Source organism: Protobothrops mucrosquamatus, unplaced genomic scaffold, assembly GCF_001527695.2.
Source record: "Protobothrops mucrosquamatus isolate PMUCROS unplaced genomic scaffold, P.Mucros_1.0 scaffold_50, whole genome shotgun sequence".
NCBI classification, from domain to species: domain Eukaryota; kingdom Metazoa; phylum Chordata; class Lepidosauria; order Squamata; family Viperidae; genus Protobothrops; species Protobothrops mucrosquamatus.
The window spans coordinates 1,350,351-1,420,494 of record NW_015386126.1 but is presented as its reverse complement, the minus strand read 5'-3'; the positions used below and the strand labels follow the sequence as shown (position 1 = coordinate 1,420,494).

Genomic DNA, 70,144 nt, shown 5'->3' with positions numbered 1-70,144 from the left:
CTAAACGGGGCGGGGATAAACCGCAGGAAACAGCAGGATTTGTTCTTCTGTAAAGCTAAACTGCCAGAACGGCTTGGGGACAACTTCAGGAATAATTCCACACTGACCCTCATCCCCTTCAACCCAGGAAAGCTAGAAACATCAGCATTGGTTTCAAAATGCAGGGGGTCCTTGACTTAGGACCACAATTGACCCCCAAATTTCCATTGCTAAGCAAGACACCGGTTAAGTGAATTTTGCCCCATTTTATGATTTTTCTTGCCACCGTTGTTAAGTGGATCACTGCAGTTGTTGAGCTAGTAACACAATTGTTAAGTGAATCTGGCCTCCCCATTGACTTTGTCAGAAGATCACAAAAGGTGATCAAATAACCCAGGGACGCTGCAACCGTCACACGTATGAGTCAGATGCCAAGTGTCTGAATTTTGATCATGTGACCACGAGGATGCTGCCACGGTTGTAAGTGTGAAAAACAATCATAAGTCAGTGTTTTCAGGGCCATTGTTACTTTGAACAGTCACTAAACAAATGATTCATTCAACTAGAGCAGTGCTTCTCAATTTTGGCAACTTTAAGATGTGCAGAACTCAACTCCCAGAATTCCCTAACCAGCAAGATGGCTGGGGAATTCTGGGAGTTGAGGTCCAGACACCTTAAAGTTGCTAAGGTTGAGAAACACTGAATTAGAGCTTTGGCTTACTCTGCACATCTCTATTCTCACTGTAAAGGTGAGAGTAAAAAACAGGCACCCTATTTATTTTCAGGCAAAAGGTAGAACGGGAGTCCTGGGATCCATTCACACCTGCCACTCAGCCACACAACTGCCCAGGAGTCATTCCTTTTTACATTCCTTTTTAGCAGCAGCTAAGCATTGCAAAAGGCAGAATCCGGGTAGATGAGGTTAATTTACAACTTGTCATTCTAGCAACGTTGCTTTCATTCGATATCTAACAATGTTCTCAAGGCAGCCGGCCAAGAAATATTACATTCACTCTTCACTTGATGCCCAAACAAAATATTCCATTTATCTCTCCAGCTGACAACATTATCAGTTTTTTTTTTAAAAAAAGCAAAAACTCCCAGCTGCAGGAACAAGCATTCCTAGCTGTTTCTTTCTCTTCTCCTGGAGAAGAGCCAGACCAGAATTGCAATGTCAATGTCCCTAAGAGTCAAAGAGGTGCCCAAAAGGAAAAGAAACGGAGACTAAATTCAGAGGCCAGTTAAGAAAGATAGGAATGAAAATGAAATTGGACACATGAGCATATCTGTCTGTCTATCTGCCTGCCTGCCTGCCTGCCTGCCTGCCTGCTTATCTATCTATCTATCTATCTATCTATCTATCTATCTATCTATCTATCTATCTATCTATCTATCTATCTATCTATCTATCTATCTATCTATCATGTTTTTTCACATTTCTTAACTGTCCATGTCCTCTGTTATAGAGAAAAATTGTGGGGACCCCTCGTAAAACATGACTTTAATCCCAGGAAAACAGGGAAGTATGAGAAGGAAGGATTTGCTTCTAATTTAAATGTCGATTTCGGGTTTGTTTGCAGACAAACTGAAAGGGGATTCATCAGGGCTCCCAAATCTGAGTAGGGTGACCTAGTTTGTGATGCAGCTGGATCGTGCCTCTTTTTAAATGATGAAGCTGCTCCTATGTATAACAGACCCCAGATTTTCAGCCGAGAAAGACTTATCCAAACAAGGAGGAAAGCTGTTGGGAAAAAGCTGCTAAATTTAGCCCTGTTAAACACAGTGATAAAAATTTGGCAGCCCCCTCCCACATGAGCTGGGCAGGCTTTGCATTCCTGGATGAAATTTGTTAGCTTCCTGAACCAATAAAACACCGTTCACTTTTTGCTAAGGAATACATAAACGTACCGTAATTCTCCAGGCCATAAATTAGGGCCAGACCTTTGCCACTAGAGGGAGCCAGTTTTCCAATAATAATTTTCAAGGCTTTTATCTTTCTGCCCATCCGAAGGCACACCCTAAAGCTAAAACCTAAAAACATCAGCATTTGCTTCAAATCGCTGATAGTCCTCAATTTGCTATCACAACTAAGCCCAAAATTTCTGTTGCTAAGCAAGGCAGTTGTTAAGCAGATTTTACCCCATTTTATGACCTCTCTTGCCAGAGTTGTTAAGTGGATCACTGTAAGCTGGCTGGGGAATTCTGAGAGTTGAAGTCCACAAGTCTTAAAGTTGCCACGTTTGAAGACCCCTGGTCTAAGGCATGGCTCATTGGGGAATTGTGGGAATTGAAGTCCACACTTCTTAAAGTTGCCAGTTGAGAAACCCTGCTGTAAACGCTAAATGGCTTCACTATTGTCATCCAAGTGCAACGGGTGTGTTCAAATGGCCATAAAAGTTTGAACACACAATAGATAAAGTCCGATTTGTGCCTGAGGAGTTCTAGCAAGAAGCAAAGCTGGTTGTCTAGTGCAGGGGTAGTCAACCTTGGCTCTTTTATGACTCGTGGACTTCAACTCCCAGAATTCCTGAGCCAGCTATGCTGAGGGGAAAGGGAGAGGCTTCCAAGCTGAGCCATGGCTGGCTCAGGAATTCTGGGAGTTGAAGTCCACGAGTCATAAAAGAGCCAAGGTTGACTACCCCTGGTCTAGTGCCTCCTTGTGGTCAGTAGTGAACACAGTTACTGAAATATAAAGTTACAGAACTTCTTCAAGGTTTCTAGCGGGAGACCCGGTGCCAACAAATAAGAAACGAAGGGATACAATTTGTAGCATTTAGGAAAATCTCGAGATAGTCAAAAATACGAAGTTTGATGTCCTATTCAAACTATAATGCAGAACCAAGAATCAGCCCAGTCCTTCTTAACAAAATTCCCTTTCCTAACACCAAGAACTGGTGTTGCTGTTTAAAAACACAACCATAAGAGAAGACAAAAGAAACTTGTTTCGTCCCATTCTAGAATCCGTGACCTACAGAACTCTCTGCCACGTGATGGCCTCAACCTATGGAACTCCCCGCCCCATGGTGCCTCACTACTCACCTGACCCCTGCGGGGCCTTGTTGGAGAGGATCCACTTCACCAAGCAACATTTCATCAGTGCTTTGCGCGTGAGCCGCGGCTTCTGCCATTTCACGTTCTCCTTCTTCCCGGGCGGGGTTTGCCCTGGGTCGCCCAGGAGGCTGCCATCGCTTTCCTTGTTCTCATCCTAAGCGAGAACAGAGAGAGATCAGTGGCCTCCATTCCCCATTTTGCTTGTTTCACAAGACTGGACTGGCCACATATCATGTGTTAGATTACTAAGAAGCAAGCACTGTCTTCCTTACCAAAAAAAACATGGTATGTTGTAGCCAGATGTTGGTCTCTGGACCTCAAGCCCTCTACCAGGGATTAAACCCCTGGACCTTTGCACTTCAGATGACTATCTACCCTGCAGTGTTTCTCATCCTTGGTACCTTTACGATGTCTGGACTTCAATTCCCAGAATGGGGAATTCTGGAAGTTGAAGTGCAGATATCTTAAAGCTGCCAAGGTTGAGAAACATTGATTTATGCTGCATTAATTTCAGTGCATTGATTTGTTTCAAATTAATTTTAATTGTAAAATTAATTTTCCAGCGCATTTAATTTTAATCCAGTGCTTAGCACTCAGCTCTGTCGCAGGAAGATTTTTATAGAATCTATCAGAAATGTGTAAAAGGGGTTGAATTATGGAAAAGCCCATAGGTGGGGGCATGACACAATGTAGCCTATCTGTATCTGTCTAATTTGACCATTTAAGGGAAGATTGACTGTATATAACAGTACCATTTCTTTCATCCATTCCATTCGGTTTCTACAGCCAGCCATCTGAGACTAGTGATTCTGATAAATTTCTTGTCCAAATGCTGGTAAACTTTGATTAATTGGGTGTTTTAATTAACTTACACTTATTTTACATTATTAACTATAATATTTACAATTGCTATGGATGTTTTGAGTGTTCAAGCCCACACATCTTAAAGTTGCCAGGTTTGAAAAATGCTGCACTAGATGGCAGCAAAGACCAGAATTATCCGTAGGCCTTTGCTACCATCTAGTGGTGACCTTGATGTTTGCAGCCTTGTGTTAATATTCAGGCTTTAGTAGAAAGGACTGTTAAGTCTAACAGGGCAGAAGCGGTGAATGCTCCAACACTGGAAGTTTTTAAGAAGAGACTGGACAGCCATTTGTCTGAAATGGTATAGAGTTCCTGCCTGAGCAGGGGTTGGACTAGAAGACCTCCAAGGTCCCTTCCAGTTCTGTTGTTCTGTTCTGTTCTAACTGGATGGTCTGTTTTGAGCCTGTTGTTTTCTTTTCCAATTCCTCCTGAAAAACCATTTCAGGGGAATGAGATCCATCCAGGAAGCCTGATTGTCAAATTGTATAACCTGAAAAAAACACCGTTACAGTCACTTCACTCCAAAAATATATCTCTGATCATTTTTCTCTTTTGTTTGTTTCATCTGGGCTTTTGCACTTCTAAGTTTAGTTGCTATTCCCGTTTTCATATCCTCCAGCATTTGACAGAAGGGAAGAAAAAAGGTACAGTTATTTTAGGGGATGCAAACAAAGGAATCCTAAATTTGATCTTTCATGTAGGAAGCTAAGATGAAGCAACAGCGAGCGAGCAGAACACCGTGCCACTGTTATTAACTTCGTTTCCCGACTGGCTGCAGAAAATGTGCATATTATTCACATTGGAGGTGGAATGTTGCCTTGCCTGAAATATATGGAGCAATTGTGATTGGTTAAGAAGAAACAATACTAGCTGACATTGTTTGAGAATGATGCAGCAAAACCATCTTCATTTTTGAAAAATGGTACATCAAGACAAATAGAGAATTCGGCACTGGGAAACCTCCTGAAAAATGTCAGCCTCTAAATGTGATACACTGTGTAGGTGGAATCCAGTGAAACACAGCAGATGTAAAGTTCTTGGTAGCTGGAAAGAAGCAAAAGATGCTACATACTCTTTGGATTAGGTGGGCTATGGTTTAGCAGTAGACTAGTAAAGCAGCCATGAAGGCTCCAAAGCACCTGGGGGCAGGACAAGAAGCCATGAATGGACACTAATCAAGGAGAGAAGCAACCAAGAACTAAGGACAAACTTCCTGACAGAACGATCAGTGGAATGGCTTGCCTCCAGAAGTTCTGGGTGCTCCACCATTGGAGGTTTTTAAGAAGACACTGGACAATGATCTGTCCAAAATGGTATAGGGTCTAATGTTTGAGCAGGGGGTTGGGCTAAAAGACCTCCAAGGTTTCTTCCAAGTCTGTTGTTCTGTTCTGTTCTGCCTTGGAAAAGGTCTTTAGATGCTATGCTGTTATCAGTACCTTCAAAGATCAGGACTGTGCAAGCCATAGTATTTCCCAGGCTTTTAAACCAGGGGTGTCCAACCTTGGCAACTTCAAGAATTGTGGATTTCAACTTCCAGAATCCCTCAGCCAGCCATGCTAAAGTTACTAAGGCTGGACAGCCCTGCTTTAAACTATAAAACATTAGCTAGGAGTCTTTGGGAGCGTCAGTGGTGCTGATGAGATCTTGCTAAGAATTTGTTATGCAGTATTTATGTATACATTTATTAGATTTATATCTTGCTTTTCCTCTAAGACAGGTTGTCAAACTGGTGGCCCCTGGGCCAGATGCGTCACATGCAGGACACGCCCACCTCGGCTCCGCAAAGGCAAAAAAGTCACGATACGTCGCGATACATCATGTGACACAATCGAGTTTGACACTCATTCTCTAGGAACTCAAAGTGGTGTACCTGTCTCCTCCTTTTTCCCAACAACAACCCTTTAAGGTAGGTTGATGAGAGAGAGCAAGTGGCCAAAAGCCACCCAAGGTGCTTCCAAATCTGAGGCTAGCCTCCTCTTTAGTTACATCAGAGTAAAGTAATATTTAGTTTACATCTTTAGTTACATCAGAGTAAAGTAATATTATGATCTACTTCCCTTCCTAGTATATTAACTGCCCAGTGTTTATTTGAAAGTCCTTTGATCAGCGTGAGCATCGTTACTTTTTAATGTGCTTTAAAACTGAGTTGAATTTTGAACGGGATTTTTGATCAGTAATTATTGCAATAGTCTTAACAGCTGCCTCTGGTTATCCTTTACCCACAATGTGCTTAAGCAGATCGGAGCATCTGTCTGTGCACAATATGTTAAGGGAGGATTATGACAACCCTGGTTAGTTTTTTGATAATTAGCTTAGCTCGTTGCCCAAACCCCGTTCTGTTTGGCTAGTTGATGGTTCATTAACTAGTGCAAATAGGCTGGGTGAATACAACCCCTGTTTTCTGTGGCTTCCTCAGTACATTTAGTAGGAATATTATGCTGGCTTATGCAATTTATTTTACTTCCCCTGTCTGCCCTGAGAGATGCACAAGCACTCTTGCTATCGAGGGGCCTGCTTTATCACTGCAATAAAAAAGAGGGAGGGGAAGAAACACTTGGAAATGATGGGAACCCCCACCTCAGCCTGAGAGGGAACCCAGAGGAAGAATTCGCGCTGGGCCTCAACTTCCAGACCCTCACCCCAAATCAAACGTCTGCAAACCGGGCGAGGCTGTGGGGCTAAACCAGGGACATCACAGCCACCACCTGGACTTTTTGGACCACCCCCCCCACCAACTTGGACCCCACTCCTGAGACTTCAGCAGGGCAAGGATGCAAAAAGTGGCCCCTTTGGGGGGACCCCCAAGGACAGGCGTGAAAGCGCCAATAAGGTGAAGGCAAAGGGAAAGATCCACAGGACCCCCCCCCAATTCTTCCTCCTCGGCTGCCCTCCCACCGATGCCATCCTGACTTCCCCCGCCCCTCCCCCCTTTTTAGCTCGCCAAATCCGGATTTACCCCCCTCCCCAGCTCCAGCCAGGTGAGCCGCGTCCGGATTCCCCCCCGACTTCGGCTTCCCCGCCCCGCGTTAGCCTCGAAGGACCCGATCCCGCCTCCCGGGCGAAGCATTTGGGGTGGGCGGCGGAGGGCATTTGGGGTGGGGGGGGCGTAGGGTGGGGGGGGCGCCGAGAAAAGGGGATTTTCTTTCCCCAAGGAAAAACTGCACGCCTGAGGACTACTCGACCCATGGGGCTGTGCTGCGGCCGGGGGACCCCCCCGGACCTTCCCGCATAGCCCCCAAGGAGGCCGGGGGGGCGTCTTTCTCAGCGCTGCAATTGCCCCTTCAAGCCCGGGACGCGAGGAAGCCTTACCGGATCTCCAAACATCTGCTGGGGGAAGCCCACGGACGAGTTCCTGGCCACGGAAATGGAAGCGCTTCCTCCCTCCCTTCCTTCCTTCCTTCCTCCCTTCCTTCCTTCTCCGGGCCGCCTGCCAAATGCAAGACTCCTCGGCCCGGCCGGTGCCCGCCCAGCTCTCCTCCGGCAGCTGCTCCCCGGGGGCCGCGCGGGCTGCGTGGAAAGGGACCCGCGAGTGGAGGGAGCTAGCGAGGCGCCCCCGCCGCGTTTGGTCTCCGGAGAAGCATCCTCGCTCCCCCCCCCCCAAAAAACACCCCGTCCCCGCGCCAAGTTTACCTTTGAACCGCGGTTGCTTCTGGCTGGCAGGCAGCGGGCCAGCCCACGGGCGCCGTTGCCCTGGCAACCGTCCCCACGGAGCCCCCCCCCACGCCTCCCCGTGGCTCCCACTTTGATCTTTCGTTTCCCCCAAAGCTGTCCAGCTGATTGCTCAGCCCTCCGACCCGACCCCGCCCCCCCCGCCCCGGGCGAGCCTCCCCCAGCCCCTGCAGCCCAGGGGGCACGCGTGGGGCCCTTTCCCACGCCCGCCTCGCGGCTGCATCGCCCGACAGGTGAGCTTCTGCCCAGGTGAGGCGCCCCCATCAGGCAAAGGCAGGTGGAGGCCAGCCGGGTCTGGCTTGGAGGGTCTGGCGGCTCTGGGCGGTTGCTGGGCGCGCGTGGGGCTGCGGGGGCGTCTCTGCGGCGTCTCGCGTGTCCGGCAAGCAGCCACGAGAGGCTTCCCCGGCGTTTTGGGGGGAGAGAGGTTTGCACGCCTTAAGGAGGAGAAGAGAAAGGCCCCCCCCCGGGTCTTCTGAGGTTGGATTCACACAACATAAAGAACCCAAATGCGTAAACGCCCTTGCTGGATAAGACAGAATTTGTTCTGTCCGAGTAACAATTGGGAGTTTATGCAACGTGAATTAAATTGGGAGGAAATCTGAGACTCACAGCATCCTAGAGATGAAAGGGACCTTAGAGGACATCTAAACCAGCCCCTTGCTTAGTGCTGCACTTAGTACAGCATCTCTGACAGATGTCCATCAGTCTTTAATTTTCTTTCTTTCTTTCTTTCTTTCTTTCTTTCTTTCTTCCTTCCTTCCTTCCTTCCTTCCTTCCTTCCTTTCTTTCTTTCCTGCCATTTTCTTGACAAGGTCTTTCAGAAGTGGTTTGCCACTATCTCCTTCCTAGGACTGAGAGAAACTGACTGGCCCAGGGCCACACAGCTGGCTTCGTCCCTAAGGCAGGACTAGAACTCCCTCGCTTTCTAGACTGGTGTCTTAACCACTACACCAAACTGTCTTTCCTTTAGGAGTCTAAACAGGATCATATCTGCTCCGTCGACGGAGCACAGAGGGAGGAGGCAGGTAATCCGCCTTCCCCATTTTGCAGAATTAGATCAAAGTTGATAGAAAGTACCAATCGATCACAACGTATTTACAGTCCAAGACCAAATACAAGAAAAAAACACCAACAACATAATGCAATTATTGTAAAAAGGATTTTTTCTTAAATTGCAAAAAAAATCCTGAAGCATCAACTCTGTTATTCTGTTATTCCTTTGGTCTTCTTCAAGCTGGCAGGTGGGCATGCCCAATTAACCTAATAAAACCATCCGTGTGGAGTGCCAGGCAAAGGCATGAAACAGGAGAGGCAGATCTGAGCGCCAGGTAAGGATGGATTCTGCAAAAGCTGGAGCTGATCTTTTGTTGTGCTGTTTGTGCTGATATCAAAAGCATCGCTGTCACAAACAAGGCAAGCTTTGTCCTTTGAGAGACAATGCAAAACCTCTCTCTTTTGCCATCAAAAGAGAAGAGGCTTCTTTTTGCCTTGCCCTTTCTATAACAAATCTTTTCCTTTTGGATTTTCAAGTTTCCTCCAAGAGAAGAAGCAACCTTTTTTTCTCCAAAAGCAGCTGGATTTTTTATTTTCTTGATCCGCTGCGGGGCACTGCCCCTGAAAGTTATGGGTGCTCCATCGCCGGAGTTTTTTAAAGAAAAGACTGCACAGCCATCTGTCTGAAATGATATAGGGTCTCCTGCTGCAACAGGGGGTTGGACTAGAAGACCCCCAAGGTCCCCTCCACCTCTGTTATTTAGTATAAATCTATTTCTAAGCAGGAAACAGCATCCCACCATTTTGGGGGTACAACTAGAATTTAGAATCCGAGAACATATTGTTGGCATTCTAGCTAACGCAGCTGCCAACCAGCCTCCAAATATTCAAATAGGAGAAGCACACATGGCCTTAGAGTATAAACTGTCAGATTTTATTTTCTAACAGTGTCCTCAGGGTGGGTGCAAATATAGATGGTGCCCAAGGCTGGTGTTTAGCTTAGTAGAGGGGTAGACAACCTTGGCTCTTTTATGACTCATGGACTTCAACTCCCAGAATTCCTGAGCCAGCTACTTCAGCACGGTCAGCCACGATTCATTACAGGCCACTGAGCAGAAACAGAACCAGTTATGAGCACAGAGGAGATCTTTGTTCTTCGGCATCATTTGCAAACAGCGTGTTCAAAAGCTGGGAGACATTTATAACCTGGTCCTGGGCGGATACGGCTTCATTCTGCTGCTGCAGCTTAAAAACCAGAAGCTTTTTCAAATAACGTCTTAGCAGGGATGAGGCTGGATGGCCCCTTGCTAGCAAAACAATAGTGGGAAAATGGGCAATAATTAAAATTCTTTTTTTAAAAAAGTAAACTGAGCAAACTCCTCATTAACAAATCGATGCTCTTTAGGTATATTTTTCTCCAGCCATCTCTTACCTTTCAGTTACGAGATGCTCTCAGAAACAAGACATCCAACTGAAATTCTTGCTGCCAATTTTTGGTTTTAAAAATGCCCTAATTTATAACTACGGCCAATGTTTTGAAAGAAGTCAGGATGCACAACGGCAAGGGTTTGGAGAGCACCTATACTGTGAGAGAAGTGCCACATCTGGAAGGCTGTAGCTGCATGGAAAGAGCCATTGCTAAAAATAGGCACTTTAGCCTGCACTTCTGTGTACCCGAGAGAGGGCGAGGGAAGGAGAGAGAGAGGGGGGGGGAGGCTGTCTCCAAACCAAATGCAGGGGTGCGCTCTCACAGATGCTTCACATGTTGGCCCCATTCACACAACACAGCCAGATCAAAGGCAGCCCTCCTGCAGAAGCTACAAAGCTTGGTTAGGTTGAATTTCTTGGGACTCTGTGTGTTGTGTCCCGTGCCTGCAGAAACAGGCGCGGGAAGTTGCAAGAGTCCCGGGCATTTGCAAAAGCTGCCCGGGACCAGACTGAGCGGCGCCGGCCTTGCGCACATGCGCAAGGCGGGAAAGGACTGCCTTGTGATTGGTTGAAATTGCCCGGGGATCGGAGGGTATATATAGAGGCTTGCGTGCCTCTGGGCTTGTCGTTGTTCGTAGATTGGAAGCAGAGAATAAAGACTTGTTAGAAATGCTTCGCCTCAAGCGCCATTATTCTCCGGACTTAACACTGTGTGTTACCTGGACCAGATGGATTACAGGTGGCCTCAGCAGATGCTCACAATTGGGACCAGAATTTCTGTTGCTAAGCAGAGGGTTAGAGGGGTCGTGCCTGATTTCCCAATCTTTTTTTGCCACAATTGTTAAAGAATCACTACGGTTTTGAAGTGAATCACACAGTCGTTAGCAGAATCCAACTTCTCCCATTGATTTGGCTTGCCAGAATCCATCTGGGAACACTACAATCGTTGTAAAGACACTGGTTGCCGAGTGCCCAGATTTTGATTGTGTGACCGTGGGGATGCTACAACAGTTGTAAGTGTGAGGACCTGTCACAAGACACTGTGTGCAGTGCTCTTGTAATTCCGAGGGGTTGTTAAATGAACGCTTGTTAGTAGAGGACTACCTGCACCGGGTGCCCATTATAAATGTTTTGAGGATGAACTTTTTATAATCTTTATAAAACAGGCAGGAAAGACCCTGAAAGAAGCCATTAACACCTAAAGAGGGACAAATTTTTCACCATGATACCAGCTGATAGACTGAACATAATTTGGTTAGAATTCACTCATGAGGATCAATGTAGATTTTTACCTAAAAGGCAGTTAAAAGATAGTGTTAAAAATGATTGGACATTTTGGAATATTTAGAGCAGCATAATGAAAAACAAGCCGCATTGATTTTCTTAGATGCAAAGAAGCCCGTGACAATCAAACTGGGTTTTCCTGTTCAAGATTTTGGAAGATACTAATTTTGGAGAGAACTTTATAAAATGGGTGAGATCTATTGACACTTCACAGAAAACACAAATAATTGATCTAAGAAAAAACGTCCATGAGATATAAAAAGAAATAAGATAAGGATGCCACTGTCTCCTCTCCTGTTTATTTCGGTTCTTGAAATTCTGAGTAGAGATGTGAGACAAGATGAAAGGATTGTGGCAGTAAAGATCTAAAAATAAACTTACAAGTTAAGGGCTTTTGCAGATAACTTGCTGTTGGTTTTGGAAGAGTCTTCAAAGGAAATTAAAACATTAATATGAAAAATAAAAATTTTTGCTGCAAGAGCAGGTTTTAAGATCAACCAACATGAAGATGAAAATAGAAGTCAAAGTAGCTCATTTTATCTCGTTTTTTAATTTTTGCAAACATATCCAATTCTTTTTGCCCCCACCCTGCCTCCAGTTTGATATATATTTCTTCAAATATATGTTTCTTTCTCTGCAAGATTGCTTAACATACATTGTTTTTGCAAATTATTTTCCATATTGCAATAACTCTTAACACATCAGATCTGTGAATATACACACTTTCCCCAATACACTTTTAAAATAGATTATTGAGAGAGCGCATTGCAATATTTGGAGGGCTGCAAATTTTAAATCTGTTCTATTTTCAATTTGGGTGCCAGTCTGGGGACAATCAGTTATATGTTGGCACTTGGAGCAAATTTATCTAATTCCTCTCCGCATGGGAGTGAGGTCATGGCAGAGAGAAAGCTTGTTCCCTGCAGTAACAAGATTAGCTCTGACTCTTCCACTCAGAGTTTCAGAAATAAATCGCATCCCTAAAGTCTCAAGCTGCTTTCAGCTGAACAGAACAAGTTGGATGTCACTGATGACTCTTCCTGATTTGGGCAGCCCTATCTCCCAGCAATTACAACTTGGAGACCCTTTGGGGACACTTCACCCCTTAAAAGAAAAGTCCTGCTAGGTGCAGAAAGAGCTTTCAGTCATTTGAGATGCCTCCCCTGTCCTGTTGATCATTCTAATCCTGCCACATAAAACCTGGATTTACTCAGGAGTGCATCCAAACCAAGAGGAACTGGATCAAAATGGTCATCATCCACAACTTTACTCACTCTCCTGCAAGTGAGGGGTCACTTAACAATTGTGGCAAGAAAGGACGTAAAATGGGGCAAACTCACTTAACTATCTTGCTTAGAAACAGAAATTTTGGGCTCAGTTGTGGTTGTAAGTCAAGGACTACCTGTATCAATTTAAAAAAAACAAACATAATGGCGCTGGGAGATGAGTAGCATTTAAGTCCCAATAGCCAGGTTTTTACAAATGTTGGGGCCATTCCAACTTCAGACTCAACATGTGTTTGGAGCATCGTTAACCACAAACTTTTGTTATCCAATTTCAACAAGGGTCATTGGGAATTGGAGGCGGGCAAAGCTCTCCTGGAAACAGTCCTGTCCTCAGTTCTGCAGTTCTGGGAGGAGGATGCTTTTGGGAAGACGGAGCGAAGAGCACCTCCTGCAAGTAGCAACCCTTGGCCCCCTCAGCAGGTGGTCATCCTGGGGCGGGGGATGGAGGTCTTACAGTCGCAGAGACGTGACTCGTGGGATGTGGAAGGGAAACGTTTCATCTGATCCAGTAGAACTAAACAGAGCAGAAGAGAAAGCAAATTCTATTATTTTCTTAGGAAACAGGGCTGTCCGCCCGCTGTGGTCAAAAAAGTCAAAATGGCAGCCGCAACAGTGCCACCGTGCATGGCACATGGATGTTATCACGCCCATCAAAAGTAAGCAAAGCTTCAGTTGCAGCATTGTGGCTGTTCCCTTAGCTTTTTTGACTGTGCAAGAACTGGTGGGACCACAAAATAGACAAAGTAATAGAAAATAAAAATGCTACAGTCTCTCAGTCTTTAGAATTCAAACAGACAGGCACCTAACACTCCAGATTTAACAACTGCTGATAAGAAAGACAAAAAAAAATGTTTGGATAGTGGACGTGGCAGTACCTGGAGACAACAGAATAGAAGGGAAAGAACTGGAGAAAATCACGAAATACAAAGGCCTGTAAATAGAATTAGAATAACCGTGATAAAAGAAAACAAAGGAAGTATCAATAGTGATAGGTGCCTTGATTGCAATCCCAAAGAACTGGAGCACCACTTGAACACCCTTGGCATTGACAAAAATCACCCTCAGTCAATTGCAAAAGGCATCTTTACTCGGAACAGCTTCCATCCTGCGACAATACTGTACCTTTAACCCCATCAAACCGCCACATCTGCCTCTCCCAGGTCCTTGGGAAGGATTCGATAGGTGAATAAAATGCCAAATCCAGTCTGGACTGTGAGACAAACCATAATCATAGCAAGAACAATAATGTGAAGAACCATCTGCATGCCATCTTTTACAGTAATGCCACTTACACTAATTTGTGCCGAATTGGTCGAAAATGCTTCATCATCTTGAGGGCGAAAAGCATGCCACAAAGAAGGAAGAAGGCGCACCCTCCCAAGCTGAACCAAAAGGCATTCTGGAGGAAAGGAAAGGCATACATCAACAAAGTATAAGGGGGGGGGGTCTCTTTCCCCTGGCATTGAGGGAAAATCCTCTATCTCTGGTATATAGTCTGTGTCCTCCAAAGGGGACTTCAGGGGTCCCCAAAGTCAAGATAGGGGCCACAACAACACTATCAAAGTCTCACCCACCCATCCCCTTTAACTCTGTTTTGATTAAACATTTTTTTAAGAAAAAGAAAGAAAGAAAGAGTCAAACAATGAGAAAATAAAGCACAAAGTAGATAGAATTAGGTCAGGAGTCTTCAAACTTGGCCCTTTTATGATTTGTGGACTTCAACTCCCAGAATTGGGAGTTGCTGGCTGAGGAATTCTCGGAGTTGAAGTCCACAAGTCATAAAAGGGCCAAGTTTGAAGACCCCTGAATTAGGTTAAAGTTTTCAAATGTTCATTGATTAAATAACTGAATACTATAAAGGTAGTCCTCGGCTCACTAAACGGGCCAGGAAAGAAGATGGAAGGGTTTTGCTAGATGGCAGAAAGATTTACCCAAGGATCCACAATGCGATTGCACAAGATCACCCAGCCATTGTCCAGAGCGATGGAAAAAGGCTGGCAGGAAGCAACATCCTCAGTCAACTGGAACAAAACAAGGGAATATTTTTTTGTAATTGCTGATTTGCACATCGACTTTGCTCAGAGTCTGGAGCCACAATGTTCCATCCAGGTCTTTGGCCCCACAGGGAGCGTCGATTGGAGGCTGGATCCTCTTCAGCAAGGCTCAAACGCTTTAGCAACTTAGGAACTTTGGCAACGTCCAAGAGTGTGGGCTTCAAACCCCGGAATTCTCATCCATAGCCATGCTGGCTGTGCAATTCTGGGATTTGAAGTCTACACACTCGGAAATTGCTTTGGATGGGAAACCTCTCAGAAGAAAACAATGGCCAATCACATCCATACTTTGTCCAAGCAAACAACATGGGAACTTGTGTGTAATCGCTGCCATCGTCAGCCAACTGTGCCTGCCCACCCAGAGGCCACCATCACTCTGAGCAACATCAGGATCTGCTGACCCAGGGGCATCTGAGTACTGTAAGGGAAGCCAGTCCTCACCGTGGTCCTCATCCAGTCCAGGTACTGGGAGATGTAGCCCAACTCTTTCCTTACAAAGCAGTCCAACTCCTGAAGCAAAAGGAAAATTGAGTTAAAAGCAGAGTTTGTAAAAGAATTTGTCAGAGAAGCCCATTTTCTCCTGCAATTTCTCCCCCTCTTGATCAAAAGTCTTCTAAACCAAGGACAATTTCCATCAACAAAAATATGCAAATGTTTTTTTTTCTACAGATAGACCAACTAGCAGCAGTCTATTATCTATGGTTCTGTGAATAGCCATATTTTAGATCTGGGTCATCTGTCTCCTTTTATAGGATTACAGTGCCCAGTTCCAGGTTTGGACAACAAAAGCAGCAAGATCCAGCAAGCCAATTTTAGTTCTGGGTGATCCAACTTTTAATCAGGATCCACTTAATCAATTCATGAATTTAGAACCGCTGTGGGCAGATCATGCAACGTCCTGAATTTTCCAACAGGAAACCTCTACTGAGTAGCTGATGGACTTCAAGAAAGATCCTTAGTTCTTCAGTAAAACTTTTACTTTATTTCCAGAAAAGAAAAGAAAAACAAAAAAAGACAATAATAAAACAATACAAAGCAGAAAAATGTGTCATAGAAGACCCTTATTACAATTCTTAGGCAGCACTTTCTCAACTGCAGCAATTTTAAGATGTATGGACTTCAGTTCCCAGAATTCCCCTGTTCAGGATTGTTGAGTGAGAGAGATGAATTTGAACACTTTGAAATAATGTGATCTCAGCAGGTCTACCTTTAGACTGCCCTCAGTTCATAGCTTGCTACACGACTGTTTGACCAGCATAGCAGTAACTTTGTTAGCGTTTGGGCAAAGAAAAATGCAATCATATCAGTAATACTAAACTCTGCAGCGAGTGGGAGATCAAACAGTTTCCTGAGGTGCCTAGCTGACAACTTTGTCATACAAAAGGTGGAGGTGGGAACTAGAGGGACAGCTATTAATTCTTACTAACGGAGATGAAATGGTTGAAGGATGGAAACTATAGGAATTTGGGGGAAGCCGTGAGAACGATTAATCAATGGAACAGCTTGCTTCTCGGAGTTGTGGGTGTTCCATCGCTGGAGGTCTTCAAGAAAAGATTGGATGACCATTTGTCCAGAATGGTACGGGGTCTCCTGCTCAAGCAGGGGGTTGGACTAGAAGACCTCCAAAGTCCCTCCCAGCCCTTTGATTCTGTGATTCTTTGCCATTTCTGCTTCTAGACTGACTTCTAGACTGGACTATTGTAATGCTCTCTACATGGGGCTCCCTTTGAGGAGCACCCGGAGACTCCAACTGGTCCAGAATGCGGCCGCGCGGGCGGTGTTGGGAGGGACTCGTCGCTCCCATGTAACACCGCTGCTGCGCGAGCTGCACTGGTTACCAGTGGTCTTCCAGGTGCGCTTTAAGGTGTTAGTTACCACCTTTAAAGCGATCCATGGCATCGGACCTGGCTACCTCCGAGACCGCCTTCTGCCACAGATTCCCTCCCATAGACCGGTACGCTCCCACAGAGCGGGCCTCCTCAGGGTGCCGTCGGCCAAGCAATGTCGGNGCTTTCCTCCTTCCCTTCGCATCTCCACCCTGCTTTGTTCTTCCCAGCCCCACCTTCCTTGAATTTCTTGTTTCAGAGGACGGGTTTTGTGGGAAGGGATGAAGGGCAACAGAGGAACCCCAAAGTTGGATCAGAAATAATGCCTAGCTCAGCCATAATTTTCTTTGCCATGATGGGCCGCTGGGTGGCCCAGAATTGTTCATGAACAGGCTTTTCCTCTGTTTTATTATTAATATGCACCTCTCAATGTACCAATCATCTTGCATAATCCATGTCAATTAACAGATGCAATTACAGATGCATGGTCCAGTTTTATGTATGTCTATGTGTGTATTCTGTAAAGCAGATGCCTTCAAGTTGCTGCCCTCCAGATGTGTTGGCATATATAGGATTTGCTCTCCTAGCATATCTGGAGGACATCAGCTTGGGAAAGGCTCCTCCAGAATTATGATAGAGGAAGACAAGTCTAGTAGAGTATTTCAAGAGCAACGGGGGGAGGGGCATCTGAAGCTGTGCCATTACTCCTCAAATAGCCACACTCTTGGGAACAACCGTTTGACTTTACCTGCTTTCTTCTAGCTCACCTGTCTGAGGATCTTCTGGGTCTGTAAGGGGAGAATGGCCTCCACAGAGGTGATCTGGGACTCGGTATTGTTGAATTGAGCCTGGGGAGAAAAATGAAATTCATTAGTGAAAAAAGTAAGGTTCTACATTTAGGCAAGAAAAACCAAATAGACCTTTTCCAACACTCAACTCAGCAAAGATAAGAAGCAAAGTTGCCAGGAACCCTTTGGTTGATCGTCCTCCAACGCTTCCTCTAGAGAAAGAGGGCACGATGGGGCAGAGGTGGGATCCAATCTGGGTCAGTCACTGGGAGCAGAGGCTTTGTCTTCCAAGCTTCCAGACTTGTGCTGGAGCCCATCCTTGGGGACTTCTCTCTCTCCATGGATCTCTCTCACATTCTGGTGAGAGAGAAGTTCCCTGGGGATGGGCTGTTGACTGACCCAGACTGGATCCTGCAACATTTTCCTGAACACATATATTTGCCTTCATTTATCAGAGGTGGAATCTTCCAGATATGTTGGGCCATCTCTCAAAATCATGGCCTTATTGGAATTCAACTCACTGAGGAAGAGCTGGTGTTGATCAATATGACTGCCCGAGTTGACGCCATGGTCCCAATCATTTATCTGCAGAAGGATGCAGCANCCCCCCCCCCCCATTCTCACTTGGCCTTCAGGCTTCTACAGGCCGAAAATGTGGCTGGAAAATGATCAGACGGGCTATTAAATCATTTCCTTCCATGCATTTTCTTGCTTGAAATAGCACCCTGGTTGTGTTTTTACTGCTTTTTCAATTTATTTTTTTCTCTGGGGAGGAAAAAAATAATAAAGAGAATAGATGCCTCTTATCTTCCCCACTCTGGAGTGTCTCTAGGAAAGTGGTCCAAAAAGTCAAAATGGTGACCACAATCAAGGATTAAGGCTCCATCCCATTTTAAGCAGGAGGTTGGACTAGATGACCTCCAAGATCCCTTCCAATATTATTATTATTATTGTTGTTGTTGTTGTTGTTGTTGTTGTTGTTATGCCCATTGAAAAAGGGCAGGGCTTAGATTGCACAGTTGTGGCTGCCATCCTGACTTTTGTGACCCCCTTCTGTGGACAATTCTGCCTCAAAAGCCAACTCTGAAAGGGTAGAACTGCATCTTCCAGACAGTCTTTCAGCCACATAAAATTATATCTCGGGGCAAAAGTTTTTTAAACTTTGCATTTTATAAAGAAAAAGACTGTACAACCCTCCACATAATCTGTGGTTGTGTGCCTACGATTCAGAACACGAGCCTCACTCATCCTGAACGCCTGGGCACAGAACAGGAAAAGGTTCTATTTAAATCCCCCCCCCTTTTTTTTTTTGTTGGGGAGAGCAAATTAATCATCGGCAATTCTCCAATAGTAAAGATGGAATGAATTCTCCAAGGAGATGTGACCAATATTCTTTAAGAGTGCAAAAGTCCCCACAAATACGGTTGTGAGCTTTTGGAGTTTACCAAAAAGGTAGATAGGCTGATGCTCTCCCCACCCCCCACCCCCACCCCACTGAGTATATTTAAATATTGCGAGGAGGGATGTTGCCTAAACTCAAGTTCCATCCCACCCGATATTGCAAAACAGATTCTCTGATTCTATTTTCAGCCGACTCAACAGAAGAAGCTACTGGAACAGCCCTGCCAGTCTGGAGCATACTTAATGTATTGCAGGGGTAGTCAACCTTGGCTCTTTTATGACTCGTGGACTTCAACTCCCAGAATTCCTGAGCCAGCACAGCTGGCTCAGGAATTCTGGGAGTTGAAGTCCACGAGTCATAAAAGAGCCAAGGTTGACTACCCCTGAACCAGGAGACTGAATTCAGTGGTTTTCTTCCCATATTGATAGGAAGATCTTGAGATCCTCTGGAAGCCGAGGACTGAAGTACGGCTGAGTCTGATGGTGAGCTTTGGTCTCCCAGGATCCTCCTGAAGGTTCCCAGGGGAATCGAGGCTGGCTTTGCAAAAGGATGCGCCAGAGGCTCGTTACCTTGGCAACGCTGAGATGCTCGCTGAGGCTGTACTGCTCCTTCAGTTGCAGAACTTCCCAGAGGCTAGCACCATTCTTGCACTGCCTGAAAGGAGACGGGAAGAGATTTAAGCCAACCCCCAGCTCGCAATCTCCCACTGCCTGCTTTATGCAAGATGTCTAGATAAGGGTTGACTCACAACTGCCAGCCTCCCTCCTTCCTAACGTTGGGCTTCGCCAGGTTAGGATTACCAGACAGTGGGCGAAGAAGAACCTCCATCGGGCAGGCAGAGCTTTAAAATCAAGTATTGCTGGGACAATAGATTGTAATGCGGGTAGCCCTCGGCTTCTAACAGTTCATTTAGTGCAGTGGTTCTCAACCTTTTTAATGCCGCGACCCCAACCGGTCGTACGTCGAGGACTAAACCGGTCGTAAGTCGAGGACTAAACCGGTCGTAAGTCGAGGACTACCCAACCGGTCGTAAGTCGAGGACTTTCCCTGCCCGGGAGTGCCGTGCATGCGTGGTTCCGCCCCCTGCACCGGCCGAGGCGTAGCTGGCAAGCGGCAGAGACGGAGGAGGCCGACCACCAGCTGGCCCAGCCCAAGGGAGGTAAGGCACCCGCCGGAAAAGGGGAAAAAAATGGCGGACAGCCTTGCTTGGCGACCCCCATGAAATGGTCGATCGACCCCAAATGGGGTCGCGACCCATAGGTTGAGAACCCCTGATTTAGTGACTGTTTGAAGTTACAACAGCACTGGAAAAAAGTGGCTTACAATAGTTTTTCACACTTATGGCTGTTGCAGCATTCCCCCGGTCACGTGATTTACATTTGGAGGCTGAGCAACTAGCGTGAAAGGACGGTTGCGGTGTCCAGGGGTTGTGTCATCTCCTTTTGTGACCGTCTGACAAGCAGAGTCAAGGAGGAAGCCAGACTCGTTTAATGATGCTGTTACTAATTTAACAACCACAGCGACTCATTTAGCAAATGCGACGAGAAAAACCACAAAATTCACTTAACACATTTCTCACTTAGCAACACACATTTTGGGCTCAGTTGTGGTCATAAGTTGAGGACTACCTCTTTCCCTCCCTTCTCCTCCTTTCCAATTGTCCTTGTCCTCCTTCGCCTGTTTGGCTATCTTGTACTAGGAGTAGGGATGACCTGAAAGCAGTCTTCCAATACTTGAGGGGCTGCCACAGAGAAGAGGGGTCAACGTATTCCCCAAAGCACCCGAGACCAGGACGAGAAACAATGGATGGAAACAAACCAAAGGGAGAGGCAACCTAGAACTAAGAAGAAATTTCTTAACACTGAGAACAATTCACCAATGGCTTGCCTCCAGAAGCTGTGGGTGCTCCTTCACTGGAATCTTTTAAGAAGAGACTGGACAGCCACTTGGTGAAATGGTAGAGGATTTCCTGCTAGGGATTGGACTAGAAGACCTCCAAGTTTCCTTTCAACTCTGTTCTTGTGCACTCTGCAATCCTATGGCTGGCTCAAGATGTTGGCCATCCTCTTGAGGTGATGGCCTGGAGGGAGCCAGCCAGTCCAACTCTCTAGCAAAAGGATGCCCTTGGAAAAGGGGGTACTCACTGATATGCAGACGTGAGGTTGAGATTCTGCTTTAAGCCAAGGTATTGAGAGACATTCATGGAAGGCGGAAGGTTGCCAGGAGTGTCGATGAACTGAATAATAAAAATAATTGTGCACCCTAATCATCTTGGTTGTTCTTTTCTACCCTCTTTCCAGAGTCTCAACATCAACAACATGAACAACAGCAAGGCTCCATTAAAATAAGGCCTTTTCATCAACAACCCCTAAGCACACTTGCTCGTTTTTTTGCAAATGAACTCACTCTGTAAATCTCTTGACTGGCCCAAGGTTTGCACACCAACGTTTGGATGTTTCCCCCAATCAGAAAGGTGCCAGCGACCAAGAGAATCAGAATCCAGGCGAAGAGGAAGCTGAAGGTGACACCTCTGTAATCAGATGGACAAACACGTGTCAGGGAGGGGAGAAAAGCCACCACCCTGTTTTCCCAGCTACACTGCTGCTCCTTCCAAAGAACCTGGAAGCCAGGTTGACCACAGGGAAGCACTTGACGCCTCTGCTTAGATGCAGGTACCTAGAAATAGCCACATTCTGTCCTCCTTATTTTGCTCCTTTATTGCTAGAGATGACATCTGAGAATTCTTACGTGATGAGAAATTTGGCCCCAGCTTCAGCCCGGATCTCGTAGTCGCTGGGATCCTCTCGCGCAACCAATCCGTAAGTGCCAAAGGAAAGGCCCAGAACATTACAGAAGACAATCAGTAGGGTAATTGTGCATGCTATTATACCTGCAAGCCACCTGGCAAAGACAAAAAAAGGTGTGGGGAATCAGAAGAAGACAACTTGAGGCTCTAAGTCAGTTCTTAACTTATCCACCAGAAATGTGGTATACTATTTCAGTTCAATTAGAAATGTTTAAATAGGGTGGAGAAGTGCAAGGGGTGTTTTACAGACGTGGCATCCATGGTGTTTGTGTAAAAAAAACCCCAACAATTCTAGATGGCATCTGTGGCCCACAATTGAAGCCACCAACTTCACTCTTTTGACTCACCTGCCCTCCTCCTTCTGGCTACCCAAAGCTAACATTTGTACTCAGTTATATTGGCAATTGGTACAATGCTGAAAGACCTGAAAGGTCAGGTTAGGGACAGAAAATCTGCCTATGGGGTTGCTAGGAGTCAAAAGCTACTTGATGGCACGTAATAAATCAACCAAAATATTTGTGCCTATATAAAAGTATTTGGAACTGCTGTAGTCAATGAAAGGTTTTCATGTACAAACTCTGCATCAACAGTGGGTCCTCCTACAAGTTCTCTCGGTGACTTTCTCAATCTTGGGTCTTCTCCTAGGTCAGGGATGACCAGCTTGATCCTCCAACCCCATTTTTGCAGTGCCCAAAGTCCTGGTCCGATAATTTATTTATTTGTATCCCACCTTTATTATGATTTCTGTAAGGAAGTTCTTTGTCCAGGCTGGTCAAATGTGCGCTGTAGCTCTGCCCATATTATATTACCGCTTCATTCACTAGAGTTCTCGGTCCCCTCAAATGTTAGGCGTGTGGGGTTTCTTAGCGGGCTACCTGATGGATATTTGCCAAGTATCTGCTCTGCCCACCTCTCTGTTTTACCTGTATCTCTCAAAATGCTTCACCTCCTTCAGGAAAGGGCGGCTAATATTCTCTGCCTTCGCCAAGGCATCATTCATGGGACGGGTGTGATCAGAAATGGGGAAGTCATCTGCAACAAACTGGACCTTTTGGGCAGCTTTCTCAATGTCCTTCTTCAGCTCTGCAAGGAAAGCAAAGGGTTACCATCAATGGCATCCACCATGCAGGTGTCCTCATGGTCCTCGTGCCAAAACATATCCAATGCAGATCTTACATCATTTGGACAGTCAAATCATGATCGCCAGAGGATCCACCAAACTCTTACAGTTATGATGGAACATTGTTGAGTCTTTCTATCTGATTTACTTAGGAGCTAGATATTTCTCCAATCCTTCCTCCAGAAGCTGAAGGCAACACATGCAGCGCTCCATTCCTTCAGTTTTAAATCCTGGACCATAATCCCATGAGATTGTTAGGCTGGAAAATTAAGCCTGGGTCCAAGTCACTAGGCGGATTTCTGTAGCTGAGGGTGGACTGGGATAGGGATGTCCACTGGTTATCCCACTATGCTGGCTTTGTGTGGGCTCCAGCACAGAAATCAGATGTTGGTCCCATGCTGGTTCTTAATCTAATTGTCTGGCCCAAATGGTGCTCCATTATAATTATTTATTTATCGTATGACATATCATATGGACTAGCAATATACAGTATATTAACGTTTCACCCGGATTAGTAAAATCTAGTAAAATTAATGCTCCATCTGATGTAACAGTATAGGTAATCCTCGTTTAGCAACTGCTTGGTTTAGTGACTGTTCACAGTTATGGCAGTGATGAAAAAGTAATTTTGCAACCAATCTTTGCATTTATGACCTTTGCAGGTCTATAAAACAAAGGAAAGAATAAAAGAAGACCGTAAGCACAGTTGCACTTTTAGTTCGTGATCGCTTAACAATCGAGTTGCTGGTCCCAGTTGTGGGTGCTAAATGAGGATTCCCTGGCTGCCTCTGTTCACATTAGAAATATCAGGTGAACAAACACAACTACAAAAAACAACCCTGCCTTTTTTACATGCGGTGCAATGTACGGCAGAAAAGGGAGGGGATTCATACTGAAGCATTATTCTCATTGTGTTCCTTTTTGTTTATTTTATTGTTTTATTATTTATTTCTATTCTGTTTACACTCCTTTCATTTTCTTCCTTTTTATTATTGTAAGCCACCTAGAGTAGCCTGAAGGCAAGGTAGGAAGCAAAATTTAACAAATAGTTATAAGAATAATTCAAATTGTGTGTTCCTGGCCACCAACTTGACTTTTTTTGATATCCTCCGGATGCCATTGTGTGAATCCAGGTCATGTTTTCCTGGAAAAACGTCACTTACCTTGAACAACTTTATCCATTTTCATTACCGTAAACTGTGGAATTGCATTGAAACTGCTATAGGCCTAGAAACATAAAAACAATATTTTTTAACAATGAAACTGGAGACAAATATGCGTTTTGCTAAAAGGGAGATCCCTTCAAGAATCCTTCTTCACTTACTTTGTGAATCATTTCAGAGAAATTGGTCCGAGGCAGCCCATGCAAATTTTTCAAAACTTTTTCAACAGAAGGCACCTGAAGAAAGAAATGATTTGTAAAAGATGAATCCCTGGAATCCAAGGGATTAATCTTTATGCCAACCGATCTATACCTTGTTGTACAGTACAACAAGGTCCATTTCATATCAGAAGCATGTTTCCTAACCGGCTAATTTTTCCAAGGCAGATTTTGGATTGATGCACCATTTCCATTCGGGTGCAGTCAGGATCTGGATTGGCTTACCTTTTGGAAGTCAACCCCCAGCTTCAAATTTTGAGCTCTGCTGAGGGCCCCCACGCAGTACGTGCAGTGCGGCTCTTCCAGGAGAGAAGTGAGACTTTGCTTCTGATCCTTCAGCGCCGACGCCAGCTCCTCCTGGTCCCGGATCAGGGCCTGGACAGTCCTGTGGATCGCGTGCAAGTGGCGCAAGGAGCTCTCTAGGTCTTAAAGAGGAAGGTCATCCATAGATGGGAGGCCCTGATGTTTTTGGGCAAAGCCGTAATACATTCCACGCTAGCAAACTAACCACAACCACAACTGAGCCCAAATGTTCTAAGCAAGGCAGTTCTTAAGCGAGTTTTGCCCCATTTTACGCCCTTTCTGGCCACAGTTGTAAAGTGAATCATTGAAGTCGTTAAATTAGTAACATGCTTGTTAATTAAATCTGGCTTCCCCATTGACACTGCTTGTCAGGAGGTCGCAAAAGGTCATCACAAGACCCTGGGACACGGCGACCATCATAAATAGTAGCCAGTTGCCAAGCATCTGAATTTTGATCACGTGACCACGGGGATGCTGCAACGGTCATTTGAAAACGGTCATAAGTCCCTTTTTGTCAGTGCCATTGTAATGTTGAACAGCCAGTAAATGAATGGTTGTAAACCAAGGACTGCCTGCACGAGTTTTTCCTTCTAAAAGCTCTGCTGTTTATAGCTCACTGTGGAATTTGCTACCATGAGCTGGAACTATGGCCATCATACAACAAGGTTTACGAAATCCATGGAGAAACAGTGGCGCTGCTCACGCTGTCTACATCAAAGGACCTCACAAAGGGCTGAGCTTTAAGAGCATGGCTACAGCTGCCACTTTGACATTTTTACTCCCTTTTGGATCTCTCTGGCCCAGGGCACACAAGAGAATGCCTTAAAAGAACCTGACACGCGCGGAACAGCAGGTGAAAGGCGAAATCCTGCCCTCCTGACAGCTGGCAGTCCTTGCACGGCCCTTTGATTTAGTAGGTAATATGCAGCCCTGATCCAGACTAATAGCTACTGCCGAGGTCACCCCAGGCTATCGTCACATCTGAGGGTAGCAAACTCCCTAGCTTAACTCCGAGCTGTCCTTTCATTTATCTGTCTGGAATCTCTCTTTAGAGTTTTAATGAATGCCCCCAGGTTGCAAATGAGACAGAACAGAAAGCGCTCTCTGCCCCTATATGATGTCTCCTTTTATCCACCTTCACCCCAAGAGGCATCCGAGATGTTGCAATGTTTTCCCATTAGAAGTTGCTCCAGCCCTTTAATTGTCTTTTCTGAAAATATTCCACTGTTGACCATGCAAATTGGGATGTGTCCCTATCAAGTAGGGTAGATGAAAGAGCTGCCGTGAGTGAACGCTGGTATGGCCAACCCAGACCGGCTTTCCCTGGTCTGATGCTCACCAGGTATGTCGAACTACAACTCCCAGAGTTCCACACTAAGGACCTGCTCATCCCATTCCAGTAAGAGGCATTGCACTAACCTAAGTTGCCATCAGCCCTCCAGGAGAGACCAGGCTAGAAATCATGAAGATTCATTCCACTTCTATGAATTATTATTATTAATATAATTATCTCACTTCTTATTTGTGAGAACAAGGGGGAGTAAACTCTGAGTTACTTTCTCAAATTACATTTCTATCCAGGACTCCGGTTTCTCTTATCTACTGCTGTGATTCTCTTTCTTGTTCCTCAAGGTTATTTCTTCTGCCCATTATAGTTATCACCGAAGACTGGGTTGCCTTAAGAAAAAGAAAGAAGAAAAAGCCAAAAGCAGAAGGAAAGACTTTCTTACCTTGTACTCTGCCCTTAATGGCAGCCAGAGCAGAATACACCATTTCCTTGAGCAGAAAGTGGATGGTGCTGCCGATGTTCCAGCTAATATCTGCAAGGCACAATACCACCTCCGGTGAAATCCCCAGGGGAGAAAATGCATCTCCCACTGTCTCCCCTTTGGGACAGGAGCTGCGTACCCCTAACTCATCTCCAATTATATCATGCAGCTACTGAATTAGGCACTACATAATGAGCATCGTTTTGAATCATTTATGCAACTGACCTAGAAGCACAAAGGCTGAATTGGTGCAAAATCTCTCACGGAGGATCTGCAGCAGAAGAGGAGGGGACTTACTGTTCAGGTCACTGAGAATTTGCCTTTGGGGGACTCTGAACTGTTCCACCGTCAGCCGAAGTCCCTGTGGCAGAAGGAGAGGAAAACCAATTGTCAGCAGCCAAAGGAAAGGCAGAAGGGCTGGGATCGGCCCCAGGCCCGGTGACTCAACATTGGGGCTTTTTGTTTTGGCCTTTTGTAAAACACAACTTGGCCTGATGTTCCCCCAAACTGGGAGATTTGTGTAAAGATTTCAGACTTGGATATTTAACCTACAGCAAGGCTGTTAGCTAATTTTGGATCGTGGTCTCAAAAACATACAGGTAGTCCTCAACTTGCAACAATTCATTTAGTGACCATTGAAAATGAAGAAAGTGACTTATGGCCATTTTTTGGACTTACGACCGTTGCAGCCTCTGCATGGTCACGTGATCAGAATTCAGACGTTTGGCAATTGGCTCCTATTTATGACGGTTGCAGTGATCCTGGGGTCACGCGATCATCTTTTTCAACCGTCTGGCAAGCAAAGTCCATGGGGCAGCCAGATTCACTTAATACCTGTCGTGATTCAGTGAGGAACTATGGCAAGAAAGGTTGTAAAATGGGGCAAAATTCACTTAACAAAGGTCTCACTTAACAACTGAAGTTTTGGGCTCAATTGTGGTCGTAAATCAAGGACTACCTGTACTGGCTAGAGAGTTCTGGGAGTTGAACTCCACACATCTTGAAGTTGCCAAGGTTGAAAAACACGCCCCCCCCTTCTGCAGCCTTGCCCCCCCAGATGGGGAACTGGGAGGTAGAAGGGGGGGCTCCAGGGCCTGTGAGGTTGACCCCGTTTCCTCCCCCAGAGGCAGCCTATCCTGACTTTGAGGAAGAGAAGGGGGGGTAGCTCCTGGTCCCCCTCCTCCCCCCCCATTCTCCCCCTCTCAAAGCCTCCCTTTGTGCAACAAAACTCTTTCAGCAGAAATTGAAAGGGCTGTCGGCATAATGAGGCTCAGTTGTGACCCCCCCCCCGCCCTGCTTTGCAGCTGCCAGGGGTTTGCAGCCTGGAAAACATGGCCAAGCGAAGGCGTTGCCATGGTGACCGTGTGACGCTGGGAATAAGTGCCGAGGGAGATGCTCAAACACAGCACTGAAGCTCTGTGGCACAAACAAGCTTCCCTTCTGGATCCCCAAACTTAGAATGATCTAAAAATGGGTTTTCTCAGAGATATCAGAAACGCGGGGCCATCAAATTTGCGGTGGCTGTCAAAGCTCTGCCGGGTTTTTTATGTGATGAAAAAAGCCACCAACTCGATGTGCTATGTCTTTGAACCGATTGCTCCTCTGGGTTGTTCAGAGTCAACTCACTCGAGGAATCCCATTCAGATGGTTCCTCAATGTCCTCAGGGTGTTGAGTGTGTCTCGGGCACCAGGATCCACTTCCTCTTTTACCTTCTGGTTGGCAGCAAAAGCACAGATAACGCACCCCCTGGTGGAAAATGGCACATAGACATTGCAGGAAATAGAGGACCGGTTTTACTTAGGAGAAGAAAATCAAGACTAGATCTCCTCTAAATTCTCTTGCCTGGAAACTGGTGCAGCCATTAAACCACAGACCCAGAGTCAGAGGTCTATAAGCAGAGGCTGGTTGGCCATCTATCAGAGATGGTCCAGGACAGGGGTGCTGAATTGGCATCATTATCCATTCTGTATTTTTAACATATGTACATATTTTGCTTTTGGGGTAGGGGGTATTTTTAAACCATCTTGGTTTCTTAAGCAGATGATAGACCCGTGCTTACATGGCACTCTTGATCTTCAAAAGGCCATAACACCTACACCTGAAAGTTCCAAAAAAGGAAAATCTGAGCTTCGATTCAGATCAGACCAAACCCTGTTTAGTCTTTGAAACTCTGTAGCTCCAGTCTCTCACCTGCAGCCCCTAAAGACAGAGGTTGCCATCAAGCAAAGTTGCAAAGAGTGAGAACTGATAGTCCGCCAAGTTGAAGCTTAAGGACTCTGGAGCTATAAGTCTAAGTTGGGATCCTGTGACCATGACTAGGTTGAATACATCCACCATTGCTTAGAATCAAAGCATTCTAGGGCTGGAAGGGACCTTGGAGTATTCCAAATGTGGCCTAACTATCAAGATTAACACTTCACATGATCTTGTTTCTATCTCTCTGTTGGTGCGGCCTGGGACTGCGTTGGCTTTGTTGGCAGGTACAACACATTGCTGGCTCATACTTAAGTGGTTATCCTCTAAGGGCACCTAGATAGCAATAGCAATAACACTTAGAGTTATATACGGCTTCACAGTGCTTTACAGCCCTCTCTAAGCTGCTTACAGAGTCAGCCTATGGCCCCCAACAATCTGGGTCCTCATCTTACCGACCTCAGAAGGATGGAAGGCTGAGTCAACCTTGAGCCAATCAGAATCAAACTGCTGGCAGTCGGCCTGCAATACTGCATTCTAACCACTGCCCTTTGGATCCCTCTCAGATCTGGTTTCTCAAATTTGATGACTTTTAGACATGTGGACTACAACTTCGGTATAAGATTGAGATGCTGGCCTAGAAAGCCGGAGACAGTGAGTTTTAGTCCTGCCTTAGGCGTGAAAATTGCCTGGATCGGTTACTCTCTCTCAGCCCACAGATTTGTTGTTTATTTGTCGTTTATTTATTTGCTAAATTTATCTCAATGTGGGACTATTCTAGGCAGGAAAATAGAAATAAAATTGGGAGGGGAAAATAGGAAGAAAAAGAAGTATTAGGTATGTTTGCCGGCATGAGTTACTTATGCTGGCTAAGGAATTCTTGGAGCTGAAGTCCACATGTCTTGAAGTTGCCAGGTTTGAGACCATGATGGCTATTTTGATCGGCTCTGCTGCATTCAGAACAGCACTTCTTAGCGTTGAATTTACAGCTTCAGCATCTCTGTCGGATTCATGTGCTGGTTCACCTTCCTGTCCTTCCCGGCCCCCGCATCTGTTTGGGGACAACAAAACGCCATCACGGATCTGGCTCAGCCCCTCACTCACAGGATGAGGAGGGTGGTGAGGAGCAGGCAGATCATGAGAAGATTCCGCTGGCAGAGCAGAGAGCGGCGATAGGCCTTGATCCGTCCACCGCAGTGCCGGTTTTTCTGGAAGCAGCAAAGGCTCAGTCCGATCAGGGGCACCATCACAAAGTAGAGAATTGCAATTGCAACACAAACAACATAGCCTGCCTGGTATCGAAGGATCTGAGGAGCAAGAAAAATGAAAACAAATAATCTTCAGAGAATGATTTATCTTGCTCATCTCCCCATTTGATACTGTGAATCTAAAATCACATCCCATCTTTTGTTAACTGCAAACGGTCCATCATGAAGGGGTTGAGTAGAGAAAAAAGAGGCACGGATGCTTTGCATTTTGTTAACGTGTTAAATAGAATTAAATGGAATTGAGGGTTGATTCTAGGCCTTGGTGCCCAAGGAACCAGGAGACTGAGACCTCCTCTGATGACTCCTTCCAAGGAACAAAAGCAGCCCTGGCTAAAGTCACCACTATGATCAGAAGATCTCTTTATATAATTTAAATGTAATCGCCAGTTTGGCGTAGTAGTTAAGTTAAGTAGTTAAGATTGAAAACTGGGCGACCATGAGTTCAAGTCCCACTTTGGGCGTGAAAGCCAGCTGGGTGACTTTGGGCCAATCACCAGGAGACTGTGAGTTCTAGTCCTGCCTTAGGCCTGAAAGTCAGCTGGATGACTTTAGGTCAGCTCTCAGTCTTAGCTCAACCCAACTCACAAGGTTGTTAGTTGGGAAAAAGAGAAGGAGAAAGAAATATTAGGTATGTTCATCATCTTGTATAAAAAAATCTAATAAATATAAATCTAAAAATCTAAAAAAAATCATTCCTTTTTCCTCAAAATCTTTTGCTGTCGCACCCATTACGAATGCTAAATCCTTACCAAATATCAATACTGTCAGATATTTCCCATTCATATATTTCCTAACAAGACATTTTCTACAAATAAAATTCTTGGTCAAATAGGGAGATTCCCAGGTGTGCCGAGCATTTATCTTGCAGAATTTCTAAACATCTGTCCAAGGATTTTGGGAATTGCAACCCAGCACTTTGAGAGATGAGGGAGGATTGTTGTAGATGCTGAGTTGTGACAGCCAACACAGACCCCTGAAGAAACAGCTCACTTTTTCACCTCAGAAGTTGTAGCAGTGGGTGGCTCATTCAGGACATCCTTCAACAGCTCTGTGGAATAAAACAATTTTATTTTTATTTTTTTGCAGACATATTAAAGAACTATGGAGAAATTTCCTGACAGTGAGAACAATTAACCGATGAAACAGCTTCTCTCCCAGAGTTGTGGGTGTTCCTTCAATGGAGATCTTCAAGAAAAGACTGGACAAAGATTTTGATGGGATGGTATAAGAACTCCTGCCTTGAGCAGGTGGTTTGACTAGAAGACCTCTTAGGGTCCCTTGCAGCCCTAGGATTCCATGATTCCGACAGCCAGGAGCTGGGTCCCTTCTTAAGTTTCATCATATGATTTAACCTCCAGAGCTCTTATCTTCTTTGTTTCTCTTCATTGTGCACTTTCTGGGGTCTCAGGATCTTTTTTATTTTCTAATCGCCACGATCCAAAAAAGATCATGAGACCCTAGAAAGTGCACAATGAAGAGAAACAAAGAAGATAAGAGCTCTGGAGGCTAAATCATATGATGAATGGTTGAGGGTGGTCTGTATGTCTACTCTAGCCAATCGAAGAGAAAGACATCCAGTATTTAAGGGGCTGCCATAGAGAGGAGGCGTCAACCTATTCTCCAAAGCACCTCAGGGCAGAACAAAAACTAATGGTGGAAGATCATTGAAGAGACTTCCAACCTAGAACTAAGGAGGAATTTTCTGGCAGAGCAATTAATCAACGGAACAGCTTGCCTCCTGGAGTTGTGGGTGCTCCATAACTGAAGATTTTCAAAAACAGACTAGACAAACAGTTGCCTGGGATTGTATAAGAACAGGGGGTTGGACTAGAGGACCTCCAAGGTCCCTTCCAACTGTAGCATTCTATAATTCTAAACACAAGGTAGCCCATTTGAGTACCTTGTTTTAATCATGGTTACCCTCTACCCTGCCAATTTTACCAATCGCTGAATCAAACAGACTCAAACAGAGTTTTAGTAGTATATACTGTAGATTTAAGGAATCTTTATTTCCTTGCCTTTTACAAAATATTTATTTCCATGCCTTTTGAAAAGTCTTTATTTTATTACCATGCCTTTTTATTAAAGGAAAAAGGCAGGAAATATACAAAATCTGAACATCCAACACGTGATCTTATTTGTAATCTATAAAATGCAGCCTACATTCTAAAATGTAGTAACTTTGAAGACATGTAACAGGAATCATAAGGAATCGGCCACAACTGATCACTGTTGCAGCATAATACATATAATCTGCTGTTTATTGTCCTATTCTCTCTTCCCTTGTCTTTGCAAAATACAAACACTGCATTGAAAATCCTACCAAATATAACTTTTAATGCTATTGTTTTTAGGAAAGGAGGCCCCGTGATCACAAAAGCGTCCAGGAGCCGCAAAAGTCGGAATGTAACTCTGCCTCCTAGTGCAGAAATTGCTCTCTATTCAGCATCAGAGATGGCATTAAATATTTGCAGAAAGAAAAGAACGAACAGGGAAGGGTGAGCCACCAGTCCCAACATGCCTCTGGAGATCTCCTTCGGTGCTTATTTGGCTCTCTTTTCGAGTAACTTTTCAAACAAGAAAAGAAATCCAATGAAATAGAAAGCTTCCATGTGGCGAAGGATCCTAGAGGTTCATTTCCGTGCCTTTGGGCCTGACTAAGGTCCCACTGAATGGTAGAGTCTCTGCTTGTGTCTGGAGAGAGGGGGGGGTCAAACAAGGTCAAGATGGTGACCACACCGTGAAATACAAGCCCTGCCCATTTTTATGTTTGCGCACAAGCCCCCTCTCTGCAGATCTGCTGCACCTGTTGAGATTACATCTCAGGTTCTCTGGACAGGGGTAGGAGATGACATTGTCCTCCCCCAACAACAATCAGCAAAGCACCCACAATAGACAGAGAGGTGAACAACAAGCCAATGTGACATCTGCACTCTGCAGCTGAAGCCCTCCCGTTTTTATGTGCATCACAATGAATGTACTATGGTACAGTTCCCCATCCCTTCATTAAGGCACACTTGACCCAGAATCTCGGTGTGAATGTTTCCTCCCCCGTTTCCTGTTTGGGAGGGGAGCCAAGGATTAGCTTGGTGGGAGGAAGGCGAGGGCAGTCTCCTAGGGGTCCCCAAGAGCAAACTTGATGGCTCCTTCTTTTGGGACAAGACTATTTTAAAAGCAAAGAGAGACCCCTCTTCTCTTGTAATTGTGAGTGGAAGAGGCAATGGAGGGTACTGGGCTTCTCCCCAGCCTCCGTGGAGCCCTTGTGCAAGTTCTACTCTTAAGTAAGGCTGCAATAAGGTAATGAGCAGGATCAGACGGAGTGGCGGAAGGCAATTATTGCCAGAGTTAATGACCTAAGATACTTATCACAGCTAGGCAATCTGAGCAGCCGGGTACTCTCCCGTCCTCTCCCGCTCATCAGATTACCGTCTTTGAGGACTTCAGAGGTCCCTCCAACTGAGACCTTACTCATAGGTTGCTCTCCTTCACCTCCAGGGGTCTTTCTTTTGTGGAGGCAATGCTGTTTGCCTCCTGGAGGGAGAGCAGGGACTGCCTTTAGCTCATCCCAGGGTCAGTTCACTTCTGGGGTCTCCTCCGGCTGTAGGAAGTCTTCCAGAAGTCATGTGGCAGAGGGGGGGTACCATAGGAGCACCCCTGGGAACTTGGGGTGGGAGACCAGCATTGCTTTAGAAAGAGCCCAAAAATCTTGACCCCCTCAATGTGGCATCATTGTGGTGATTGGCACACCTTCTAGTTTCTAAAGATTACCCATGCCCATTTCATTGCTTTCATATGCCAATTATTTGCATTTAAAAGTATGTTTTGCTGGGTTTTATTTTATCCTGAAAAGCCAGTGAAAACCCCTGTTAAATGAATACCTTAGATCATTTATTATGGTGGTGCTCCCAAGCTATCCATTTTCATGGTCCTCAGTCCCATATTGTTGGGTATATTGAAAGAGAATGAAATACAATAATTAGCTAATTTGCTTTTGTATAATACGGATATAAATGTACAATACAGGTACAACTTTTCTTTCCCGCAATTCTTCAAAAAAAATATCAAACTGAATTATTTAACAACTTATGCTCTGTCCTCATAACAAAATGTTGCAAAACATTTAGATGTGCAAGTGTAACATATTTCCCAAATTGTTTGGGAACATACTATTATTTTTAAATATTCTGAAATGTTTCATTAAGTAACATGTTTCTATCCTGCCAAGTCTATCATTAGAAGCTGCTAGCTTACGTATGACAAAAAATATATATCATTAAATGCTGTACTTTCAATATTAATTTGTAATATATACTTGAATATAATTGCACACATAACTCTGTCCTGTCTCAAAACCAAGAAGTGAATGTTGGTTAATAAGCACTAGGAAGTAGGACCGAAGGAAATTTAACTACATTTAAATGCGTTAAAGTCTTCCCACTGATTCCTAGGGGAAAAAATCCCCTAATGAAGTCTACAGTATGCTTGCATTTTGAGGGACTACAAATATCACTTTGGAGGTTTGGAGGGAAATCTTGGAAACAACCCTGATAAAGAATTCTCAGGTTGAATTCACACATTGCACCCAGCCTTAATATGATGTATAAGATTTTAGCTCAGCACAACAGATGAACTCAGGAATACGTGGCTTAGTTGGTAAATTATAAGTTAGGAAGATAATGCAATGTAAAAACCAGTTGGAGAAGGGATAGGTCTAGAATGCTCTTCTCTAAGGTATGGGAGGAACTGGCTAACAAACTGGAATTGATCGAGAAGGTGTCCACATAAATTGCTTCTCAAAAGCTTTGTAGATACATTCTTAGAATCATGGAAGGGACTTTGGAGGTCTTCTAGTCCAACACCACCACCACCACCTAAGGCAGGAGACCCTATACCAGGGGTAGGCAACCTTGGCTCTTTTATGACTCGTGGACTTCAACTCCCAGAATTCCTGAGCCAGCTATGCTGCCTCAGGAATTCTGGGAGTTGAAGTCCACGAGTCATAAAAGAGCCAAGGTTGCCTACCCCTGCCCTATACCATTCCAGACAAACTGCTGTCCAATCTCTTCGTGAAAACATCCAGTGGTGAAGCACCCACAATTTCTGCCAGGAAATTTCTCCTTAGTTCCAGGTTGGATGTCTCTTTAATGAGCTTCCACCCACTGCTTCTTCTCCTGCCCTCAGGTGCTTCTCTGTGGCAGCCCCTCAAGTACTGGAAGACAGCCATCAAGTCACCCTTAGTCCTTCTCTTTGATAGGCTGGACATACCCAGTTCCCTTAAGTACTCATCGTAAGATTTAGTCCGCAGAGCCCTGATCACTTTGGTTGCTCTTCTCGGCACTCCAGCCCCCGTCACCTCCCCAGCAGAGAAGGAGCAGTGATCTTCTGCCTTTCAGATCTGCAATCCCCAAGTTCTAGTAGGTGGCAAATGCTTATCTCCTGCCATGAAAAGTTTCACTGACCCCATTCTGCTCATTAAACTGCTCCTGAGAGCACACGGCCATGTTCACTTCCTCCCCCGCACCCCAATTCAGAGCACTCACACCAAACTTGTCAACAAGAACAATGACTTACCTGTGGGGAAAGGGTTCTGTTGGACCACATCCAGGTAATTGTGGACAAGGTGATAGAGGGGACCCAGAGGTCCTGGAGTTTGGTGTTGAGCAGGAATGTGCTGATCAGCACCCACATTGGCAAACTGGAGGACCAAGAGAGAGTTTCCTCCTGCAGAGCATTGCTGGGAGTGGACCGAATCTCGGTGGGCAAAGGCAAGGGCCAGGAGGACGAGGACCACATGTCCCATTCCAGACTCCAGCAGGGTCCAAGACTAGCTTTGTTTCACAAGTGGGCCTTGTCCCCAGATACTCTAGCAAAGTAGAGGACCCTGGGGACAGCAAGGCCTTTTCTTCCTTCCTGCCAACCGGGGGAACCACCTTTTCTAGCCCCGTAGATCTTCTTCCAGCTTGCCCAGGAGAAGACAGCAAGAAGAAGAGCACTTAGGACCACTTCGGATGGGTGCTTCTCCACCTTCCGCTGAGCAAGTCTACCTCCTGCCGAACCACTTCCACTTCCAAACAAGTGTGGGGAAGGTGTGTGTGTGGGGGGGGTTGGAAGACACAAAAACCGGCCGGACAGGTTTGATGCCTCCTGATGACAAGGCCCTTCGTGTTGCTTTCCAGCTCGTGGGATGGAGCCAGGGTGGGGCCACTGCACTGGGTGGAAGGGAGAAAAGCGTGAAGCTGAGTTTTTCCCTCCAGGAGCCCTTCAAGGGCTTATCCCCAATTTGTGTCTCTGCCCCTTTGCTGCGCTTTATTCTGTGGGGGGGAGTCCCCATGTGTGGTGGGTTTTTGTGAAGACAGCAGCAGCTGACTGGGTTGGAAAAGAAAAGAGGCTGGTCAGACGGAGAAAGGAGAGGCATCCAGACATGGGTTTGGGCCTGTGGTGGTAGAGATGATCTGAGCCGGCTCGCATCTCTCACGTCATACCCAGCGGTGCTGGGGCCACGGAGGAAAGAGATGTGAAAAAAGGGGGGGGGTGCCAGATCTATTTCTTGTGAACAATTTGTATCCATCCATCAGTACATTCCAGTCATGGGTTTCATCCCACCAGGTTTCTGTTATGCCAACTATGTCATACCCTCCCTCGTGTACTTTTGCTTCTAGTTCACCCTGTTGGTTCCCCAAGCTGTGAGCATTTGTATATAAGCATTTAAGACCTTTATGCCTGTCCGTGGGTATGTTTCTTGCATCTCCTGATTGTTGAGTTTTTCTTTTTTTCTCATCACTGCCTACCTCATTTTTTGATGAGTTTTTGGTGAGTTGACAAAACTTTGAAATCTGCCAATCATCTCCTCCACAAAGGGCTGTTGCAATCTAGCTAGCCCAGTTGCAAACAGCCCCATTTGCCAATATTTTCTTTAAAAGAGTTGTTCTTCAAGGATTCCTCACTGTGTTTTGATGAAACGTTGGAAACGGTTAGTTGTGTTTCTGCTTCATTGCTCTGCTATTTTTGTGGCAAGAGAAGAGAATCAATGAGATCTTCCTCATCCAGTCCATTTTAGGAACCAAGCTTAAAAGAAATTGCTATTTATTTCCATTGTTTCCTAATCTTTGGCCTCCTCTAATGGCTGAAAGCAGCTATTACAGAGAGTGGAAGGAAGGAAGGAAGGAAGGAAGGAAGGAAGGAAGGAAGGAAGGAAGGAAGGAAGGAAGGAAGGAAGGAAGGAAGGAAGGAAGGAAGGAGTATAATATAGGACATGGTGGTTTATTATCAGTAATAGTTTTCCACCCCCTAAAAATATATATAGCTCCTTTTAATTTTTTTAAAGATGTTATTCTATGACTGAAAAGAAAGAAAAAGGAATATATTGAGAATTTATATGATGTAAACATCATATAAGATATTGGTAGAAAAAGGAACAAAAACACACCACCATTTTCTTATAAGTAATACTGAACTGGAACAGATATAAACAAAATTATTTATCAGTTCAGTACTTTAAGAACTGATATTCCATTCAAAGCAAAAATGGATAAAAACCAGTAAAGATGACAGCATTGTCACTCCAATTTCTAAGAATATAATAAGAATTAATAAGAACTTTTAACTTATCTACAACAGGACACTTATACTAAGATAGAATCTAGAGTTTCCAAATGTTAAAAGAAAAGAAAGATGTGACAAAGGTCTGTGTATGAAATTATAATTCATAAACAAAAATGCAAATAAATGCATTTCTTTTTCAAATTCATTAGCATCAGCATGTGGCAATTGGGATTTTCTTGAACACCTGTATGTGTGTAGCCCATTTAAATTCTGGATATTAAAGTCAAATTCAAATTTAGAATAGAGCTGGAAGGACCTTTGAGGTCTTCTAGTCCAACCCCCTGCTCAAGCCTTGGCCTATACCATTTCAAACAAGTGACTGTATAGTGTCTCTCCTTTTCGGGTTTACAAAGTTTTATTAGTTTATAGTTTACAATACAATCAAAATGCAAAGTAAATAGCGGAAAAGATGGGAAAGGGAAAAGGGAGTAGAGAAGTGATATAAGGAAGAAAAAAAGGGGGGAGACGTTGACTTCCAACTTCTTTTGGTGCAATAGAGTATCAACTTCAAACCTCAATTTTTTTACTTTTACAAAATAATATAAACTAGCCATTTCTATAACATCAAATCTATCTAATTGGTAAAGCCCACAATCAAAGTTTCATTTTTTTTTCCACTCAAGCACAAGATCCAGAGTTAGTTTTTTGGCCCTTCTTGAAATAATGAGGACTCATACCAGTCAAGATATTTTAATTGCATAATAAATTAGGTGCACATTATTACATTAGCAACAGTCATCCACCAAGGACCCCTCACACTCATCCTCTGAGGCATTTCCTCTCACTTCAGAGGAATTGCAAATTCAGGAATTTGAGAATGAGTTTAGAGATCATGAAGTTACAGGAGCAGAGAAACAGAAATATTCTTCATGTCCCTGTTTGGCTTAATTACTTCTCTCCCTTAGTGTCTAATCTTTCACATTCAATACTCTGTGACTGCAAACATTAGAAATGTAACTTTCCTACAATGGAAAACATGCAGGTTTAAGAATGAGAAGAGCCCATGGACATCACTCCCCACATCTCAGGATGCTGACATTTTCTCCTACAGACATCTCTTTGTAGGGAAATCTAAAATATTAGGATAACTGCTGCCTATTATATTTAACATTAACTTAACTTTTATGATATAAATGAACATTATTGACCAATCAGATCATTGTAAATCCTGAACAAATTGTGGGTTTCTTCCTGTGGTGGAGTATGGGACAATTGGCCCCTTCCAAATGTTATGCACAAATTACAAATATCAGCAACTTGAAAACAAAAATGTGAGGATAAGGTGCAGTTGGCTCACACTGCCATTTAAATCCTACCTGTGCAAAGACTAGGAAGGGGGACTAGCAAGGCTCCGGTTGATTCTGTGTGGACTGGCGAAGGCCAAAGATCAACTATCCCTGCAAAGTCTCAGTGAAGCAGATTGTGTAGGGACGATGGTCAAACCACACCTGGCACCCCTTTGGAAGTGTGCAGCAAGTACCTGCTACAAAATGGCGATTATGGCAAACAAGAGATAGCTAATCAAGCAGACAGGCATGGTTAAAGGCCTCTTGGTGAAGTTGAATCTGATCAGAGGACACATTTGAGTGGGGATCATAGTACACCACACCAGTCAGGGGGTCCTCACTGTTAAGCTTCATCTACAAAGTCTGCAAAGGCTCCTTGCTGCCAGTTCACAGCCTGGAGAGGGGAAGGACTGCCCATTGGTGTCCTCACATGAATGTGTCACCTGAACAGGTGCATCCCTTAGGTAACTCAACTAAAACTGACAAGCTACCTACCCAAAGCCCCAACCGAGCTCTGTCCTTAAGAAGCCAGCGCGACAGATACAGAGATGAGGACTGAGTAGAATGTCTTTTGAGCAGTACATCCACTGCACCTCACCTTTTGAGATGGAAAAGCCGGAAAGGTTAAAGGAACCTGCACATGTTGTGGTCCAAGGGAACCAGTAGCGCAGCTCGTCCCGTATTCCCAATAGCCTCAGAGTTTGTGAGGAGAGCCTAGGTGGATCTTTGCAGAAGATCCGATAGCTCTGTTCCCACCTGGACACAAAATCAGCCACTTGCATTGTTTAGTCAGGTAAAACGTTTTATGCTTTTTATGAAACCATCTTACTAAGATGGCATTTGGAAAGGTAATTGTGTAAGTTTTCTGAAATAAAAATGGAAAGTGCTAGGGCTCAAATAGCTACTCCAAATCTTGGTTGGTACCAACGCCACCCTACACTCTCTCCAGAACAGACAGATGAATAGATGAGGATGTTTCAGCCTGGCTGTCCTCGTTTAGCGATCACAAATGGGACCAGCAACTCAGTCTTTAAGCGAACCAGCTTTTAAGTGAAAGTTGACTTTTATGAAGTGTCTTCACCCTTAGAAGCAGCGACGGTGAAGGAAACGTTACAATGATTTGGTGAAACTTACTGTAGTAGCCTGTAAACACAAATACACAAACCATAACAATTTCAGATTAAAATATATGTGGGAGCTTTTTGTAATTATTCTGAAGGAAACCAATTGCTATCTTCAGACGTTGGCGATCATGTTGGCGATCCTGTTTTTATCAGCAGCTGCATGAAAAAGTGCTCCTGAGTTTTGTCCAAACCATCCCTTAGATTTTGAAGCCACGATGTTCTTCTTCTGCCTGGACCTCGTTTGCCTTCAATCTTTCCCTGGAGGATTAAATGGAGTATGCCGTATTTTTCTGGGTGTCGCATCACATGTCCGAAATATTCTAATTTTCGTTTTTTAATTGTTTTTATGATTTCCCTGGGCTTTCCCAGACAGCTTATCACCTCCTCATTTCTGATCTGGTCAACCCAGCTTCTACGTAACAGCCGCCTGTAAATCCACATTTCAAATGCTTCTAGTCTCTTCAGGTGGCCTTCTGTCAGAGACCCACTCTCTACTCCATAGAGCAGGATAGAAAAAATATAACACCTGACAAGCCTGATTTTCAGTCTTAGGCTTATGTCGTGACTGCAGAAGACCTTTTTCATTTTGAAGAATGCTGTTCGAGCTTTTTCTATCCTTGTCTTTACTTCAACGGTCATGTCCCAGCTTTCATGTAAATTGGAACCGAGGTGCGTGATCCTTTCTAAGACGCCAATTCATGCAGTCTTTGAAGGAGAAACTCGAAAGGTCATTTCCATATGTACAGTATAAAAGGGTTCAATTAGCTATGAGGATATACTAGTGAAAATAGGATATGCAGTATTGTGAGGATACTTTACTGTGTGTCTCTATAGGTAATTTATGTGCAAATCTTGTGGTCTCACACTTGGGCAACTAAATTTGGGCCTCACTGAAGAAATGTGTTTTCGTTGCATGGACCCAAAGGCGGTTAACCAATCCAGGGCTCTGGCAAGATAAGCCCAAGTTGACAAGGTTCTTTCATATTCTTTCATGTTTATGAGGAACAAAAGGAACAGTCAAGTAGGATGTAAAAGAGAGCCTCAGTAACCAGGTCCACGTGATGACTCTGCTCAGTTGCCACTGAATGCTGCAAGGGCTTCAGCAGAATAGGAGGGCTGGTGTGATCCGTGTTGGGGATAAGTGGAGAAGAAATAATCATCCCTCCTACAAGCTGAGGTCTACGACAATATGCTTGTAAACCAGTGTGTTCCCCTTGAAGCTGGGGGCTAGGAGGACACTCATGTCCTCTAAAGGGATGGGCTGAAAAGCTCGTGGAGCTTGGACAGAGAGTTCCTGAAACTTCACAAACTTCTGCTTGTCTTGATCCCAAAGGTAGATGTGGGTAAAGGAGAAGTCACTACCCAAAGCCATATAAAGCTGCTGAGATACCTGGAAAGGCTCCATCACCATGGATCCTCGAGAGGGCAAGGTCTGCACGTCTGTGAATCGCAGCCCTTCCCACCTGACCACCTTGGAGTCTCCAATGTAACGGCTCAGACATAAGTAGTGGTCTCTCTTTATCTGGAAATGCTTGACCATCTGGACATCCAGCACGTCTGCCACATCACCCAAGTGAGCAAACTGCTTCTGAGAGCGGTTCCATTGGTAGATGATAGGGGCCTGGGAGCTGCTGGAGATGATCAGCCGTGGTTTCCCATCAACCTCCAGGTACTCCACATCTGTGTCCCGATGCCACGCGTGCAGGTCCTGGTGGGAATAGAAGCCATTCTGGTTCCAACGATAGAGGCTGGTGGAGCCCGCCTTGGAGCTGTCGGCAATGACAAAGAACCACTCGCCATCAATCTGGAAGGCCTCGATGTCATTGGGCTTCCGGATCGTCTGGCTGTCTATATCTTGGATCTTAACGAACTTGTCAATGTTGGTGTCCCAGCGGTAAATATAAGAGCCTCCAAAAAGCTGAGCCACTACAATGTACAGCTGGGATTCTACCACAATTGGCTTGCAGTAGACAGCGGAGTGAGCTGCAAGAGAGAAAAGAGAGAGAAAGCCACAGCATAGAAACAGAAAAATGTTTAGGTGTGTGTCATGTATGTGTTTCACTTTGAGAGCGGGCAACTAAATTTCATTTTTGATGTGTGCCGTTGTGCCCACAGTAAAAAAATGACAATAAAGGTTATCTTATCTTATCACTGCAAGGACTAACATCTCTGCAACCTATCTGAAGAAGAGGTGAAAGAGGATGGGAGTAATAGTCCCACGTAGAGATTCTCATCTAGTCAAAACACTTTTATTTTTAAAATACGTACTCAAATAGTGACCTTGGAATTTTATTAAACAAATTTATTAAATAAGACTGATCCTGCCAACTATCAACCTATTAGTCCTTAATATTATAGCAACTGAACCTGTTTGAGCAGGGAATGGCTTTGCTTCAGCATTACCCACTGGGTTTTTTTTTGTTGTTATTTTAGCTACTATATTGTACTTTCCTCAGATTTTTCAGAAGGTCTATAATTCTAGATTTTAGGGTAGTTTTAACTAATGAATGATGCTTTTTAGCAGTTTTTTTTATGAATCACTCCTTTTTATTACTGAATGTTCTGGATATTCAAAAACTATTTTCTCTTCTTTTTTCTTTCTGCTCTTTAATAATCACAATAAAGTTACTTGATATGTTAAGCTAGCATCATAGAGTTATATGTCTACCACAATTTATTTATTTATTTATTTATTTATTAAATTTATATCCCGCCCTTCTCCTTGCGGACTCAGGGCGGCTGACAATTTAAAAAACATAAATAACAATTACAGAATTAGAGACAGGCTGTCTGATTGAGAGCTGTAATCTAAGATATCAGGGGAAGACACATTTGATGTTTAGGGATAAAAGTCTTTTTGAAAGTATTTAGGTAAATGTTAGGAAAAAGAAATGACTTTGCTATAGGTGTGTACAACAACCAAAGCAACCAAAGGAAATAGATGAACTTTTTGCTAGTCAGTTAGCTGAGGTGCACAGGAAACACGCCACTGTAGTAGTGGGGACTTTAATTACCCTGATATCAACTGAGAAACAAACTCTGTGAAGGGAGGGATCAAACAGGTTCCTGACCATGTGTAGTTGACACCTTTGTCGCCCAAAAGGTTGTGGTGGGAACTGGAGGGACAGTTATACTGGACTTAATTCTTACTAATAGAGATATTTTGAATTGTTTCTGTGTTTAGAATTTCCATCCATGAAATCCTTCCTAATCTCTCACTCTGCTAAAGTCAGCTTTCTTAAACTCTAAAACTCTAGTTTGACTTTACCCATGTCTGAATTATGTCAAGTTCTAGGATTTACATCTAATAATATTTGGTGATTTGATGAGACTGGTTTGTATGGTGGTTTATATAGTTGGGGGGTTTCTGACTTACATCTTGTTACTATGGCATTGTGTTACTTGTGGCTTGTCATTTATGTATATGTTTATTTTTTGTGGTCTTCTTGTTTAATATTGTTGAGATTGGCAGACATAAAAGTGTTTTAATTAAATCTACAGGGTTTTGACAGCTTTTTGACAGCCTGAGGTCACCTTGCTCCCTAAAGATTTGTCATTTCAGATTGCAGAGGAATCCCCAACCCTTCCTAAGTGCGACATGTGCCCAATCCATTTGCTTTCCAGCCACACCAGGGTTTAATCAAGGTCCCCTTTTGCCCTGCAGGTGTGCCTTACCAGGGATGCGGTCAAAATCTCGCAGCTTACGCTCAACGTAGTCCCACTTCAAGATGGTGCAGCTGCTGGAACTTGGCTGGGCCAGAGCCATGTAGAGGTCACTGGAGTACATGAAGGGCTCAGCAGATACGGACTGGAAAGGCAGCACCTGATGCACCACAAAGTCTGGGGGGAGGGGGGGAGGAGAACCAATCATGTTTAAGTGGTCCCTGTTAAAGCCTGGAGGAATTTACAATTGAGATACCAGAGCTACAAAATATATTTTCCGTCCAAGGATCTTCTTGATGCAGGAACATTTACGATAGAAGTAAAAAAAAAACATCAAGATGATGGCCACAACCACATGATCAAGGTCTTCCCCTGTTTTTACATATACATGTAAAAGGGGATGGGGCTTCAGTCATATGAGGATAGTGTCTCTCTTATTTGTTTTACCCCTCCTGCAGATGCCCATCTTCACTTTAAGTAAAATACATGATGACTTTTGCCCAATTATAACGGTTGCAACTTATATAGTTTTACAATAAGTCAACACAACAAATATTTTTAAAATATGTTATCAAAGCTATATATAATTTCAGACTGAAAAATATTTTTTCCTGGTAATGACAGTTTTAAGATTAGTACCAGAAAGGCCACTTTAGATATCACATAATGTCAGTTTCAAAATAAAATAATTATTTATTTATTATTATTTTATTTATTATTTAATTGAATTTTTACCCCGCCCTTCTCCTTACGGACTCAGGGCGGCTGACAGCCTGATAAAAACAGCTACAAAAATACCCCAAAAACTATCATTAAAACAAAGTTAAAATAAAATATTAGATTTGGCCTTATTAATTATTAAAATTGCTTTTAAAACCCCACTAAAAATTTCCCCTTAGGCCAGTCCTGCTTGTTGGAAGAGCCATGTCTTAAGGGCGCGGCTCTTAATGTCCTATATTTGAACATAATTTGGTCTTGACGCGCTATATTTGAAATATCAGCTGATCATAAGGTGAACTTTGGCACCTGGTGCTTATTTCTATGTGCAATCTTATTTTAGAAATTCCAGCAGCCTCACTGAAAAAGTGTCAAATAACGTCAATAATACTTTTAAGTTAACTGACCCAAATATTGCAATGTTACAAATAAATCCATCCCCATGCCTGTGACATCTCTGGAAACAGGAAAGGTTTGCCCCAGGAAATTCTCATCTTACTAGCCTTTATAAATGTTTGGAAGTTGTCAAGGAAATTGAGGAAACTTCACCCTAAGCCCCAGAAGCAGCTGGAGAACATGTATGTATCTTTGATCAATAAAATGTTGGACGGATATATGAGTTCTGATACTATTTTTTAGAGAGCCGTATGAAGACATCCATTCCTACCTGTGGTGATACAGTCAAAGTCCTTTAGAGGGAGGTCTCGGATCTTCTGGCCTTGGTACTGAGGAGGACTACCACAGAAAATGGCAGGCATGCTTGCATTGGTGTTCTCCATCCATTCTACCAGCCATTTGATCTTGCAATCGCAAGTCAAAGAATTGCCCCGAAGATCTCTGTGGGGAGGGAAAATTTAGGGACCATCACTGAACTTCTCCATCTCAACTCTAATGACAAGCCCCTATTGTCCAAAGAAAGTGGTTTGTGGACAAACTAAGTGTGGAAATGGGGGGGTCAGTTCACTCATGGGAGAACTACAGATATAAATTTGATTCTAGCATCTTTCTCTTTGGTGGGAGACCCATCAAGATCTGCCTTTACACAACTTGCTTTACTGAATTAACCCATTTGTTGCCCCTTCTATATTGAATCGTAAACCTATCATTGGTTGGATAGTTTGTATAGGCTAAACCACATGCACAGTTGGGGAATGTTATGACCTCAGAAAGGTTAGGATGATTCCTGAACTGGTTCCTGACAATTTAATCAGCAGAAGATGAGGACAGAAAATGTTGCACAATCCATAACATAGCCTAATACTGTCCTTTTTTTAATGGAATGTTTTATGTTACACAAATTAAGGTTTGGATCATCCTGTTACATATCTGAAAAGTCGTTATATATAGCCAATGAACTCAATGTTTCCTGGCACTGTTTCCTGCTCTAGGTCCCTCCGAGGAAATAGGAATTTGGCTCTTATTGTCTCCAATTTGTTATTCTCTTAATTGGTATGGAATCGGGCTAAAAAGTATGCAACTTATATCTTTAAAAATCTGAAACACCACCCAGTCATATATATTCTCCTTTCTTAGTCTCTGTGGAAACAAATAGGTGTGCATTTAAATCATATTCCCTCCTATTCCATTCATTATTTACATCAATTGATTTTGGAACTTTGTCTTAAATTGTCCCGCTTGGCTTGTGTCGTACAAAGCCTTCCCATTCATCATATTGATGAAATTAACAATTATATAGAGTAGACATTTCCAGTTCCAGAAAGAATTAGCCAGGTTATCATAGGCCTCTAGTAGAATACACAATAATGTTGCATGTATCATGAGATCACTGTGCAAATGGTACAAACTATGTAATTTGTGCAATTTGCATGATGATGTCACATTGCCCGCCTAATGGACATCCAGGTACCATTATTCCTGTCACTGTTATTTTTACAGCATTCCCAACCTAAAGAGAGCCTTACAGATCACTAAGGATATCCAAAGGCTTCAGGAGATCTCTGGGCAGCGTCTGCAGATTGTTGTTGGCCAAAGATCTAGAAGAAAAGAGGGAAGGACAACTATTTTATGCCAGACATTTGATGATCCTCACATAAAGAATGAACAATGAAAGGGAGGCTTGCAGGGGGAGCTGCAACTGTGTTTTTGGAACATTACTTCAATGTGCAAATGTTCATCCTTTTTAAGAGTGGTGAAGACTCATACAACTCTCTTCCATTTTTCATTCAGGGTGGAGAATTTCAGACCCTGAAAATGAGCTGGAGAAACAGAAGCCTCCTTCTCAGGGAAATAATTATTTCAACAATCAGAAACCTTAATTCATCTCAGGGGTCTTGATCACCATGAGGATAGATAGCATGGTTTTTTTTGTTTACTTTTTACCAAGACATAAAAATTGTATTAGGCTTTGGAGAGAGTCAAAGACACTTTAGCCAGATGTGTGTGAAATGAGCTGGGTACGTTTGTGTACATGGAAACTCACAGATGTGTCAGGGACCTAAGCCCACGAAAGGCATTTTTTGACAGAGACCGGATGTCGTTGTTCTCAATGAACCTGAGGAGAAAAAAAAACAAGATGGCAAGGACCTATATTTTCTCCATCACCCTCCCGCCCCCATTTTCCTCTAACAACAAATCCCATTTCCCTTCACCTGTGTCCAGATGCCCCTCAAACACAATCCTTAGCTTCCATTCTTTGAGGTTGCCCGCCCAAAGCACTCTCCCTTTCCATGGTACTTGGGCTAAAATACAGAGGCAGTGGATGCCCCCGCAGGGATACTGAAGTCCAGAGTCAACACTCCTAGGACAAATGTTCCCTCTTCCTAATCAAGAGGGGTTTTGCTTCATGGCAAAGATTCAGGGATTTGGGATTTGATTAGTACCTCAATGCAGGTGCCCTGTAACCAGCACTGGAGCAGAAAGAGCGAGCCAAGCCTATGTCTACAGAAGATCATTAACAGGACTGAATCTTGCTACAGGCAGAGATGGCTCAGCCTCTGCCAGGGGAAGATCTTCCCATGATAATGGGGAGGTCTCTCCCTGTAGTTCTCATGCTGAAGAGGAAGAACTAGGTGCTATCATTGAGAAAGGAGAGGAACAGATCCAGTGCTAGATCCAAGTATGTCTGTGTGATAGGTGACTTCCAAATCTTTCCTGTAATCCTTCTCCAGCCTAGACCATCATATTTTAACACTACGTGAGGTTTGCATACCCTCATGCATAGTGTCATTCCCCCCCCAAAAAAAAGTTCTGCCCAAGCCACCCCATTCTCTGACTAAAGGCCCCAGAAAGGCTGCCAATATTCCGTACAGGTATTGCAGGTGAAAAAGTCCCGTGAACGCGTTGTCTCTTATCAAGGAAAATTTGTTGGAATTCAGCAAGCTGCAAGACAAAAAAGAAAAGTGTTAAAGCTGGTCAGGGGACAGCCTAAGACAGGCAAAACGGCCTACCCACATTTTGTTCACGATTTCCTAAATAGCGCTAAGATTGTTTTAAACGTTCTTGCATTTTTATTTAATTTCAGTTCAGTTTTTACATTCCGCTTGGATTACTTCTTGACAGGCCCCTTGGATACCAGGATGATGGATGAAGGGGTGTTCCAAAGGTGATGATGGCGCCCCTGATTGCATGATCAAAGCACCCCCCTTTTTCACGCTGGGTTTACACTTTAAAAGGGATGGTGTTTGGATGGTGCAGTTATATTTTGCGTGACTTTTTCTCTCTTTTTTTTGGTACAGATGTATTGATAAGTATAACAACCAGAAGATACGATAAATATAACCAAAACAAAATGGCAATCCAAAATACAGCAGTGCCAACAAATTCAGAAAACAATATATAGAATAATGAATAAGTAACATTTGTTGAAATGAAAATTATACCCATAAAATGTTAATATAAAAGTTAGTTCAACATATATATAGTCAGAGAGATGATCTCCATTTTAGTACAATACAGTATGTTATTTCAGTAAAATGATATTTATTGCCTACAGTCCACTGTGACACACATTAAACGGAACGAGGCTTCTATTGTGTCATTATCCTGCCATCCTGACTTTTTCAACCCCTTTTTCTGTCTACTATTGCCATATCTCTTTCTCTTTCTACTAATCTAGGCTCCTTCCTGAAGCAAATGACCCACTTAGCAACTCAGCCATATGCAAACCTTATTTGAACTAGACCACGAGTTACGCTTGGTGTGGATCTAGCAAAGCCACTTCACAGATAATTGTTAGCAGACCTGCAGTGTAGCATAAAGGAAAAATCTGGAAGTGAAGGGCACCACATCTTCAAAATCAGCCCTGCCCCACTCCAGCTGAGCTAGAGAAACAGTTGCATCTTCTCCAGAATAGTAAAACCCTTGTATGCAAAACCTTGCCTTGGCAACTTGGCAACTGCCAAACGGCTGGCTGGGAAATTCTGGGAGCTGAAGTCCACCCATTAGAGAGTTGCCAAGGTTGAGAAACCCGGTTCCCAAGAATGCCCTAGTGCCAGGAAGGAAGATTTGCTGCCCTTGCTATGAAAAGCACAGGATCTCTGTCCTCCTGCCAGCTCCCAAGAAATGCCCGTGGCCAAATGCTCCTAGGCAGGCATTCCACTGGGGAAGCGCTTAAGGGAAGGCTCTGCGCTGACAACGTGGGGCTCTGTTCCCCATCTTCAAGCAACCAGGGTGGGGGGGCAGAGAGACGTACAGGAACTGCAGAGAGGGAAGATGAGCAAAGGACGCTTCCTTCAACTCGCTGAAGCCGGCATTGATCAGGGTCCTGCAAAAGAGGAGAGGGACAGAGGTCAGTGGGGAGCTGCTGCCCACCCACCCCACCCCCCACCCCATCCACAGCTGGTCTGAGAAATGCAAGCCTCTGGCTCTCTGGATCTCACCACTCCAAAAGGGCACCTGCTTCTGGGACGGAGCCAAGGCGTGCAAGTGAAGATGGGGGGGGGGCTTGGGTGATGACCCCTTTCAGCATGTCCTTAAGTGAGCTGGGGTCCTGAGAACGGGCATGAAAGGAATGTGCCTGTGTCATTCAAAGACCGGCTGAATGTTTAGCCTTTTTGCCTGGCTGCACTGCAACCCCTGAAACGGGCACTTTTGCCAACTGCTAACCCCAGCTATCAAAAATCAATAATATATCAATGTCTTGGTCAATCAAGGTCTACTTTTTTTTCCCCCAGAAAACTTGTAGCCACCAAGTGTATAGACAGAACCTTGGCCAGCAAGATGGCAGTACCTCACTGAATTTGGCTGCTGTTGAGCGTTAACCAGACCCTTTTCCATTTAAAATATTTAATGATGAATAATATTAAACCATTCATTAACATTTCTATGGGGGTTGGACTCGATGACCTCTAAGGTCCCTTCGAACCATTATTATTATTATTATTATTATTATTATTATTATTATTATTATTATTGTTGTTGTTGTTGTTGTTGTTGTTGTTGTTGTTGTTGTTATTATTATTATTATTATTATTATTTCAAAATATTTAAATAAATAATAATTTATATCAATATAGCCCTAGGGAATACCAGTCTATAATAGATTGTGAAAGTGAAAAAAAAATATATCCAAGAATCGACTCCTGCATTGTTCCCAAAAATATTCCACGAAATTCACGAGAGTTGCCATGGAGGGAAAGGGGAAATTACGCAAATTAATCATTTGCATGATTTATGGAATCGTCTGCATGATGTCACGACACGGGGGGGGCATCCCTGGGGGCTTCTGTCAAACGCTGCATACGGACAGCTAGAAGGAGCCTCCAGGGATGCAGCTCCTGCAGAGTCTTCAGGAATACAGAAATGGCCCCCCTCCATTTTCCCAATTGTATAGGAAACTTCCGGGTATGGTCAGATAAGTCAAAATGGCAACCGGGATGTCGTTAAAGCTTGCCCAGCATCAATCCCACTGTCCTAACCACCCCTTGATTCTTTTGAGCACCACCCCCCAAGACTTCCGGGGCTCCTCCTCCCTCCTTGAGCTGTCTTTCCTCCCAGTCCTGCAGCTGAGAAACTGCGACACTTGGACACCCCGCCCCAAGGTGGAGAGGAAGCCTCGAATGCTGCCTGTCCTGCTGTGATTCGTGAACGGTGCTTGGCAAGAAGCCCCCAGAGCACTTCAGCAAATCAATGCTGGCCCACAGGTGGGGACGTCGCCTGGCATCCCACACAATTTCTGGCGGGGGAGGTCAGGTTTTGCTGGAGGGGCTGCCGCAATGTTGGCCTTTAAGCAGGAAGAAATGCCTGAATGTGTTTCGCATTCTGAATATGGAGAGGTTCCTGGAACTCCCTTGCACCAGGGTCCAAACTGAAGAAAAAGCGTGTATTGCCTTATACAACATGGTGCTTCCTGGATAGCTTTCATTAATGCTAGTGGAGGCTGATGGAAGTCAAGCACCTCTTGGCTGGAGAGGGCTGTTGGAAAGCATGTGGACACCACCCAGAGGTCCCACCATCAACATAAGGGCATCCCAACTAAATGCAATCAAAATTTTATTTATTGGTCACCTTTCTATACCGCCCATCTCACCTAAGGAATTCACCTAGGTATTTGCACTGTGCAGTACTGCAGGAATGATCTCTTGGCAGCAGTGAAGTTTTAGCTTCTCCCTACAGAATTGCAGATTTAAAGAACTGAAAAAAAAACCTCTTGAAGGTCACCTGTTCCAACCCACTGCTTAAAGCAAATCTATTAGAGAAGGAAGCTGCAACTCTGACATGTCACCATCCAGCTTCTGCTGACATGAGTCTCCCAAGGAGAGCCCACCACCCCCTTATTATCTGGAGTTGTTCTGCTCTCAAGAGTTATAATCCTTAGTATGTTTCTCTAAACAGTCCGACAAAATGTCTTCCTTGTTACTTGTATTCGTTTTCAGCCAGGTCCTTCTACAGTGTGAAGGTACAGAACACAGAATAACAAGAGCTGGAAGGGACCTTGGAGGTCTTCCAATCCATCCCCCTGCTCAAGCAGGAGATCCTAGATCTAGACCATTGCAGACAAGTGGCTGTCCAATCTCTTGTTGAACACCTCTAGTGTTGGAGCATTTACAACTTCTGGAGGCAAGCTGTTCCACTGGTTAATTGTTCTCACTGTCAGGAAATTCCTCCTTAGATCCAGGCTGGATCTCTCCCTGATTAATTTCCACCCGTTGCTTCTTGTCCTGCCCTCAGGTGCTTTGGAGGTTGATCCCTTCTTCTCTGTGACGGCCCCTCAAATATTGGAAGACTGTTACCGGAGCCCCCACCCTCTGGAACGAACTACCCCCAGAGATCCGGGTGATCCCGGATCTCCCCTCCTTCCGCCGCGCCCTAAAGACATGGCTTTTCCAACAAGCGGGTTTGGCCTAGGGGAATTTTTAGTGGGGTTTTTAAGGGTAATTTTAAGGGTAATTTTAACGATTGGCCTTTACGAATATTTTCTTTTAATTTGGTTTTAATATGGATATTTGTTGTAATGTTGTTTTATAAGGCTGTTAGCCGCCCTGAGTCCGGTGAGGAGAAGGGCGGGATACAAATCAAATTATAAATAAAATAAATAAATAAAATGTCACTAAACAGGAGACCACATAGAGCGTCTCTTCTTAATGTTCACAGAACTTCCTTTTGGAACATTAGGCAACTTTGCTGCCCATCCAGTCACGCAACTTACGATATTTCAAAATTGTATCGACAAATTTGACAATTACCAGTAGCTGTTATATCCTTCAGAACTAACCGTCCTGGACGAGCTCCCCAGAGCTTCTAGGCTAATGTAATTTTCTCGCGGTTGGAATTTCCACTGAGTCATAAACTCACCGCAAGCCCGCCTCCCGCGAAGCTTCTCCCCGCCCTGCCCCCGAAGAGTTGTTGCGGGGCTAAAAGTGTTGTGTTCTTTTGTATTCCCCCCCCCTTAATCCCCTATGCGCATCCTGATCGCCCATTAAGGGTGATGGCCCTTCTCCATTGATCGCCCATTAAGGGTGATGGCCCTTCTCCATCTGCATACAGTTTCAGGCCCGTTGCTGGTTGGCTAACTAGCAACGGGGTCTTGCCAGCCAATGGAATTGTGTGATTACAAGCCAGGGGAATCCCATAAAAGAGGGCTCCCCTGGCCCAGAGAGCCAGTCCGGATTTACTTGACGCCTTGCCAATAAACCGAGAGCTGACTGTCACTCGACTCGTGTCTTATTGCCTGCCGCGGTCTAACAAAAAGACCCACCGGGAGATGCCAAGACTCCTTCTCTCCCCACTCTGCCCCCCCCGCCCCCCCCCCCAGCGAAGTCCGCCTTGCCACTCACAGGGAAATGACGTCCCGGGCGAGGGTCTTGGGGACCGCCCTGGAGTCCACGCAGAAGGCCGTGTCGCGGGTGCAGGAGCAGCTGGCGGGGCAGGGGGGCGGCCGGGGCGCTCGGCGGGAGGACACCGGCGCCCCGAGGCAGAGCAGGCCCAGCAAGGGCAGCAGGAGGAGGAGGAGGAGGCGGAGGAGGACGCGCCCCGCGGGGCAGCCTGAGCTCCGGCGCTGCAGACCGGCCATCGCCTCGCCCAGCCGCTGCTCCCGGGAAGGCGCGGCGCCCACGCGGCTCCCCGCAGGCGACCTGCTGCTCCGGCTGAGCTGGCGGCCCCGCCGGCCGGCTTCCTTCCTCTTCCTCCTCCTCCTCCTCCTCCGCGGCCGGCTGGCTGGCGGCGGCTGGAGCCCAACTGGCCAGCGGGCTGCTTCAGTCCTGCAGAGCGCGGCGCTCGGCTCCTCCGCCCGGCGCGGGGGTGGCAGGCAGAGAGGGAGGCGCGGGAGCGGGCTGCAAACGCCAGCCTCGGGCGGGGGGGGCGCTGGGGGGGGAGAGCGGGGCCAGGGAAGCGCCGGGGACTCTCGAGGGCAGCGGGAGGAGGGGGGGAAGCACGTGGCACCCGCGGCTCCTGGGTGGGGCGAGAGGCAGGGGAGCCTCACCCCAACTTCGGGGCGAAGAGAAAGAGCCGTCGGAGGAGCGTGGTGCGAGGAGCCCAAGATACTAAAAGGGGGCTTGGGTTGCCTAGAGGCTGCAAGACACGAGTGGGGTGCTGGCTTTTTGAGGGGGCAGAGCAGTCCCATGTCAAGCGCGGGGTCGTGGGGCGCGCCTCTTGCCGGCGCTGTGGCGCTGGCCATCCCGTGCCCTGCGCTGGCCGGGTGGGGTGGGGCGGGGGGCTTAATATGGATTTGCACAATGCATCTTCTCGTCCCCTGAGTCGTTTTGCAAAGACCTGCCTGGTGTCCCGTATCTCAGACTTGACAGGTGTCGAACCGGTAGCCCTTGCGTGATTCTCTTTTATGGCATGCAGTCTGATGCCAAGCAGGAAAACGGAGTTAAGACACGGCGAGGCAAAGAAATTAAAGGCTTGCATTTCAAAAAGGAGCTCTAGCTCAGTCTAGTTTAGATCAATTATACCGTATGAGTTGATCCTTACAACCTCCACAGTTCCCCCCCCCATCCCGCATGTCCAAATATTGCTTCTAAAACTGCTTTTTGTTCTACACCTGTCAAGTTTGAGATACGGGACACCAGTCAGGTCTGAATTTTGCACACCAGCGTCTTCTGGAAAAGTCCTGATGCTGCCCAGAGAATGTGACTTTGGACAGACAGAGATTACACCATTTGCAATATCCAGATGTTTCTGGCCTCTTTGCTCCTTTCACAACTGGCTCATCACCAGCCTTTGAACTGGGCTTCTGGCTGCAATCATTGTTGTTGCTCGCCTTCCCACTCTCCTCCATTGTGCTGGTGACTGAATGGAGTCCACTGGGGGCCAGGAGCCAGTGCAAGAGCAGCGTGTGGCACAGGCACAAACATCTCTTGTTCCAGGCACAGCTGTGTCCCAGACAACAAAGGGCAAAGTGTGCAAGGGGGTGACTTGAGCTTTGCAATCCACTTTTTTGCCACCCAGAGCCGGACTGAGACGGGCACAAAGGCTCCTGGGGCCAGGCCAAGCAGAAGCTGACTGCTTTTGGGGCAGACTGCAAGCCCCCATCGCTGGGTGGGAGGGGAGGAGGAGCAAAACCCTCAGGGGGTCCCTGCTTTACATTTATTGCTATGCTTACATGTCATCTTTGCCAGATCGAGATGCAAAGATGTGAGGACAAAACATTCACTCCGTTTTAATCCCAGGTTGACTAAGAGACAGTTCTGCATCCACAAAGCTACACTTAATAAATTAAGCACATTGTACCGTAATATCAGGGTTCACCGAAGCACAGAGGTTCCTGCAGCCTGGGTTGAAAATAGACAACGCTGGCCACCACAATCGCACAGTCAAAGCTTTGCGTGCCTGGCTGAGGAATTCTGGGAGTTGAAGTCCACAAGTCATAAAGGGGCCAAGTTTGAAGACCCCTGGTCTAGGGTCTTTTTGTATCGCAGTGTCCAAAACTGGATGAAGTGTTCCAAATGTGGCTTCACTGGTGAAATATGAAGTGAGACTCACTTCTCATGATCTTAATGCTAACCCTCTGTAGATGCAACCTAGGATTGCATTGGCTTTTTTGGCTGCTGCAGCACATTGCTGGCTCGTGTTGAAGTGCTTGTCCACTAGGACACCGAGATCGCTACCGTTGGACCAGGCATCACCTATTCTACACCTGTGCATTTGGGTTTTCCTGCCTACGTCTGAGGGATTATTGCCCTGGTATGCCCTTAAACAGCTTCCATTCATTTTTCCCTTGGTGGGTGCAGGAGTATTTCCTGGAAAGCTGTGGCTTAAACGATGAAAGAAGAGGCTTTCTTTAGATCTTTCTCTTTAGGAGCTAGAATATCTTATTGGCAAGCTCTGAAGAAATGTATCATTATACTGCCATCTTTCCAGCAATTGAATGCCTGCTGTGATAACACAAGGTGGCAACTCCGTGTCTCTCCAGAACTGTTTAACTTCAATGCCCAGCACCCCACACCATTAACTATGATGGTGGCTGCTGGAGCGACAGCTCCTCACACACACACACCCTCTCTTTGGCTCCAGGTTTCTTTCCAATAATGTGACCCTCATTCTCTCAATACTGTTGCTGTTCTCAGAAGCTCCTGCTTTTGTGTTTTTGTCAAACATCTTAAGAACTTTTCAAGGAGCGATTTCAAAATGGGTCTGAATGAGGAGGGCTTTGTACTTCCCAAATTGACTTTGGAACAAGTTGTGTTTAGGTTTAGGAACCACAAGAGACTACTTGTTTCTAGAAGGTCCTTCTGCTTACGGACAGGGTTCTTCAGAAACGTTTGAATGACATGTGTCCAAATAACACTTTTGGATTGTTCTGAGAAGACTTGGCAAGAAACGCTACCTAAAAGCAAGACTGGCTGCTGGCCAACAGAGTCGCAATGAGGCTGGAGGACAGCTGACCAATCCCCTGGAGGAGTTTAGCATCAGGTGCATAGTATAAGTAGAGGTCCTTCTGCCTTCCAGAAAAATAAAGAAAATTCTCTGCTGGAGAGCAAAGGATTGGAATGGAAGTTGATTACAAGATGGACGACAGCAGCAAGTTGGCACTAATGTCTCAACCACCACCGGTGAGTTTCACTCCTCCTGGGAAGAATTTTTGTTCCTGCAACTTTAACGTGGAACAATGTATGGGACGGGAGCTAGAGAAACAGAGCCAGCTAGAGATAGCCCATAATATATGATAACTGAGGTGGAGAGTTCTAGTTACCCAACTCTTTAGTCAATTAATAGGGGGGCACAACTTATGAAAACTTTCCTTCCAAGCTTTCAGCCCTTTCGTGTTTCACCCACCAGAAAGGTTTCATTCCTCTTCTGCCACCTCTAGAGATGCCCCAAGTCTGTTGCCTGAATACAGGTAGTCCACAACTGAACAAACACAACTGAGTCCCAAATTTATATTGCTAAATGAGAAATTTGTTAATTTACTCGGAGGAAATAGCTCCCTAGCTGGTTGTCATTACCCCTCTGGGGGAAGGGAAGAGGGGATGGATATCTTCTGTCTCAGGGTGACTTCTGGAGGGAATACAAAAAGCAGAGGGTCTATCTCATTATGTCCTTGGAGATGAAATCCAGCATTGGGAGAGGAATGCTCACATCTGTTCTGGTCCTGCAGGATTACACAGCATCTCCCAAGCCTCCTGACCTTCCTAGCAGAGCACTCTTGGTCGTGGCGATGGTCATCGTGGGGATGGTTCTGGTGGTCCTGACTTTCCTGCTGGCAGGGCTGCACATCACCGAGAAACATACTGAGGCGGTAAGGGCAGCTTGACCGGGGCTCTTGGGGTGAGACTATGGAAGGGACTTCCAGAAAAGTTCATAATAATTCATCTTCACTAGAGTCACTCAAAAAAATCAGGGTGATGGCCATGATTGTGTGGTTGACGCTCTACCCTTCGTTACGTGAAGATGTCCTTGGTCCCCATCTTCAAGGAGAGGGCTCTGATCCCTTTCCCTCACCTGCTCCCTCCAACGTGAGTTAAGATTCTTGGTGAATCTTCTGGAGGGAAGAAGCCTGGATTTCCCCCTGTGCAGAGGCATCCTGGGCAGCGCAGGCATTTTTGACTCAACGGCTGGTTTTCTTAAACCAGGATAAGTTCTGTGTGATGCGTGACACAAGCCAATGGTCTTCGTCCTTTCTGGAAGTTCTGATTCCCATTTGGTTTCTTGGTGATTCCTAGGTCCTGCAAATGACCATTCAAGGCCTGGATGGCAAAGGTTCCTCCCAGCACTTGGCCATGAGCCGGAAGGAAAGACTGGCCATATTTCCCATCCACATGAAGCTCAACTCTTCGGCCACCGTGGTTTACGATTACAGCAATGTAAGATTTGCACTCTCTTCTGGCTTCACTTGTCTTGGCCAAAGGTTTGCTTGTGAAGCTGGCTGACACCTATTCAAAATCAAAATATTGTCCCCTGTTTTTTAAAGTAAGCTTCTAGTTCTTGTTGTGACACTATGGAATCTTAGGAGTCTACTGAAAAGTTCCAACCCAAAGATATGTCCCAGGTTTTGGGGAAGGTCTTCCTTATTGCAATTCAGCGAGAGGGGAAGAATGAATGAAGCTGATAAATAATTATCACTGTACAGAGGAGAGACTGGCCCATAGGGACTACTGCTTTGCATCAAGTGATCCTCTAAATCTAACCCTAAGCTAGACAAACATCTGGATATTTGCTCTATTTCCTTTCACTCCAAATGTTCAAGTAGGAGCTGGTCAGCCATTCCAAAGAGGTGCTTTATTTGGATTCTTGCTTGGAGAAGAGATGGGGGATGAATGAAACCCTCCAGCTTTCTGCTTCTATGAGATGTTCCAAAATCTTTCCACAGATTGTCTATAGGTTGCACTCAAAAAATGGTGGCCAGGATGGTTTGATTGCATTCAGCCACTCCTATAAAGAAGAGGCAAAATATTGATTGCCCCATTATGGCCACCATCCTGAGTTTTTGGACCTTACCCTCCAGACACCCCGGTCCTAGTCTCTCATGGATTAAGATGTTTACAATGGGGGGGGGGGGTAAACAAACTCAAGGTAATGGCCATGCCTATGCAATGGGTATTGCAACATGTACCAAGAGAGGAGAATATCTATAACTCAGGGTTGAACTGTGGGGTCCTTGGTTCTCTCCATGCTTGGTAGTTTTCATGCAGACATTTCATTACCCAACTAGGTAACATCATCAGTGCTAGAAGGGAGTAGGGTTTGCTCTGTGTTTGCAACATGTGTAACAAAGCAGAATCTGGATCGCTCCTCAAATCTATTTCAAGGAATTGCCTAGAGCAGGGATAGGCAACCTTGGCTCTTTTATGATGCTATGCTGGCTCAGGAATTCTGGGAGTTGAAGTCCACGCATCATAAAAGAGCCAAGGTTGCCTACCCCTGGCCTAGAGGGATAGTAAGGGATTTTATTCAACAATGGGGAAAAGGTGCAGGGATGTCCTGAGTGGGCTCTGTGATCAGATACCCAAAGTTCTGATTCTTGCCAATGTGATTCTTGCCATCGCAAGCTCATCTCCACATTCTGCCTTTGAACAGCTGGTGATTGGCTACAGATCATGGCCAGGAGAGTCCTGCTATGTCATCAAAATGAACCAGAAGGATATACAAAGCCTGGATGCTGTCATGGAGATCTTCCAGCATGTTCACGTGAGTAATAACAAGAAGAAAAAGTAGCACGTTCATGATGGGGGAATGGCTGCAACTCAACTCAATGGCTGTACAACTGTGGTAAATACATGCCGGTTGCCAAGCAACTGAATCTTGATCATGTGACCTTGGGGATGCTGCGACAGCCCTTAGTGCAAGGACCGGTCATAACTCACTTTTTTCCGGTGCCGTTGTAACTTCGAGCGGTCACTAAAATGAATGGCTATAACTTGAGTTGCAGTCACCAAAATGAAACCAGCTCTACCCATCATGAGGACGAGCTGCTTGCTGTTGAGTTTCTTTCTGAGTGGAGCAATACTTCTTCCCCCTCCTCTTGCAGAAACCCCCTGCCCTGCTGCCCCTTGGACAGAGAGAGAAGCCGGTGGGAAACTTCTCTGCAGTGCCAGCTCACCGTTCGACGCTGGGAGCCGCCATCAACCTCCTCTGCAGCACCATGCCCGTCCACTGGGCGTAATGGAGTCAGGGCGGAAGAGGCAGAGCGGCGGACGGGGAAGGCGTGATCCACCACAAGCAGCACGGCTGCGTGTCCACCGAGGCACCTGGCTGCCCAAGTTTCACGCTTGGCACTCTCGATCCTCCAGGTCGCGGTTGTCCCAAAGTGCTTTTTTCCCAAAAGGCAGCTGGACTCTCTTGGTTTTGTTCTGTAAGAACATTTCGTTCCTCCTCCAAGAAGCTTCCTCAGTTCTTCAGGACAAAACTGAAGAAATTTCTTTTGGATGAGAAGTGAAACGTTTTCAGAGACAAAAACCACAAGAAAGTCCAGTTGCCTTTTGGGAAAAGCAGCCTTGGGACCCCTCCTGTTGTTACAACAGATCCTCCCCCTGTATTATTTGCATCTGTTTTTATCATTTGTGTTTTTGCATTTTTTAAACAAACAAACAAACAAAACTTTTAATTGCTTGGAGAGTTTGGATGAATAGCCAGGCAGGGTGGAAGTGGAATCAATCTGTTAAGCTAAAGATAGATTCTTGGGCAGCCTCGGAGCTCACAGGGGGGGAGGACTTCTTAGAACACCACTCAAATAATCCAGGCATCAGGATGCAATTCTACTCCTCAACGGCTGCATTCACAAAGCAACAATGACTGGAGATGCTGTATCTGGCAAAGGGATCATGCAGCCTGGATTAAATAATAGGGTTCGATCATTTGTGCTTCAGCATAAATTTCAACCGCCAAGTCTTTCTGCTTGGATTTCAGCCACAGGCAGTCCTCGACTTAGCCCCCCCCCCCCCCACATTTCTGTTGCTAAGCAAGACATTTGTTAAAGGTCATTTTGTCCCATTTTATGACCTTTCCTGCCACAATTGTTAAGTGAATCATTGCACTTGTTAGTAACATGTTAAATGAATCTGGCTTCCCCATCGATTTGCTGGTCAGAAGTTTGCCAAAGGGGATCACATGATCCCTGGATGCTGCAACCGTCATAAATATGAATCAATTGCCTGGCATTTGAATTTTGATCCCATGACCGTGGGCATGCTGCAACGGCCGTGTGACAAATGGTCATAAGTCACCTTTTCAGTGATGTTGTCACTTCATATGGCCACTAAATGAACTATTGTAAGTCGAGGGCTAGCTGTACTTTCAGCCAGTTGATCTCATATTTTCCAAAAGATGAAAAAAATGTTCTTGTATAGGTTCTTAGTACAGACTAATAGCACCTCCTGCCTCCCAGGTCCAGTCTGTGTCCGAGTTCTTGCCAACACTCCCAAGAATGTCTGCAGCATCTTAAGCTCAAATCAAAATTTAGGTCTTGTTGGGACAAAAATCTGGTCTGGTTCCAAGCCAGGAGAAAGACACTGAAAATAAAACGGAGGCAGGCCACATTTTGGAAAGGAGGTCTCTGTTTATTTAGTTGCCAGAAACTTCAGTGACAGCAGCCTGTTTCTGGGGTGGCTGACAAAATGGAGTTGAGAGTAGATGCCTAATACAGTCTAACACAGTGTATGAATTCAGTCATTGCGATTTCCAACCACCCATTAAAATTTACTCCAATACATGTACCAACCAGTTGCAGTTTATCCAATAAACTATGACTAAGCTAATCACAGCTTAGAAAGCAATGTGTGGACATACAGGCGTGTCTTTATTTTCCCTAGATTTTTAAACAATGTTTGCCTTGAAAATACAAATTTGTGCACATTTTTTTTTGTAAAGCTTCGTAGGTTTTTGCTCATTCAACAGAATTTTGAAACGGGAATAGGCTGTTTTATAGGAGATGGGGATAAACTAATTGGGAGCCCTCGTGATTTGCATGCAAAGGGGCCCCAGAATGAATTCCAGCATCTCCAGAATGATTAGGGAAAGTCTCTGGTTTAAAATCTTCTTTCAATCAGTCAATTGCAACCAAAAAACCAGTTTCCCTGAAAAAATTTCCCTGAAAAATTAATAGCAACCCTAATCAAGGGGTCAAATCCATAAAAACAGAACATTCCCAAGGCTTAGGACTGCAACAAGGTCAGCTACTGAAATGTCCCATCCTGGAAAGCAACAGAAGGAAAAGGAGCCTGACCTTATTTGTCCTGCATACAAACTATGGCTTGTACCAAAGTCGTAGGGCTGGTTCTGACAATATAATTCCTTCTGTGCTTTGCAATGCGGATTCCTGACCTTTGGGATTAAAAAGAGTTAAGGGGGGGGATCAAAAATCTATGTTTTCTTACTTTTTTCATTTTTTTTCTTATTTGCTACTTTCTTTCATATTTCTTTGATTTTCCCATACTTTTGTTGTACTGAAAAATAATAAAGAATATTTTTTAAAAAATATATAACAATCTGACTTTGTCTGGGACCATTTTTGATGTCAGATTAAACCAAGGAGATGAATGGCTTGAATATATCTTAGGCAGCCTTTGGATAAAGTCTCTGCACACCTTTGGGCAACATGTTAGTCCTGGGTGTTGTGTTTTGTTTAGGGCAGGGGTAGGCAACCTCGGCTCTTTTATGACTCACGGACTTCAACTCTCAGAATTCCTGAGTCAGCATTGCTGACTCAGGAATTCTGGGAGTTGAAGTCCGTGAGTCATAAAAGAGCCGAGGTTGCCTACCCCTGGTTTAGGGGAACATTCAAACTTTCAGTTCCATCCCCCAAATGATACCTTTTCTAAGGCTGCTGATTGTGTGACTCCGCTCTCACCGAGAACTAGTAATCCAATCCAGGACCACCAGCTCTAGCATTGGTCCTATGAGCGAGATTTCACCCCAACAGGATAACTGTTTTAAGTGTGCATCTCCCAATAGTAATGACTGCACCAATCTGGAACTGAGAAGAAAGACTGCTAAGCATCCCGTTGCTACTGAAGAAAAAAGCGCTTCATCAATATCTGTTTATCCTTTTTTTTGAGAGAGAAGCTGTTACGGCAAGCAAGCTGGACAACCGATATACTTTCCACTTCTCTGAGAAGTGAGAAGTTGTGCAGGAGCACTGCTACGTTTGGCTTTATTTGGCAGAAGCTTCCGGTGCCCTAGCAACACTGATTTTATTTGTGCATTAATAAAGACAGCCGAAGTGGGAGCACTCCTGCGGCAGCTGGCACAGCCATTTGTAATGAACCCAAAAGCTGCATGTTCTGCTCGCTCATCCCAGAGAGCAACATCGATTCAATTAAACAGCTCCCGCACTTCAGAGGACACGTCGGATCCATTAATGCCAGAGAAAAAGTTTTAGCTTCCTCCACATTCTGAATTCCTGCATTCAGAACTGCCAACTGCTATTAAATGGTTTCTCCGAACTTCAGGTTGTTACCTTCCCAAGCTGTGATGGACGTCTTGTTTGAAAACCAAGATCTATCAGGGTTCTTCAATATCCTGGCTAATCCTTAACAGGTATAAGGGGACCCATGCGACAAGACTGACAGGGGCATGAAAACCTTGATTTTATATCCTCTCTGGTTCTTGACGAGACTTTTGGATTCCTTAGCTCAGTGTTTGTCAACCTCAAGATGGGTAGATGTCGACTCCTAAAATTGCTGGCTGGGGAAATTCTGGGAGTTGAAGCCTACACATCTTCAAACTGCTGAAGTTGAAAAGCACTGCCTTAGATTAATTATGTATGATGATGTTCCTCTCTAGTATACATAAATAAAAAGTTTGTATTAATTAGAGATTGTGAGCTTATGCCCATTAACTTCCAGAAGTCACCTTAGGTATCATATCAACTTTTTATTAGTACCCACCAGGCGTGGTTTCAGTACATGGTAATCTGAGAAGATGTCAAAAGTCCTTCAGGTCTGACCACTGGTCCTCTACAACAAAGATGATTAGGGGACTGGAGGATAAAACATATGAAGAACGATTACGGGAACTGGGCATGGATAGTCTAGTGAAAAAAATAATGAATAGAATAGAATAGAATAGAATAGAATAGAATAGAATAGAATAGAATAGAATAGAATAGAATGCTTCAATTGTATTGTTGTGAGTGCCACCATGACTGTTTTACTTATATCCTCCCCTACTTACTTCTTCAAGAAGTAGAAACATTCAGCCAAGGACTTTCTGTGTTCTTTCTGCACATATTCAGGACTCCATCTCTTTTCTTGCATACTTTTGGCACAATAAGCAAGATGATTGACCAATTCCCACTTGTCTTCATTGGGAAACCACAAGGCGAGGCGAGGGAGCAGGTCCAGCTTTTATTTCATAATGATCTTTTCTTGGAAAAGGGTCTCCTTGAAGACTAATTCAACTCAAGTTTTTACAAGTCATCCAAAGCAAAGAAAAGATTTCTGGCTAGAAAATTATGAACCAATACTCAACTCATCACAATGCGTTGAGCATTCAGCTTTGGGGAAGGAAATACTTCAACTCAAATCCTTGTGATTGAAGTGTAAGGTGGAAAGGACACATTCAACTCTGTTGCAAGACCAGGTCCATCCTGGGTGACTTCAAATGGATACAGAAGATATGCGAGGGAAAAGAGTCAAAATAGTTGGGTCATCAAAAATATCTGTCAAGGCAGAAGATGAAAAAGCAAGGTGGAACTTTGGTGACAGCAAAAAGACCACCATTTCAGGCTCTTGGAGGGAAATACATTGACTGCTGAGCTACTAAAGATGAATGTGAGAATTCACTACTGGGGAGCACCAGGGCCATTGGGGGTGGGTGTTAAAAGGTCAAGGTGGTAGCCCTGATGGCACAACTGAAGCCTAGCCAATGTCTAATGGGGCTTTGATCATGAAGTTGAAACCACCTTCATGACTTCTTTGACATCCACAGATGTCTCTGCAAATACATTACGCAATATGTTTCCCAAATATATATTACTTTTTCTATTATATATATATATTACTCTTATAAATCTTCTTTTAAAAATCTACTATAACGAATATTATAGGGGTTTTTTTTGTATTTTTCTATAGGGGAGTTTCTAGATTATCCGTCCCCAAAATAATATTGTCTGCAACAAAACTAAGTGAGCGGAGGAGATGGAAGAGAGAGGCCATTTCTTACCTCAAGGGTGTATACTTATCATAAGGATGGGAGCGCCCCTCACAAGGATCACAGGATCTAATGTTTGCCACTTTTTAGATGGCAAGGACCATCCAGTTGGGGACAAGGGTCCACTTAACTCCATTAAGAGCCTTTTGAATGATAAAGTCTTTAGCCATGTGTGTTTCACAATAAGTGGGCCCTGTCTCAGAAACTTGGCTGAGAAGGATGGAACAGTGGAGAATCAAGATCTCATGTTTAACCATCCAAGAGAAGGAAAAACCACTCCCTCCTCCTTTACAGTAGACTCCCTGTGTATGTATACTGTATATATATAACTTTGACTTTCCACTTCAGTAACTGGCGAGGGGTAGACCTCATGTTGAGGAGAGAGCCGAGTGATGGAGATGGAGAAGACAGAAGTTGTCACCAAGGAGACTCTACTCAAAGCACCATCAGCTGTGAGTCCCATTGCTACATGATTACGCTTCCTTCCCTTGGCATTTTCTTTTTCCAAATTGCAGAGGTTCAGGTTTAAGTAAGTGCCTGAATTACCTGAGCACCTGGGACCTTCTTTTGAAGCAGGTTCGCTTGTAAGAAGACCCAATTATCTGCCTTTTAAAAGCCCAATTAAAAGCTTGGCTCTCTGCAAAATGTTATTCAATATTTCTTGACGATGGCTCATAGTTACAGTTCCTGTCTCAGAAGTTATAATTAAAAGGGAATTCCTTGAGGTATAGCTTGGAAATAGATACCAGGACTTTGGAAATCTCCAGACCAAGCAAATATTGTGCTGAACTGCAGTGGCGGTGATGGATGTTCACCTCTTTTATCTCTCCCACCCGTTTCAATTCGCTTTTTTAAGAGAGATGATTTCCCACCCCTTGTCTGTTACCTGCTTTTCCCATGAGCTGAGTAAACTCTTGGTGGTCCAAAGGTGGCTCAGGGCATTCCTGCAGGCAGGATCTTCTCATTTAAGGAGAATCCAGCAGCAAAGCCAGACAAATTGTCCTCCCCTACAGACCCCCCCAGGGCCCGTTCTGGGTCTCAACAATGGAGCAATGTCCTCTGCGTGGCTCTTTCCAACGCAGCACTCGGCCTCCTGAACAACGTCTCCCTGGAGAGATTTGGATGGTCTCCATCCTGGCCCCCTTGAAAGGAGCCCTTAATGCTAAGGCTTGGGTGGTGGGGAGACCTGGTGAAATATCTGGTGTTTTTTCTTGGTATTTCTTCTTCTGTGATTTCTTAGTATTCTGTTTATCATTTCAGATTGTTTGCACTGGTGAATCAGCGTGATAAAGCTTCTTACTTTCCACCCAGAGTAGTGATGGACTCAGGCGGCTTATATATTCCTTAAATCAATTAATAAATCACTGGACACGCATCAAAGGCCCTGTAGCCTAGCAGGAGGGGGGCTTGGAGAAGAGCAGTCACAGGTAGCGGGGGTGAAAGGCAAGGAGTGGTGATGGGGCCATGGACTCAGGGAGGAACTTTGCTTGCTATCAACCAAGCTAACGGAAAGGACGTGGAGCCTGGGTGTGTGGCACAGTGGCAGAGACCAGGGCAGGAGGACAGAGCTGAGTCCCCAGGAGACTCCTTCCTGGGCCCCTTTCACTCCTGCAGTGCCAGAGACCTTCTCTTCTCTTCTTCTCCCTCCCGTGGATCTCCCATAATCTCTCTCCCTCTCTCCCTCCTTCTCTCTTTCTCTCTCTCCTTTTATCTACCTCCACAGGCCTACCATGCCCTGGATCCAGAGCTCGGGGGTTGCTGTGATCTCTGTCCAGGCTGTGGATCCTGTCCGGGCTGTGGATCCTGTCCGGGCTGTGGATCCTGTCCAGGCTGTGGATCCTGTCCGGGCTGTAGATCCTGTCCGGGATGCGGCTCCTGTCCAGGTTGCTGCTGCTGCCCCTGCTGTGGTTGTGACTCCTGTCCCAGCTGTGACTCCTGCCCCAAGTGCTGTTCCTGCCCGAGCTGCTGCCCCCCCAGCTGTGACTGCTGCTGCCAGCTGTGCTGCTTCCTCCCACACCTGCTGTGCCAACTGCCCAAACTAGTTGGCTGCCCGGTGAACATCAAGCGGTTCCTGATCGTCCTGGTGGTTGTTGGCCTGGTGGTGCTGGTTGTCGTGGGCGCTCTTCTGATGGGGCTGCACATCACCCAGGTGCACACGGAGGCTGTAAGTAGGGGAGCGCTGGGCCCCAGGAGACTGGGCTGGATGGAGAGGGGCTCTTTGCCCTGGGTCTGAAGCCGGCAGGAGAGGCGAGGGAAGCTGCAGGAGCAGGGAGACCCAGACGTGTTCTGGGACTGCCTTGCACCGACTCCTGAGAGCTGGTGGGTAAATTTTCAGGGATTTTGTGAGCTGCTTAAGAGCAGAGCTGGGCCACGATGCTCCAACCTTCCACAGCTAGCAGTGCAGAGACATAACGGAGCTGGTTCTTCAGCGTTTACCACCACGTCCCTGGATGCTCCTGTTATGAAGGTTCAGATACATGTACAAAGTGCTCTCCATCCAGTTGGTTCCTTAAAAAACCTGAAATAATTAGTATAACAACAGCAATAATTAAGTTTGTCTAAGTTTCCAATCTTCCCGGCCAATAAGCTTTTAGCAGCTCTTCCATTAGAGAGGCTGCCAAGAGGAAACTCTGCACCACAAGAGGAGGGTCACCTCTCCTGTCCAGTCTCAAATCACCTCTAGTAAAACCAATGCTCTAGCACAGTGGTTCTCAACCTGTGGGTCGGGACCCCATTTGGGGTCGATCGACCATTTCACGGGGGTCGCCAAGCAAGGCTGTCCGCCATTTTTTTTGTCCACCATTTTTTTTGTCTGCCATTTTGTTCCCCTTTTCCAGCGGGTGCCTTACCTCCCTTGGGCTGGGCCAGCTGGTGGTCGGCCTGCTCCGTCTCTGCCGCTTGCCAGCTACGCCTCGGCCGGCGCAGGGGGCGGAACCACGCATGCGCGGCGCTCCCGGGCAGGGAAAGTCCTCGACTTACAACCGGTTGGGTAGTCCTCGACTTACGACCAGTTTAGTCCTCGACTTACGACCGGTTGGGGTCGTGGCATTAAAAAGGTTGAGAACCACTGCTCTAGTAACTGTTGCTGCAAGCAAGCCGAAAGGGATCTCTTTCTACTCCACGCAGCTTCTGCACATGACCATTGACGAGTTGGACGGAGAAGAATCCCAGCTGAAGTTCTCCGTGAATAAGGAAGAAGTAGCCACTTACTATGTGGATGACGGGATCCACAACCCAGCCACCATCATTTATGATTTTGCCAAGGTGAGCGGCAGCTGGGAGAGAAAGAAACCCCGGTATTACGGGTTGGAGGAATAGTCAGGTTTATTCTGCACACAAGAAGCCGAAGTGCAGCACTTAGGGTGAGCCGTGGAAGATTAAGAGGATTCTGTGTACAGATTGGCCCGCCTTCCCAAGCTCACGGAGAGAAACACAATTGTATGGAACCTGACCAAAAGAACTATTCCCAGATTTTCCAAATGCACACAACTTCCCACTGTAGCCCTGAACTTTGACATTTGAAAAAAGTCCATTTGTGTCTTGAATGTGAAATTCTTCCTTGTTGTTTTGGAAAGGGCCACTCTGACTGTAGGCTGGATTGCAGCTGCATTTCTCTCCTTGCGCAGTGACCTTGAAACATGGTCTCAGGCAGGCACTTTCACTTTCTTAATTTTCACTTTCCCTCCAAGTGCTCCCCCTCCCCCCAGGCTCAAGCCAGACTGGTCCCGGGGCAATTGCGGAGGGCAAGCAAGAAGTGGCAGTTCTGACGAGGTGCCCATAAGGCAGGCAGCATTGTGTGGCTACTGGGACATGCAGAGAAACCCTGATTCCCCCCCCCTCCAAGGCACAAATAAATGTTCAGTGAAGATGTGTGGCTAATAGACACATGTTCACAGAACAGCCAATAATTTAGGATAGATAGGGCAGATCAATAAATCCATTGGAGTCAGGCAATTATTCCTTTTATAAACAAATCACCAAAAACTTACCTAAGACTAAGCTACATGTAGTGTATGGCTAAAAATACATGGCTGAAGGTTATGAAACTGATCAACCCTTTATAAATAAATTGTTGGGATTGTTGTAGTTTTGTACGTAGCCTTGTTGTACAAATGATGCAGATGCTAATACATCATTTGCATCATTGTGTGATGACATTTGTGATGTCACTTCCTTCCCTCCCGACTCATGAGACCCAAATCTATAATTTCATAAAGTTTAGTTAGAGTCCTGACCATGTCTGACCTAGAAGGTGACCTGCTCTGGGGACTTGTTTCCACCCCAGTCTGCTAAATTCCCACCAAGGAATATTAGACAACTTTTAGTAGCAGATGCACTGCAGCTCTCACCAAAGGCAGCATTGCAATATTAGATGCTAAAAAGAAGCAGGTAAATATTTTATCAAGGGCAATTTAACGTTTGGGCAAATTGGATGTTGAACTTTTACAATTGGCGTACGTGCTGCAGAAATGTACTTCAAGGTGTAAACCGAGTTTAAAGGAATCTCAATGCCTGGTTCACAGCTGCTGATTGGCTACAAACCTGAACATCAAAAAGCCTGTTACATTACCAGGATGGATAAGGAAAATGTCCAAGGAATAGACGCTCTCCTCCAAGAATTCCAGGTAAGGATGGGGACTTTGATAAGTGAAGAAAAGGTTCCAGGACAACATGGCAAACATCAGCATTAATGGAGAGAAACTCAGTTAGTTTGCAGTGAGGAAAAGGTAACGATTGTCCCACAGAACCCTGAGCAGAACCCTGTGGAGCCCTACCAGCTAGCTTTTCTTCTTGTCAGCAAAAGGAAAGGGGAGGTCCAGCTATGTTGTCTTCTCTTGTAGACCAAGTTGTCCATCATGCACCTCATGCCAAAGGGGAAGGAGCAAGCGCAAGAAGAAGAATTCCTTACATCCCAGGTGGATCGTTCAAACTTGGGAACCACAATTAACGTCCTCTGCAAACACATTCCCATCTTCTACACTTAGGTGAGTAGTGGACAAGGGTATTGGACCCAGATACAATTAAAACCTCGGAAGATACAAGGTCATCCAGGAACACTTATCTGCAGCTACAGGCTTACACACACACACACACACACACACACACACACACACACACAGCCAAATTCTCATCTATTAGAACCATGACACACACATTCTGGTGCTTTTCAGATAACGCTGGACAGGAATTCCCATAGTTCAGAGCCACCAAAATCATCTCACTACTTGTTAAACTTTATCCAACACATCTAGCAGATACCAGCACTAATTCCTGGGTCCACAATGGAGTTGATGGTTGGAGGTTTTGCCCCATTTTACATCCTTTTTCCCACATTTGTTAAGTGAATCACTGCAGTTGTTAAATTAGTCACACAGTTGTTAAGTGAATCTGGCCTCCCCCATTGACTTTGCTTGCCAGGTCACAAAAGGGGATCACGTGACCCCGGGACACTGCAACAACCGTCATAAATATGAGTCAGTTGTCAAGCATCCGAAAGTAGATCACGTGACCATGGAGAAGCAATGCTGGCTGGGGAATTCTGGGAGTTGATGTCCACCTATTTCAAAGTTGCCATGGTTGAGAAACACTGAGCTATGGTTTCCATCCTACATCTTGCCATTATCCTAGCATAGAGAATGGAGATGCTAAGTGGGGAGGTCAGTTGCCTTTCCCTTAGGCCAGGGGTAGGCAACCTTGGCTCTTTTATGACTCGTGGACTTGAAGTCCAGAAGTCATAAAAGAGCCAAGGTTGCCTACCCCTGCCTTAGGCCCTTTCATAATTACTTTCTCAAGCCTTCGCATCTTCATCCTGCTTCCCTTTTGTCTGCCGGAGGCTGCATTGCCCTCGTCTAGGATTCTTGGGCTTTCGTTCTGCTCTTTTTCTCCCAAGTCATTATCACATACCGGCATGACTGATCAAAGCAAAATGGGAAAGCACTTAAAATAAATGACAAAAACCTGAGTTATAGTAAGTGAAAGCATCAGAAGGTGGTGATAATGTGGCCTCCTGGGAGCCAGATCTCGGGAAAATCAGGAGAAACCAAAAAAAACTCTTTAGCAGGCAGCAGTAGTGAAGAACCCAAGAACTTGCTGAGAAGGTATCTGGGTCTGGATGGTTCCAGGCCATCCATGTATGATGATGTTTTCTTCCTTTTCCTCCTTTCATCCCCTGTCCTTCCATGCAGAAACCTGGATTGATGGGCATCCATGGAGAGCAGGGGTAGGAGAAAGCAAGTGCACGTCAGGATGTCAGCATACAAATGAAGCAAATTTCGTAATTCTTTCCTCAGAAACTATCCTGCAGTGATACTTGCTGTCCCATTGCTAATCCCTGTCCTGCTTTTATTACCTCTGTTCCCAATCACTGCCAATTCCCTCAGAGATAACGGGTGACAAAGCTTAAAAGATTACGTATAGCTGGTGCCTATGACTTTGAATACTAAATAATTACTAATCAAAATACTAAATGCCTTATGCAACTTAGTACAAAATTCTAATAAAACAGAATTTGATACAAAAATGAGTCTCTTTCTCTCTCTCTCTCTACACACACACACACCCATACACAAACACATTAAATAAATAAAGATTAATAACAGTCCCCCTTAAGCTTTCATTACTCCACCCAAAGGGTGGCAATGAAATGAGGATAATCTTATGGGAGCATGGCAGTCAAAAGATAATACCAGGTCAGGTCTGTGGTTAACTCAAAGTGAGAAGGAGATCAAATATTAGTACAGGAGTCTCCAACTTTGCCAACTTTAAGACTTGCAGACTTCAACTTCCAGAACTCACTTTG

General features: G+C 45.1%; 4 protein-coding genes across 4 annotated transcripts; 2 read left to right on the top strand and 2 right to left on the bottom strand.

The window, feature by feature from the left end:
- Window positions 1-12,697: 12,697 nt before the first annotated feature.
- PROM2 (prominin 2) lies at window positions 12,698-35,373 on the bottom strand. The gene is made up of 19 exons (XM_015811355.1): window positions 35,037-35,373; window positions 30,464-30,513; window positions 29,302-29,504; window positions 27,630-27,750; window positions 26,301-26,364; window positions 25,965-26,054; window positions 24,157-24,356; window positions 23,875-23,949; window positions 23,714-23,777; window positions 22,354-22,513; window positions 21,373-21,525; window positions 21,031-21,154; window positions 20,769-20,860; window positions 19,194-19,278; window positions 17,202-17,282; window positions 15,050-15,118; window positions 14,486-14,575; window positions 13,847-13,953; window positions 12,698-13,068 (listed from the first exon to the last, which is right to left on the bottom strand). The coding sequence occupies exons 1-19, from the start codon at window positions 35,263-35,265 to the stop codon at window positions 13,005-13,007; spliced, it is 2,121 nt and encodes a 706-aa protein (XP_015666841.1). The 5' UTR covers window positions 35,266-35,373; the 3' UTR covers window positions 12,698-13,004.
- A 5,269-nt stretch (window positions 35,374-40,642) lies between these two features.
- On the bottom strand, window positions 40,643-52,327 carry LGI3 (leucine rich repeat LGI family member 3). The gene is made up of 8 exons (XM_015811344.1): window positions 52,092-52,327; window positions 48,509-48,580; window positions 47,125-47,196; window positions 46,298-46,369; window positions 45,780-45,851; window positions 44,525-44,694; window positions 43,153-43,317; window positions 40,643-41,460 (listed from the first exon to the last, which is right to left on the bottom strand). Exons 1-8 carry the CDS (start codon window positions 52,325-52,327, stop codon window positions 40,643-40,645), a joined length of 1,677 nt encoding a protein of 558 aa, XP_015666830.1.
- Window positions 52,328-55,247: 2,920 nt separating this feature from the next.
- On the top strand, window positions 55,248-58,360 carry SFTPC (surfactant protein C). The gene is made up of 5 exons (XM_015811332.1): window positions 55,248-55,310; window positions 55,856-55,996; window positions 56,421-56,561; window positions 57,775-57,885; window positions 58,226-58,360. Exons 1-5 carry the CDS (start codon window positions 55,248-55,250, stop codon window positions 58,358-58,360), a joined length of 591 nt encoding a protein of 196 aa, XP_015666818.1.
- Window positions 58,361-63,737: 5,377 nt separating this feature from the next.
- On the top strand, window positions 63,738-68,330 carry LOC107283419 (pulmonary surfactant-associated protein C-like). The gene is made up of 6 exons (XM_029283250.1): window positions 63,738-63,809; window positions 64,606-64,618; window positions 65,229-65,509; window positions 66,472-66,609; window positions 67,869-67,970; window positions 68,187-68,330. The coding sequence occupies exons 1-6, from the start codon at window positions 63,738-63,740 to the stop codon at window positions 68,328-68,330; spliced, it is 750 nt and encodes a 249-aa protein (XP_029139083.1).
- The last annotated feature ends 1,814 nt before the right edge of the window (window positions 68,331-70,144 follow it).

Bases quoted from the DNA above. Each gene is read 5' to 3' on its own strand.
- PROM2 (XM_015811355.1), bottom strand. From the start codon at position 35,265: ATGGGACATGTGGTCCTCGTCCTCCTGGCCCTTGCCTTTGCCCACCGA. The intron at 22,514-23,713 runs GTAAGTGACGTT...CTTTCCTTGCAG, and splicing joins AATGGATAAAGTTGTTCAAG to AGCTGAAGAAGGACATTGAG. The intron at 15,119-17,201 runs GTGAGCTAGAAG...CTTTTGCTTCAG, and splicing joins CCCAGAAGATCCTCAGACAG to GAGTTGGACTGCTTTGTAAG.
- LGI3 (XM_015811344.1), bottom strand. From the start codon at position 52,327: ATGGCCGGTCTGCAGCGCCGGAGCTCAGGCTGCCCCGCGGGGCGCGTC. The intron at 46,370-47,124 runs GTACGGAATATT...TTTTCTCCTCAG, and splicing joins CTTTTTCACCTGCAATACCT to GTTCATTGAGAACAACGACA. The intron at 45,852-46,297 runs GTGAGTTTCCAT...CTTTTCTTCTAG, and splicing joins CTTAGGTCCCTGACACATCT to ATCTTTGGCCAACAACAATC.
- SFTPC (XM_015811332.1), top strand. From the start codon at position 55,248: ATGGAAGTTGATTACAAGATGGACGACAGCAGCAAGTTGGCACTAATG. The intron at 56,562-57,774 runs GTAAGATTTGCA...GCCTTTGAACAG, and splicing joins TGGTTTACGATTACAGCAAT to CTGGTGATTGGCTACAGATC. The intron at 57,886-58,225 runs GTGAGTAATAAC...CTCCTCTTGCAG, and splicing joins AGATCTTCCAGCATGTTCAC to AAACCCCCTGCCCTGCTGCC.
- LOC107283419 (XM_029283250.1), top strand. From the start codon at position 63,738: ATGGAGATGGAGAAGACAGAAGTTGTCACCAAGGAGACTCTACTCAAA. The intron at 66,610-67,868 runs GTGAGCGGCAGC...CCTGGTTCACAG, and splicing joins TCATTTATGATTTTGCCAAG to CTGCTGATTGGCTACAAACC. The intron at 67,971-68,186 runs GTAAGGATGGGG...CTTCTCTTGTAG, and splicing joins CTCTCCTCCAAGAATTCCAG to ACCAAGTTGTCCATCATGCA.